The sequence below is a fragment of the Aegilops tauschii genome, chromosome 6 (assembly GCF_002575655.3).
Source record: "Aegilops tauschii subsp. strangulata cultivar AL8/78 chromosome 6, Aet v6.0, whole genome shotgun sequence".
In the NCBI taxonomy this organism is placed as follows: domain Eukaryota; kingdom Viridiplantae; phylum Streptophyta; class Magnoliopsida; order Poales; family Poaceae; genus Aegilops; species Aegilops tauschii.
Window position 1 is genome coordinate 6,856,715 of NC_053040.3, and position 72,089 is coordinate 6,928,803.

The 72,089-nt window shown below is 47.0% G+C and overlaps 1 pseudogene; it reads left to right on the top strand.

The window, feature by feature from the left end:
• Positions 1-12,429: 12,429 nt before the first annotated feature.
• LOC141025661 (uncharacterized) lies at positions 12,430-56,233 on the top strand (annotated as a pseudogene).
• The last annotated feature ends 15,856 nt before the right edge of the window (positions 56,234-72,089 follow it).

Below are 72,089 nucleotides of genomic sequence, written 5' to 3' on the forward strand. Positions count from 1 at the left end.
TTGTCAAATCACAAAAAAACTAGGCTGTGGCCGTGGACCCAGCTGTCAGCCTCTCCACGTACAGTACTCTTCCGATGGAATGTCGTTGACCACGTTGACCAGGCCGCGCCGAGAGCACCAAGGCGGTGGACAACGGCGAGGCCTAGGAAGGGGACGACGCAGAGCCGGGGAAGAGGCGGCAGTGGATGCCCACGCGGAGGGTTTCGTCGCCGCAGGGCCTGGCTAGCGGTGGGAGTAGTAGGGGGCGATGAGGCCTCAACGGCAGCACAGCCGGCCACTGGAGGCAGAAGCAGGCGGTCTCCCCGGCGCTGGTTTGGGTGGCTGGTGCAAGAAGAGTAGCGATTGAAGAAGTAGCAGGACTGTTCGATTCAAATCAAACGGTTACTGCTGCTAGAATCGTTTGTTGACTAATTTGACAAGCCCTGCGTATGCGTCAACTTAGTAGGCCCACAGGTCAGCCTCCCAACCGGTGCGCCCCAGATGTCAGTGGGAGGAATCATTTTTTTTCGCGTAATAAGGAGGCAGTTGATTGCGTGCGGCCAGGCCAGCGGAGGGAGTAGGGTGGGCCGGGGAAGCCTGCGCGGCATCACAGCGGGCCACAAGAGGAGGGAGCAGGCAGTCCCGCCGTCGCTTGTTTAGGCGGCTGGAGCAGAAAGATCAGAGATTGAAGACGCACATCGGTCGTTGGATGGACATCCAACAGTCACTGCTGCTAGAATCGTGTGTTCACTAACAGAGCCTTGCGTAAACAAGTCAGCCTCGAAATCTGTGGCGTGTACAGCCCATTTGCTATTATTTTTATAATTTTTACTCATTTTCTAATTCATATGGAATTTATTGCAGCCGTTTTCCATTTTTAGAATTGCTGGCCATTTTCTGGTCAGTACCAGGGTCAAAAAATTAACTAAATATGTGGGAAATTTTGAAAATTCGCAAATTTTTGCTGGGGATCGAAATATTCTTAATCCAAAAATTAATAGCCATACTAAAACAAATTTAAAAATAAATTAGTACTATGTCATGTTAAATCCAATGAAATACGTATAAGATATCAGTGAAGAACAAAAACAAAAAAGGAAACTTATATCCCATTTGCTATAAATTTTTTGGAATTTTCAACCCCTTTTGATATTACTTTTCACAGATATTGACCATACTCTTAAGCCAGGCCGGAATGCATCCCTCCTCGTCTTCAAGATTTGCAGCCCAGTAATTCGGAGAAAACAAATAGGCCTAGCTTAGGTATTCTTCAAAAAGAAATACTGGGCTACCTATTTTCCCAAAGAACTGGTGCATGAGCATTTAGCTTTAATTATTTACTTATTTATGTTTAGGGGACCATGAGCATGTACCTGGGCCGGATTCATGTGAGAGCCTCCCTTCCAGTTAATTATGGGCTTCTCTATTGGGCCTTCATCAGTGGGCTGCATGTTATCAACAAGTGGAAAATGTGTTCCGTATGAAAAATAGTATGCGCTACGTACGGTACGGGGCACTAAAGGATCGAACCGTGCAACGACTTCCAAAACATTGTGTTTGTCGTTCTAACAACACATTTATACAACCAACTGACGAAATATACTACTGATTGTACATTGAAAACAGCAGCAGCACCAACCAGGGCTGGGGGTGCAACAGAAGCAGTAAGCAGGCCAGAAGAGTGAAGACGCAGCTCTCTCTTCCAAACCAAACATCGGCCATCATTACAAAAGGGCTACCAAAAAAGAACAAGTGTATGCATCAAACTAAATAAAGATCCTACTACACCAAGTGTACGCATCTAACTAACTGGCTCAGTTAGACGTTACTATTTATTAAGCTGTGGAGATTGGCTGGCGGCTTGAACCAGATGGGTGCCTGACGGGGGAAACTCCAGCCAGCAGGTCGAAGTCTGATACTTGCGACCCTCTCTCCTACTTTGGGCTGCAGAGCGTGGCGGCACATATCAGGGTATGGTGCATGCAGAGACGCATGGTACGCTGTGTACACAAGGTTTTGCCTGATGAACGAAACCGCGCCGCCATCATGATTCTTGCCGTCGGTTATCTCCTGGTTAATCGGATAATTCAGTCCGACAAAAGAGAGCGTGTACCAAGGCTACTTACCAGCCTCCAGTCAAAAATTCCTGAAGGCCCAGAGAAGCTGGGATCCTGCTCAAAGACCTTGCAGTGACTGTGATTGTATTCCACGAAACAACACGTCCGGTACTTGCGAAGGATCATCAATCTTTCGCCGTCGTCTGATCGAGCCAGGAACCACCTGGAACTGCCATGCCGCTTTTCTTTGAAAGGTTCTAGGATTAGGAAGGGTAGGGACACCAGGCGGCTTACAACATCATATCAAGTTGGAGTCAAATAAAAAAGGGCTCTCAATTTAGTCAATCTTAAGAGCAGCATGTTATGAGCATGAATATTTTTCAGCAAATGTTGACAGTAATATAAGCAATCCATCATGATATCATAGGAAAGTAACATACTGCTGTAACAGTCGTTTGTAGCGATGACTGGAGTAGGCCAGCAATAAGTCCAGCCATAGAAGGAGTCGACAGCGTAAATGAAGCCCTTGTGTTCAGTGGCATCAGAGAAACATGGAGAATGTATGATCCTGCGATGGACGTGCAGATTTATCCACTTACCGCAGTGACCTGTCAGATAGGCGAGACCGCGGTTGAAGAACGCAATTAGCCTGAAGTCTTTATAATTCGCAGATCTTGTGGGCACTTGGCAGATTCCAACCTTGAGCAAATCAAACTTGGTATAATGTTGGCTACTGTAAGATTCTGAGTATTCTGGGCCGCGGTGCCAAAGCAGTGCAGTGTTAATCGAAGGAAGGAGGATCAATCGCCGGGTGTAGACCTCCATGAGCATCCAGCTGCCGCGACCGTCGACGAGCACCATCCAAGACGTGTTCATGACGACCCACTACATACCGTTAATGTAGTTGAGGCTGACGGGGATCGGATCGCAGTCAAGGGGGTTGATGCTCACCACCCTACAATCGTTATGCTGCGTGACACGCCGTTTCTGAAGATCAGGCGGCATCAGCAAGCAAGGAGCTGGCTTAAAAAGCTCCGGCCTGAGGGCTTTGAGTAAACGGTACAACCCCGACGAGCACGGGGTGAGCGGCATGGTATTGAGATTGTCCACACGCGAAACAATGAGCTTGATTACCTCTGTGGGGAGCGAATTCCAGCCACTCTTTCGGTGGACGCTGCTCGGTTCTGCCATTGTTAGCGGGGATGGAAGATTGGACGAGATTATGTGCGGACAAAGATGGAGAGGCGAATATGTGCTGCGGGAAGTGGACAGGTGATGATGACTACAACACGCCGCATGACTTACGAGACACATACCAGCAGCGTAGGGTCATGTCGATGCCAGACAACTTGCTTGAGTGATCACAGTATTGGTACTCCCTACAGTGCTATGCCCTAACTTGCTTGAGTAGAGTAGTAGAGTAGGACTCTGCTCTACTACTAGCTCCGGAGGAGTAGTATATTCTAATCTAAAATAGTTACAAACTTCAATGCCCGAGCGTGGAACGACTACGAACCGTGCTCAAAGACCGTGTCTACGTGGTGTTTGGACATGGGCGACAACCTCAACGCCAACGGTGTTGCTCCCGTTGCACCGTATGTGTTTCTGTCCTTCCTGTTCGAAATCGTGGTAGAATTCATGTTTCTACTCTGTATCCTACAACTATGCTAGTCCACATGATTAGTTTCATCTCTGTTATATTTATTTTGTGCTTATTCGGATTAAATCACGTAGTAACTTGCTCATATATTCAACTGGCGCAACGTCCCCTACAGCCACTCCCGTTTCATGGACGGCCTGGTCGATGCCTCCAAGGAGCCCTTCGTCCACTGCTCTGAGTGCCCGATGCCGTTTTGTGGCTCGCCGGCGGACATGGTGCATCACCTCACGGATGCGTACAGCGGTCACTGCTGGCCCTTCGCGGAGAACATCAAGTACGAGACGTGCTACCCGTTCACCATGCCGGAGTCGCTGGAGGATCACCGCCGCCTGCTAGTCTCGGAGGAGGACGGCAGTGTCTTCCTCTTGATCGTGGGCAAGAGTAATCCAATGTGTAAAAACTAATGTTATCTTGAGAATTTTATCGGAAAATAGTATGTCGACCATTTCATCAAAAAAATGATATGTCGAGAAAGATGATAGAGGTGAGGAGGAGTGGGGCGTGGTGGTGACTGGTGGTCGGGCTGGGCGGAGGCATGGGGATGGACGGCGCCGGCCGCGGCCACCATGCCAGATTGTTCCAGATATTTCCTTTTGTAATTGCTCAGCAATGAGGTTGTGGGAGATAAGGATGAACGAGGCAAGGCCTTATCTGTAAATGTGGAAAGAGGAGCGGGTATCTTTTGTAAATTTGTCATAGTTTGCTTTCTATCCGTCATATATAGATCGGACAATCTATATTATAAGATGGCAGGCGCTCCATCATCACCAACTCGGTTTTTTCTCTACTCCTACTCCTATAAAAGACTCAGTTGGTGATGATGGTGTGTCTGCCATCCGCCATTTCTGACCATTAGATCTGCATCTAATGGCTGTGATGTAAGTTGTGGACTTTTGCAACAATTCCCACTTCTCTGCTCCAGCTTACACAAAACCCCTTAGTATCTTGAAACCAACCACATTCCTCCCTTACTTCATCAAAACAGCCCAAAGAATATATTTGGAGTGAAACATAAGATTTTTTTAGTGATATGTATATCAAAAGTAAACCGTTTTCTTTCAAATTTGTGAATATGTATTATTCTACTTCGGATCTGTTGCAATGGACGGGCTCAAAGTTATAAAGGTTTATCTCTTGCATTCTCCGCAACCAACACCTAGTGTACTGGTCCGGGCCGGATGCTCGCAGCCCGGTGACCTGAGTTCGAATTCTGTCCTAAACTTTAGCTTTTTATATATTTTTTAATATATACTACTTCTTTTGCTACTGTACTGGCAGTGGAACCCACAGACTACTTAGAATACAGGATTAAGGATGGATTTGTTTCTTTTTAACTTTTTGTACGAATCTGTAGCCAGCCTGCAAGTCATGTACACTGTACTGACAGTGGAACCCACAGAGTACTTAGAATACAAGATTAAGGATGCAATTAACTTTTTATAGAGGGAGAATCATACACGCAATTAACTCAAATGGATTGGACGTGACTCTATTATTCTCCAACTGCAACCGACAAATTTCCTCCTGCGGGCCAGAGTAGGTTTCTCGGTTTGCATGCGGGTTTAACGGAGGGGTTTGATGGAGGCGAGGAGGCGTGTTCAGCTAGGCGTGCAGTGGACGGCGCAGTACTATTCGATTTGACAACTACAACTAGTATATTATAAAAGACAAAGAAGAGTAGTAGAGATAGAGATAAGAATAGAGACTAGGGAGGAGCACCATCTACTGCTTCGTGGGCTACTCCTGCGCTCCATTCGGCGGCCGCAACGTCCCCTACAACCACTCCCTCCTGCGCTCCATTCGACAGGCGCTGTTGAAATTTGGGGAGCGCACTCTCGTGATTGCTAGCAGCGACGACTTCACCGACGACGACTTCTTCCCCGACCTCGGCAACCTCTTCCTCAAAGACATGGGCGACAACCTCAACGCCAATGGCGCTGCTCCCGTTGCACCGTATGTGTTTCTGTCCTTCCTGTTCGAAATCGTGGTAGAATTCATGTTTCTAGTCTGTGTCCTTGATTCGATCTGTTCATCTACTATGCTAGTCCACATGATTAGTTTAATCTCTGCTATAGCCGTCATGATCTATTTTGTGCTTATTCGGACAAAATCTCGTAGTAACTTGCTCATATATTGAACTGGCGAAACATCCCCTACAGCCACTCCCGTTTCATGGACGGCCTGGTCCATGCCTTGTAGGAGCCCTTCGTCTACTGCTATGAGTGCCCCGTGCCATTTTAGGGCTCGCCGACGGACATCGTGCGTCACCTGACGCAGGCGTGCGGCAATCACTACTGGCCCTTGGCGAAGAACATCAAGTACGAGACGTGCTACCCGTTCACCGTGCCGGAGTCGCTGGAGGCTCAGCGCCGCCTGCTAGTCTCGGAGGAGGACGACATCGTCTTCCTCTTGACCGTGGCCACCGGCGAGGCCCACGCAGGCCGCCGCCACATCTTTGTAGTGTGCGTCAGGGGCGACGCCGCTGACGCTGACACTGACACGAGGCCGATGTACAGGTGCGTGCTCACTATTACTACCCCTCGGAGGTCCGTGGGCGGCGACACTGGCTACGCCAAGTATACTTGGACTCTGCCGAGCTGGGACTTTCCCGCCGATGTGGACATGGAAGACGCATGGTGTTATTTGACCACCCCCAACAATGTGCACGGGGACTCCAAGGAGGTTCACCTGGACATCTGCATATTCAAGTTAAATGTTGATCATTAGTCTTCGCTCAATGTAATCCGCTGGCTAAGCATGTCGAGACTTCCATGCATGATCTTGCTCTATTGGAGTATCGCGCATGAATAAAAGTGTATCCGTTTATGGTTTAGTCTAGAATCTTCCATGTATGAATTTTTACTACAGTACTGGTGAAAGACTTACGATGAACCATTTCTTACATCTCCTCTGCCTGCTTGCAAGTCATCCTGATTTAATCCCTCCGTCTAGCTGTATAAGGGCATGGTTAATATTACTTAATAGTATAGCCAACTGTTGACTATAAGAAAGTGCCATGTCATCTGTAGCCAACATGTATAACAATCGATACTCAAAAACTAATTCTTAAAGATCATTTCTTGCAAAGCACAATAAGTGTTATTTCTTCACAAGTTTTGGATGCAGGTTGAACAGTTGAACGCTTTTGTTTGCAAAAGATACCTTTTTATCTATTTCACCCGGATGTTTGTGAGCTCTAGAGATGAAATAATATCCGAAGAAACCTATCGATACCAATTACACATGAGATGACCCCCACATCCTTTGTCAAAATAAACAACTCCCCGATCAATGCATTTCACTCTACGGTGCAACGCACGGGCACCTTACTACTATAGATTAGTACGACCAAAAATTGGACTAACATTATATATAGTATGATAAGTGCTGATGCATGTCACCTAAAATTATATCATTCAAAACTATGTTCAAATACGAACCCAACGATAGAGTTTTTGTTGACATGCACTAACATTTTCTCAGTTAAATCTTCAGTCAAAAAATTCAATGGGGGACTAATAAACCACGACTGATGTAGTACAAGTGTAGAGGGCGGCGCTGCACGGGAGTCTCACCTCTCACCCCGCTCGTGGCGCGGCAGTAAAGCCGTCATATCACAAAACCCAACCACTCCCAGTAATAATTGGCCTGGCAAAATAAACGGACAAGCAACCATCACATCCCTCCGTCTTTTTTTCATTTCATCTCTCTGCATTTACTTTCTCCGGTTCATCTCACACACTCGATCCCTAGCTACTACTCCTAGGGCCAGTTCTTTTGGCGGCTTCCCCAGCTTTTCCCACAAGACTAGTCACAGTGGAGAGTAACAATAAGGCGCCTCACTCATTTATTTGGGCTTCTAACCTACTACTCCGTCCTGGTTTATTCCTCACCATTGTAATTTGTGCTAAATTTTGACCAAAGATTTAACTCGTTTATTCCTCACCAATGTAATCCCTCTGTCTAGGTGTGTAAGCCATCTTACGAAAACCAAATAATCCCAAAACACTTAGGCGCGGTGCATTAACTTCTACCTCGTTTCTTGTTTCTTGACATATCAACCAATAAGAGATAAAGAGTGTGCATGCTTTTAATGACTTGAGATATCAAACATGACATGCAGTGGTTAGTTCATTGCATGCAATACTATTAATTAGCAAATAAACATTAACGTTTCTCGTTTTCTCCTCCTCCTTGGTCACGGTGCACAGCCTAAGATGACTTACTCACCTAGACGGATGGAGTAGTGCATGTGACATGCACTAACATTTCAATAGTTAAATTTATGATCAAAATTTGACACAGATTACAATGGGGACCAATAAACCAGGACGGAGGTAGTAGTTAGAGCATGGTTAATGGTATAGCCAGCTGCCGGATATAAGCCAGTGCCATGTCATCTACAGCCCATCTTATAGCCAACATGTACAATAATAGATCAAAAGAGTGTACTACTTTTTTATTATGTGGCCCACTTCTCATTCTCACAAAGTGCCTAGGAGCACGTGCTAGAGCTGGCTCTTCACGAAGAGCCCGCTTACCTTCTCTCTCCTCTTCTCTTTCCTCCAACTAAGCAGAAATATACTAGTTTATTTCTTATAGCCCGCTGACTCAGCTCTATTGTACTTGCTCTTATGGGATTACTAATCTAGAAGCCAAAAAGAACTGGCCCCTGGTACTCCTACTAGTAGTAGTACTCAAGTTGGAATTCCAATTGCACGGCACAACTTGTTAGGCAAAAAAATCGATACAGGGTGTAGGAAGCGGTTTGGGAATTTGCATGCCTTTCCAACCAGTGAGATACTCCGTACAAAGTACGACAGAGAAATAACCACAGAGAAGGAAGCTAAAAGTAAACAATCAAACGAGCATTTTTGCATTTGTTTTGCATTGAATCGTTTCACAAGCTTGACTAGTGTTGTTTTTCTACTTTTACAAAAACCGCATCGTAATGTTAAAACGTGCATTTGCACGTACATAAGTAATAGTAGTACTCCCTCCGTCTAGGTGTATAAGTCTTCCCTCCTTCTTGGTCACGGTGCACAACCAAAGATGACTTATTGACCTAGACGGAGGGAGTAGCACAGTCTGCAAGCATATATCGAGAGAGACGTGTAGTGCGATAGTATATAGTAAAGTTTGTGCTATATGCACGTACTTGTAGAATGCGTACGAATACGCAAGGTTTCCAAACTTTCCTTTTTACATACTTAATTAAGGACGCTAAAAATTCCTGAACGTTCGGGATTTATCATTTGCGTCCCAAAACTAATGAGATCGCCTTACGAAACAAAAATTATACTCCTCCTAAAAGCCACGGCGCTCGCAGGAGCGCTTGCGGCGCGCCACGAGTGCCCTGGTGCGTGGCCGTTTCCCAGCACGCCGACACAACGCCTCTTCCTCAGCCTCGCAACTCGCGAGGTGCTGATTGGCGGCTTGCCGGCGGGCGAGCGCGATCTCACCGGTGTGGTGATCCGGCGCCAACAGGTACTCCTGTACGCAGCAATGGATGCCTACCTTTGTTTAAATATCTACAAGGGTTGGATGAAGAAGCAGAGCCCAGTGTCCGGTTCAAGCAAAGAAGCGTCGGCGAAGAGGAAGAGGAAGAGGGACGAGGACGAAGTCGAGGACGTGGACTCGGACTCCGAGTAGGTGGCAGTGCCGTTGCTCATGCTGGTTCTACTGCAGTGTCAAGAGGACTAGTTGCTTAGTTTATTTTCAAGGGTGTGTTGTGCTGAGGCCCCAGCAGAACTATGTTTATGTTCTTTCTCGTTATTTGAACTCTTTAGTATGTACAGTAGTACTAGTACTATGTCTTACTATTGTTCTTCTTGCAGTTGGTACTACTGCTCGTATCTTCGCGTTTCTACTGTACTTAATACGTTCGTACTAGTAGTATAATTTGGGTCAGTCGATTTGTGAAAGAAGTTCGACGGAGCGAAGGAAGAAGACGGCAGAAGAGGTGTAAGAAGCCCTTCTAGCCATCCATGTTGCGTCAAACAGCTCACATGAGTCGACTCACCCAAATTGCTCCTTCAGATTGCAGGATCCACGTGGCATTCAAGGTCTCGAAGGTAGATTCCGTGTCCGCACCCGGTTTGCGGGCTCGACGCGCGCGCGACCGGCTTCCGCCGCGACAGCCACCATGCGCGCCTCCTCCGCGCGGGTGGAGACGACAATGACACGCTAGTTCCTCCTCGCCGGCGTGCTGGAGCACGCGCTCGTCCTCCTCTTCGTATGCTGCGTGCATAGACGCGGCTCCACCAGCTGCTCGCGTGCTTGGCTGCGCGGCGACATCGCGAGGAGGGACTGCAGACGACGTGAGCGGGCGAGCCTTCGGCTTCATGGCACAGGGATGGCGGCGACACGGCGGTTATGGGCGAGAAATTGTTGGCCGGTGCAGGCGGGTGCCGGCATGCGCAACGGCGGCGGCATATTGATGAGTGCGCGTGTGGGAGCTTACTTTTGTTTTATATATAAGGTTGGTCAAACTTAAAAGAAAACCGTACTAGTACACGTAAACATTAGGCTTAGGCAGTGCTTTTATTAGTTAGTACCACAGCCATGATACGGAATCCTGTGCAAGCGCATGAACCGCGGCCGCGCGGTCGATTGAACGGTGCGTCACCGTGTCGCGCTCGAAGGACATCCACCGAACCTTTTTGTGTGTGTGAAAACAATCCTCGAATATTACTCAACTTTTTTTTCCTGTGAAAGTTCTTGACGCTGCAATATTTCCATATTGTTGAATTTAGCTCCAGTTCATGTTTATTTGGATTTGGACGTTTTAGGTGCGCCCTAGTTTTTTTAATACTGATTTTGTGTGTGTGACTGAGAGAGAACGTGTGTATGTGTCCATATGTGTGTTGTGGCGGAAGGGCAATGTGGAGACGGTGTGCGTGTGATAAATACATAGAGAGGTGTGAATGTGCAAATGATCATGCATGAGTGAGACATAGACAGATGCCGATACGTTGTGTATACATGAGAGAACGATCTTCTAGTTTACTTTCTGTGTGTGTGTGTGTGTATGTGAGTTTGAGCATGTTGTGAAGTACTATAGACCTTGTATACATCGTGGGATTCGACAATGATTGTAACTATTGAATTGTATAGACCATTACATTCGAAGTCAATAGCCTAATATATTTATTTCACAATTTCAACAAATGATTAGTTCACTACAAACTAAGAAAACAAATGTATACTCCCTCCGTTTTTATTTAAGTCCGCGTATTAGCATTGGTCAAAGCCAAGTTTTGTAAACTCTCAGAAAGCTTATAACAAAAAATATTAACATATACAATAACAAATAAATACCATTAGATTCATTATTGAATGTACTTTCACATCATACATATTTGTTATGGTAAATGTTTATATTTTTCTATAACTTGGTCAAACTTTAGGAAGTTTGACTTCGGTCAAACCTAATATGCAGAGTTTACTACTACTACTCGCTAGTTGCTTAGCCGAATCACTCAACACGCCACACGGGGAGTCTAGTGTCACAAAATTTTGGGGTCGGCGGGAAAATCTCCCGCGACCCTGATTCAAGCAGTGGGATGTTACCATCATAGCCTTCGGAACAGGCCTACGGATGACGCTTGGTAGGGGGCTGTTTTCGTAACTTCAGGTTCACCCTACCCAGCCAACCCCACCCGGGCACCCAGAGTAGTACACCTGAATACTCCCCATTTTCTACCCCCACCGCAAAATAGACTTCTCCACGGCACCGCAGCATTCGTGCTCCTCCTCTTTACATCGGCGCACTCGTCCACCGCAGCGCATCTGCCTCATCGACGACCTCGTACGCCGCACTGGAGCCGGTCCACCGTCGTCGTCGTACACGGAGCCTCTTCCCCGACATTGTCTTCCACGGTCTCGGATCTGCTTTCCGGAAGCCGACGCCAAGCGCAGAAGTACCACCGTCGTGGACAATGAACTGACTCCCGTTGCCAACCATGACTCGCAGAGGCCGCCGCGACCATCCTTCTCCTCCTCGATTGGTAATGTGTGTATTGAATCACTTAGCAGTACATGTGCAGTTCCAATTTTGCTCATACCTACCCGTCAAATTTCCTGGGTGCTATTGTTCCCGTAAATGTAATTGGTTATAGCCTCCGTTGTCCAACAGAATATCAGCTTGTAATTGTGCGTCGCTCCTGTATCGCGCTGTGCTTGAGTAGGTTTTTCATCTGCAACCAGTAGTGTGGCAAATGATGGAAAGGTTTTTAGAACTAGCAAGATGCCCATGCGTTGCACGCATCAAGATGCATTTGTATGAGTAGTTTATCTTGTGGGAGAAAACGATGAACGAGGGAAGGCCTTATTTGCAAATCTGGAGAGGGGTATGGGTATCTTTTTGCAAAATTCGCATTTGTTTCCTTCCTATCTGTCTGATATAAATCGGACGGCCTATATTGCAAGAAAAAAAAAGTATAGAGAAAAAAGTAGACAGTAAAGGAAGTAGAGAAAAATATTAAATATTAAATATAAAATAAATATAACAGTAGAGAAGAGAGTAGAGATAGCAGAGACGTCGGGAAAGGATCGCGCGCGCGCGGGAAAAAGCGGCCGGGCGTGCGCTAGTTTTGGCGCGCGGCGTCCGGCGCGCTTTATAAAATCCAACGCCCTCCCACCACTCTGTGCCTTGCCACCGCTCTCTCCCCGCTCTGTGCCTCGCCACCGCTCTCTCCCCGCTCTTTTTCGCCTCGCCGCCGCCGCGCCACCATGCCGCCGCGTCGCCGGGAAACTTGGAGATACCGCAGCGTTCGCGCGCGCCCCTCCGGCGGCTTCTCCGCCGAGATCCGGTTTCGCGGGATGCGCCTCGGCCTCGGCAATTTTGACACCGCCAACGAGGCCGCCCGCGCGTACGACGCGGCGGTGTGGCGCCTCCGGTGGCCTCATAGAACATTGAACTTCCCCAACGTGCCGACGCGGGAGCGGGCGCAGGAGCTCGCGCCTCTACCGCGGCTTAGCACCGACGAGGATCGTCGCGACAACCGGAGGTGGGAGCACCGTCTCGGCATCGCCGAGATGGACGAGGAAGCAATGGCGCTGTGGCGCCAACACTTCCCATAGGACATCATCAAAGAGCGCGAGTTCTACGCGCAAAGGAGGGCGGAGAGGGATAAGAGGAGGGCGGAGCGAGCCGCCTATCGCGAGGACAAGCGTAGGCGAAAAGCGGATGCTCAATTCAACATGAGGCTAGGAGCAGCGTCGCCCTGGGAATACGACGACGATCGGTATCTTCACGCCTACAGTCAGACGTCGGAGGAGGACATCACCGAGGAGGAGTCGGACAATGAGGAGTAGTTGAATTATCTTTTTTTATCTATCTATGCTGAGAAATATCCTCTACTCTCTAGTATCTACTTCTCGATCTCAGCACTGTAAACGCTTTTTTAAAGCGCCGCGCATTGCGATTCTGTTGGAGATGCTCTAACATGGCAGATGAGTGCTTTAATGTTGCCCACAAGATGCGCGAGTATTACTAGTAGTATATTTTTCTTGCCATGTTGAGATTTTAAAACCACGAGTGCGAACATGCAGAGGAGCAATGAAGACCAAACACGGGATATTCGGGACATCTTCAAGGAGCGTGGCAAGTTAAAGAGGAGCTGCACCGAACCTCTAAAATGAGCTTTGGTAAGTAACACCCTTTCAATTACTTTCGTGTAGCCTCGTGTTCTTCGATGTGTATATGTTGTAGTCTCTGTTTCTCTTAAGCGTGGTGTTCTTCGATGTGTAATAAGAAGAGTCTTAATCGTCCTAATGCTTTCATTTTTAGCTTGATGTAGGAAGTGGGTGTTCTCACCTTGTAGTCTGTTTTTATTATTATTTTTTCCTTTTGAATTCACTTCTCCGAGTTTTGTTTATCTGGCTTCTACTAAATGGATCTAGGTTGCTCTGAGTATTGATCTAAAAAAGAAGTAACTTCATGTCAGGATGCAGTTCCTGCGAGGAGGGAAGTATGGTCAACCTCGAGATCATGTTTCCAAAATGAGGCTGGATTACACACAAGGTGCCAGTTCCCTAATGATGCTGGATTAGACACAAGGTGCAAATTCCCAGGTGATGCTGGATTACACACAAGCCAGGTGGAGTCGTCTGCTGTTCGTGTCCTCGTGGCATTAGTAAAGGCTGAAAGAAAGCATGCAGCAGGTTTTCGGAATGTAGCTGAGTTCCTGAAGAAGCGAAAAGAGCAATCAGATGCTCTCTTCACCCAAGCCAAAGAAGAGATGGAAGAAGCCAGAAATAAGCTAGCAGAGGCAGAGTAGGCTAGGCGTCTCCTGCTATCTAAAACTGTTGTCAATACAAAATTTCCTTCATAATAGCTAGGTTCAAATGTTTATCCAGTCAGCATGCCTGTTGTGATGTCCGTGCATCTACTGATGTGGCACAAAAGGTTTTTTTGGGGTCATGTAATAACATCAATTACTTTCCAAACAATAACAGACCAAGCATTGGACATGGTATAGTTCACGCGCAAGCCCGACATTCCAAGTTCAACTTCCACATCAAACTCATGTTCACAGATATCTGCACATTCACACATAATGTCCACAACCATGATTCACTTCAAAGCCAAAAAATGTGTGTAAATAAAGAAAATCCTCTACTAGTTCCTCCTACCAGTGCGAGCACAACAAGTCAAGACCATGCGTAAATTAATTATATTTTAGTCATTTTTTGTGTTCTAAAATGCCTGCCGGCTCGCGGAAGGACGTGTTGCCGGCACACGCGCGGATTCAATGAAGGCAGGCGGGGCAGTCTTAAGCTGGTTGCACGCGGCGAGGAGGCGTGCTCAGCCGGGCCTGCAGCGAGTGCGGCCCTCTTGGCCGGCGCGCTGGTTCAATGCCTGCGCTATGAGAGGTCGCGTCCGTGTTAGAGCAATCACTCCCTCCAGTCCTTTTTTGTTTGGGTATAACAAAATCTCGTTTTCCATTCACATTTTACAAGTAAAATTTGTGGACAAACTTTGACCCAAAGTACGATGGGGCCTAGTAAAACCAGAATGGAGGTACTAGTTTTTTTTAATCAAAGAAGGGTTTCCCCTTCCGATTTTCATTACTGAAAACCAGCATCTAAATCTAAACCATAGTATTTGCCCTAGAACTACCAGGTTCAACATCTCGCAACATAAACCCATACAACCTCCATCGCAAAAAAAACCATACAACCATACGCCAAGGAGGTACGTAGTACTATGAATTCCATTTTCGCTCCATACCAATCGTTCTAAAAACTACTTACTACTTATAACGCGCCATTGAAAATCGGAACTCTTAACCCCGCTAAAAAACGATATTTTAAACGTGGCTACTCGATCTATGGCAACTGGCGAGCCACCGCGCTCCAAGTCGTTCACCTGTGGTCCCGACCATCAACTCCAACGGATCAAATTATCACGCGAGCTGACTATTCCTACAAAGGTGCTCCACCACGTACCCGGTACCCGTGAATGCAGCAATCGTGCACCTAGGGTTTTAGGGTTTATTTGTTAACGTCGCCTTTATGTAACACTCATGTGTGCAGACAGCGAGAGCCGACTGCGTGCGTGCGCCTCTTCTCTTCGTATATGTACTCCGCCGTTTGTCTGGTGTCCAAAAAATTATAATAACTACTAGCAATGTGCCAATGCGTTGCCACACGATCAAAGTAGATTAATACATATTCACTGATTTGATAGAAAAAAAGTCTAGTTTTGAAATACGTATATCACTAAAAATATGTTATGTTTCACTCAAAATATATTCCTTTGGCGGTTTTGATGAGATAAGGGAGGAATGTTGTTGGTTTCAAGATTCGAGAAGTGGCATATGTCTAATTTCTACTCTTACTAGCAAGATGCCCGTGCGTTGCACGGAACATCAAGATTTTGTGGTAGAAAAGGATGAAGGAGGGAAGGCCTTATCTGCAAATGTGGTGAAGAGTGCGGGTAAATTGCCATATTTTCCTTCCTATCCGTCAGATATAAATCGGATGACCTACATTGCAGGATGGCAGGCCCACCATCATCACCAACTCTATTTTTATCCCTACTCTTATAAAAAGCATTGTCGATGATGATCGTGTGCCTGCCATCCTGCAATATAGGCCGTCCGATCTATATCTGACGGATAGGAAGGAAACTATGGCAATTTTGCAAAAAGATACCCACACCCCTCTCCACATTTGCAAATAAGGCCTTCCCTCGTTCATCCTTTTCCCCCACAAGATAAACTACTCATACAAATGCATCTTGATGTTCCGTGCAACGGATGGGCATCTTGCTAGTTGTTGCAAAAAGCCCATGTGTGTGTGAGAGAGAGGGAGAGTGGAGGAGGACGGAGTGCATGTGTGACAAAGACACAAGGAGTGTGTGTGCGATAGGTATCAGCTTAAAATGAGGCGATAGTGTGTGTGTGCACGATCGAGAGGGCGTGTCTCAAGAAGGGAAGAAAAATCAACATAGATACAAGGAGCGGGAGAGAGACATGTATGCGATGGTGGAAGCACAAGTGTGCGGGTGTATAAACCTATCTAGAGGCTAGCTAGTCGATAAATGTTTGTGAGAGAAAGACGAGTCGGGGTGCGAAAGCAAGAGTTTTGTGTGTGTGAGAGAGAGACGGTAGTCGGGAAGGGGAGTGGAAGCAGGAGTTGTGTGTGTGTCTGTGAGTGAGAGAGAGGAGACGGTAGTCGGGGTTGTCTGATCGGTAAACAAATGAATAATGTCAGTCTGGGATGGAGACGAAAAGGAGACCGCAACAAATGTTGTGTCTACAGGAGAGAGAGAGAGAGAGAGAGAGTAATTTTAGTGGAATGTCATATGTAGAGACATATAGGGTGTGTGAGAGAATCCCATAGAGAGAAAGACAAAGTGAAAGACGAGTGGAGACTGTGTGTGTGGCGGTGAAAAAGAAAGCTTAGGTACCGAGTGATACCAGAGAACAGTAGAGACGTGAGAGATAATGAAAACCGTGTAATGTATAATGATAGGGAGAGTGTGACACTTCTCAAGGGAGACGTCGAGAGACCATGTTTGCGAGGATAGGAGAAACATGAAGTGAGCGTGCGGGTGAGCTGGAGAAAAGAGAGTGATAGCTACCTGAAGGAGCATGCATGCGAGAGATATGGGCGTGAAAGGAGTGAACAAAAAAGGGATTCAAATATTTGAATTCGAGATGATGATACATGTAATCCATACTCGAACCAAAATTGATCTATCAAACATGCATACTCATATGAATTCACGCACATCTATGTTATTTAATATGTAGATATTACTGATCCATACATTTTAGTAGAACATAATTTGGTTAAAATTTTCGAATTCAACCTTAAGATTTCGAGATCATTGTATTTGTAAATCATATTATACATATAAAGGAGCAGAATTCTTTGTTGTGCTTTTGAAAGTATATATAAAAAAATGATGTATATAGAATGTAATTCCAATTGAAAATGGATCCCGCCCGAAAAAAATAGAATACAAACGGGATTCGAATTGAGTTGGCACGGTAAATGTGCACTCTGCAAAATTTGAACGAAGCAGGGAAAGTCGCAGTAACCGCCCGAAACCAAAATCTGCGAGATGGAAATCACTACTGCCTATCCCTGCCACGCAAAGCCTAACTGCTGGATTTCTATAGGTTTCGATAGGGGTAGGTTTGTAATTTCACCCAAACGTGACGTAACCGCCTCTCACCCGGATTCATACATGGTGGGTGCCAAAACAAAGTGTGTCCTCGGCCGAAATCGACTCCCTCCCCGATTCATATTCATACACGGTGGGCGCCAAAAACAAACTCTCGTCGGCAAATATTCGGTGTATGCGAGATTACCGTCCTATCCCCAACCGACTAATGTTGCTGTGATGTAGTAGAAATTTGAAATGGGGGCTAAGTTTGTAAATTTCCTCGCATTTGAGACAAGCGCGCCCTGAATACATGGTTCCCCGCTTCCTCTCTACCTCCCTTTTCCCCATTCGTACTCCGTGGGCGCCAAAACACCCTCTCCACGCCACCCACCTCCGTCCGCCGCCGTCCGCCACCCCATCCACCACCGTCCTCCTCCACCATGCCGGAGCTGATACCCCGACGCCGCCGTCCATTACAAGCGATCGACCTCTCTCATCCACGGCTTCGGACCGGGATCCTTGCATCCCGTCCTCTCGCTTCATCCCCGCCGTCGTCCACCTTGCCGGTGCCGCTCCTACGACTGTCTCGTCCACCGCGCCCCACCGCCACCGTCTACCCTCCTAGATCTGCTTCCATGCCGCCGACAGCCATCGCTACCGCAGCACCATCAAATTCTCAGCAGATGCGTACACGGCGCGGCACCAGAGGCGGTACTCATTCGTATCTGCTCAACTTATTTATCGCAGCAAGAAAATAGATCGCCACTTCTTTACTCTGATTTCTTGTCTTGGTTGCGAAGTTGCCTTTGTCCGGTTTGCACCTTCAGACCCGCCATGGCACCCTCAACACTATACGCCCAGTGCTTATGGTTTTCCCCTTTTATATTCCACACTAGTTAAATCACAGTAGACTAAATTTCAAAATTGGGTCAGTCGATTTTTCAGAGCTCGCCGGAGTTCGCCGGTGAGATCGAAGGGGCTCGGGTGGTTGTGGGGCCTCGCCGAACGAAGAAAACTCGACGCGGGTGGGGGTTGGGGCGGGGGTGGGGGGTGGGGGTGGCGGAGGAACACAGGCGGTGGGGGCCGGTGGTCCGGCCGGCGGCCTGTGCGGTGTTCTGTATGGGAAGAATCAGAGACGAGGAAGAAGAAGGGTTAGGAGATGTAGGATTTTCATCCAACCGCCTGAAATGGTCGAGAGACAGTTGGGAGTTGCATTCTTAATGCGCTCTGGTTCATCATGTGTGGGCACTGCGCAACCAACATTTTATTATCCAAAATCTGCTTGCTCTTCTTTACCATGTTACTCTTCCGTTCTTCTTTAATATGTACTCTCTCCGTTACTAAATACAAGTCTTTGTATAGATTCCACCATGGACTACATATGGAGCAAAATGAGTGAATCTACACTCTAAAATGTATCTGGATACATGTTTATGTGATCCATAGTGGAAATCTCTACCAAGACTTATATTTTGAAACGGAGGGAGTATGGTAGTAGTACAGTATGTTCCTTGTACTGAAGATGAGCAGGGACATTTGCAGTGTAGAGGTCTATACGGTCGGCTGTGATGGACACTTTGAGCCTCATTGATTCGTAGGATCTTGTAAACATAGGAATAGGATTTGTAGTGGCCTGCCCACTTGAATCCTATAAGAATAGCAAGGAAATGCGGGGAGCTGTGTCGCCTTTGAGAGTTACACTGATATTAACAGTACCGCACCTTCACTTGGAGAGAGCTGGTATCCGAAGCCTTTCTAGCCGTACCGATAATACTAGCACATATATTCCAGCAAGTTCCACTTTGCTGATTTTACTCTGATGCTTAAGGTTTTCCCGTTATATCTACACTATGATCTGTGTAGCTGCTTTGTGTCGCACTAGCAGCAGTCCACTCTTGAAGCTAAACACTACAATGACTTACAAAATTGGCACCAAGGCATTGAGTGCCATTCTGGATGCAATGAAACTCATACGCTCCCCACCTGTTGATTCTTGTACAGAATATGATCCTAATGACTATTCTAACCACGAGGAGTCAAAGGCAGATGGCCTGTCCTGTTCACCCATCAAGGTGCCTATTCTAATTTGGCAATGTTTTATTGATTGCGAGTATCTTGCATATGTTGTCTTGCATTTCTTCTACTTTGTTGCACCGCCATTTGCTTAGTTTACTCATCATATATGTCGAGATGCCATGCCCATCCATTATCAATACATATTCCATCTGTCATCATACCATGTTTTCCCACTCAAATGATGTTCTTGTGCGTCAGACATCAAAAAGGAAGAGGGTGATTGCCGAACCTGAAGGAGCACCAGCAAAGTCCTTAAAAACGTGGTGGTGCCGGAGAAATCAGACATCACCCCACTTATATTGGCTGTACAACCAGTGACACAAAACGTAGGACCGACTCTAGCAGACTGTACCCATACTTTACTGGCCACACCACTAGCCCCACCACACAGGACCTGCACTCCAGCAAAAGGTATACCGATTTCATTTGCCATAGCACCAGCTGTACCACAGAAAAATCCCACTCCAGCAAAAAGTACAGCAAGTCCACCGGCCGAAGACCTATCCCAACTGCAGAGACGGCCAATTCCTGCAGATTGGAACCCCATTCCATTTATTCCCAGTTTAAAAGACAATGCTTTCAATGTTGTTAGGGACTACGTGCATATATTCCCATCATGGGAAGATTATTGTGAAGACAAACACCATTTTCACATCTTCTTGTCCAACTTACGTATAAGTGCAATTATTCATGGTTATTATTTTCCTGTTTTCTGTTGATTGAACACATCAATGATTTACATTACATTGTTGTAACTAGGCGAGGGTCAATCTGGATAGTCATGACGAGCAAAGCTTGCGTGTGCTTTTCAAGGAAGCATTGCAGCAGTATCGGTGTTACCTAAGGAAATCACACTTTGATGGCAAGTCTATAAACAAATTTCCGGTGAAGTCTCCTGTGCTAAATTTAGAAGACATTGAATGGAAAAACCTTGTTATGCACTGGTTTCGTTCCCAGGATGAGGTACTGTCTATGAAATCACATGACAATTTGAACTTCTACTTTTCCGCATGTGCCTTACGGATCTTTTTTGCAGGAAATCTGCTCGAAGAAGAATTCCGGTTTGACAAGAACGACAGGATATCGCAAATATGGTGCCCGCTGCTTTGCTCTTGTTAGTACATGTTGTCCTGTATCACTGTACTTGCATACATACCTGGTTCATTATGTGACAGCAGTATGCATGATAGCTTGCTTATCAATTGTTCGCTTCAAATTATTTGATATGTATGAATGGTTACATTAGTGTAGAATATATCCAATGCCAATGTTTTTTTAGCTCTGCATTGTTCTTGTAAGTACATGCTGTCCTTTATCTGTGTACTTATAATGACAGGTAGTTGTTCATGTACCATCACTCTTTAACTTAGTTTCCTTTGCCCTCCATTTTCTACACATCAGATCTACATTTACTCTTACCATAAGGTTGGTGAAGAAGTTTAGCTGTGCATTGGTCTTGGCTGTACCTTTTGCCTGTATCGCTGCACTTACATTTATAGATACATGGTTATGTAGCATCACTCTTCATCTTATCTCAAATATTCTCCATTTTTTCGTATATTATCACATCTATATTTACTCTTAACAAAATGTAGAATAAAGGCAATGCTTTTGAAGAAGATTCTGTGGTAAACTTCTTGAATTGCCCCCCCCATCAGCATGGGCAAGGGCTTTATAGAGCCTGTCTTCACCAATAATGCAAGTTTGTCCATCTCAAGCCTTCAAACTTTGTTGTATATATTTGGTTAGGCATGACTACAACAGCTATTTAGTTTTGGTGTTTGCATCAAATTGCTTGTTTAAAGTTTATTATGTAGTTCATAAACAAAAGTTTGTCCTTTCTCAATTTAAGTTTTCGGTTGTACAACCAAGTTCCTTCTTCATACCATGTAAATTAAATTATACAGAGCAAGTGATCTTCTTTTGCACTGCATGTATGCTTCTGTTCTTCATCCGTAATCCAGTGGTGTGGTGAACCTACCCACTACAGCACAATGTCATTCTGCAATGTCTTAACTATGAACAATGTCATATCATTCTACTATTATTTAAACCGTCTCTTTATTTGCCAATCTGAAATGGTATAAATTGACAGCACACTAACCATGGATACTTATGAGTTCTTGATCTGTAATCCAGTGGTGTCGTGAAGCTGCCAACTCCTTCACAATGTCATTTCCTGCCATGTCTTGACCTGAACAATACCATATTGTGTTAATGTAGTTTTAAACTGTATCACTTTATTCGTCAGTAAGAAATGTGATGAATTGTCAGCACTGATACTTTTATGTGCAAAACCTGTCATCTGTCTGCTTGTTTATCTTTCAGAGTGAGGAAGATATAAGTGTTGAACAAGCGCAGTCTCATCATCTTGCTCAGCTGCTTGCGCTACAGCTCCCCAGCAGGGCTAACCTTTCTTGAACTCTATTGAAGTGCTGTCGGTTTTGTATATTATTTTTTCGGCGTGTTTATTTGCACTGGAGGCGATCTTTGATGCCTAGTGTATGTAATCTGCTGTCTGCTTGTGCTTTATTATCATAATGGGGAACTTTGATGCCCAGTGGATGTAATATGCCGTAATTTCTTTATTGTATAGTCTAGGTTTTTTCTTATTCACGATGTTGCAGTTATTTTACTGTATATATATCCTGTCTTCGCAGTAAACCAGCCAAACCGTAAAATTACGGTACATAATCGGGCCGTCATGCAATCACGACGTAGGTTGGGCCTGAAACGTGCCGAACAGCTCACGGACCGGCAGCAGCCCGAAATGAACCCCGGCCCATGATTGTGCGAATCAAATCACGGGCTTTTAACAGGACAAAATAGTCTCGGTCCTTGTTTGGCCCAATCAGATATCGGCTGCGAGCAGGCCGGATGCAAACCGGGCTGTAGTTAGGCCCAACTATATGACGGGATTTTAAAAGGCCGAAATTAATATAGGGCCGAAATGTTAAACGGGCCCTTAACAGGCCAAAACTAATATCAGACCGAATTACTAAGTGGGCCTTTAGCAAGTGGGCCGAAAAGCATAGTGTCCAGTTGACGGGCCGAATCTGATATGTGCCATAATTGAGCCCAAAGCCTCTTAAAGGGCCGAACCTGATCTGGGCCGTAATTTGGCCTAGAACGTGGTAGGCTTTTAACGGGCCGGATCTCATATGGGCCACTATTACGCCCGGAGCATGGTAGGCCATTAATGGACCGGATCAAATATGGGCCGACATTTGGCCCAAAACATGGCAGCCAGTTAATGGGTCGGCCTACTAGGGTCCTCAAAATCTTATGGGCCTAGGCTGGGCCGGCCCATTAATGTCGGCGAAATCTCGTGGGCCTTTAGCTGGGCCGGCCCATTATGATCCGCAAGAATCTTGTGGGCCTTTACCTGGGCCGGCCCATTATGGCCTGCAAAAACTTGTGGGCCTTTAGCTGGGCCAGCCCATTATAGTCTGCAAAATCTCGTGGGCCTTTAGCTGGGCCGGCCCATTATGGTCCGCAACATCTTGTGGGCCTTCAGTTGGGCCGGCCCATTTAAACTTGATGGGCCGGTCCACGTGTCAACATATCATAGGCGCGTCTCGCCCATTGGATGAGTGACACCTGTGCCAACGCGGACCTTACACGTGTCTCCTCCAGCCAATGATGATTTTACACGGGGAAAATCCCCATTGGTCAGGGCTGTTAACGGGTTATCGGATCCAAAACCCGACCCGATAGCTTAACGGTGTTCCATTACGGTGGATGCCACGTGTCGGTCACCCATGACGAAAGCACTTCTGTGACGCGCCATTTATCGTCATGGAAGTGGACACTTCCGTGATGATAATTTTGGTAATGTCATGGAACACTTCTACGACAGCACAGGTATGACTATCTTGATTCTGTCATAAATTTGTCATGGATGTACATGCATGAAAAAAAACGCGACCTACTGTGACAAACACGTATGATCACGGAAGTGTATTTTTTTGTAGTGTATATCGGGCCTAGTCCATTTTTCAAGGCTAACTTTGGCCACGTGCTAGAACAATATGTGTAACATGCAACTTACACAAAGCATACTGTCAAAATCATACCTGAAAGGAACTTTCAATTATATAATTTTCATATTATACATCTCATACACTATTAAGCTTATTGTCGTGGAATTGTCACGACAGATGTCCTAGTTGGAGGACTTAGTCGTGAGGCCAACGCATCTATGTGGTAGCTTGAGAGGGGTTGAGCAGAATCGAGGGACGCAACACAAGACAAGGATTTAGACAGCTCCGGGCCCCGGGAAACATCATCCGGTAACAACCCTACATGCTGTTTGAGGCTAGGTCTTATTATCATCACGAGGGAGTCGCCGTAAACTGGCTCTCCTAGTTATGTCTAGCCCTAGAGATTGTTTCTTGTTGCCTGTCCCTTTTTGGGGAGCGCTGCCCCTCCTTATATAAGTTGAAGGGGCGGGTTACATGTAGACTCCAACTCAGACTTAAGACTTAACTATTCTGACTTCTCTTCATGGGCTTCTTAACATCTTGGGCTTCATAACATCTCGGGCTTCATAACGTCTCGGGTTTCATAACTCCTGGCAACCCAGTTATCACTGTCTGCCGGGTTATGACTGGTGTCGGTTTATGATGGTCTGCCGGTTTATGATGGTATGCTGAGTTATCATCTGACTTAACTCCTGCCGGGTTACCATCTGACTTAACTCCTGCCGGGTTATCATCTGACTTAACTCCTGCCGGGTTATCATCTGACTTAACTCCTGCCGGTTTACCAAGTACCAGCCGGGTTATAACTCCGGCCGGGTCATACCGCGGGGTATATCCCCGACACTTATCAATAATCAAAGACAATCTCGGAGAACACATTAGGCCCTATCTATATTGATGGATGGAGTACACGTTATAGCGAGCAGCTGGCTATTAACCAAGCGAAGGGACTACCATTTTGTTAATCTCAGCTTTATTGGTCACATTCACATGTTTAGATTTCAAAGCGCATTAAATTGTTGCTTGCAATGATTAAGAGAAAAATAACCAATGCATCTAAACGTTCTTGGTCATTGTACTCCTCAGGCATGCATGCGCTGCGATAATACTACGTGGGGTACTACTAGTAAACGCTCACAATCTAGTAGTTCATTGGTTGGTTTCGATTTTTGAATTGAGTCTCATAAATCAATACTAGTACTACACTTGATGATGTGCCGCTACTGTCCAATATTTGCGTGTGGTAGTTTCTAGAATAAAAAATGAGGTGCTTACTATGGGAAAGGTGAAGTGATGGTTGCTCCAAGCAACTTACTCTGGGAAAATTGGAGTACGGGCGGATTCAACGAAGAGTGAAATGATGGTTGCTTCGTCCGAGCAACGTACTATAGCAAAGGTGGGGGCTCTGTGATTTGACTAATCACTAGTCATTATTACTGCGGCGCTACGACCGGGGTGAATCTCACCTGCTGCTGTGCACTCAATATTGGTGCATGGCAGGTGGACTCGGATGCTGGATGTCCCACATGTCGGTGAAACATAGTTGAATGGTTTCTGGCATTGCTATCAACCTTTCATGATTTGTTTATATGTACACATAATGAAATTGTACTGTAATGTTACTGGATTGTATGGATAATGAAGGTTTCAACTTTGGTTCACACAAAAAAGGTTTCAACCTCGGTTTCATGTGTCCTCTTGCCTCCAAGGTTGTCTCGTTACAACATTCCATCAAATATAAATGAAAGTAGTAACATGGATGCTAATGTTTGGCAGCTAGTTTCACGCAGCACTGTAGCCAGTAAAGAGATTTGTGGACGACATGACAATCCGATCATCTTGTGCACGTCCACTAAAATTGAGCTGATCATCCCTGTTTGCAAAGATATTGAATAAGTATGATTACAATAATAGTGGCACTAGTTGATCAAACATATACACACAAATAGAAGCCGGTCACCTTTGCAATCTTTCATAGGACTAACTACTTGTTGGGGAAGATTAGTCTCTAAGTTGGATGAGAACGATAGCAAAACCAATCACCCTTTGTGCAGTCCCACTGAAATGTAGAGATGTTACCCGTGTGATATTTTAGTGGAACTGCACAAGACACTCTCAAGAAAAAAGTGATTTGTGCAGTTCGCCAAAAGTTCGCAATAGCAACAAGGTGAAATGGATGGCCCTATTTGCAAAAAAGAGGTAGATAGGAAACAATTACTGGCCAATAACAGTTGATGGCACATATGACGACAAAAAAGAGTTAGAGAGGAAACAATTACTGGCCAATAACATTTGATGACACTACTGTTGGGGAACGTAGCAGAAATTCAAAATTTTCTATGCATCACCAAGATCAATCTATGGAGTAATCTAGCAACGAGGGGAAGGGGAGTGCATCTACATACCCTTGTAGATCGCGAGCGGAAGCGTTCAAGAGAACGGGGTTGATGGAGTCGTACTCGTCGTGATCCAAATCACCGATGATCCTAGCGCCGAACGGACGGCACCTCCGCGTTCAACACACGTACGGAGCAGTGATGTCTCCTCCTTCTTGATCCAGCAAGGGGGAGGAGAGGTTGATGGAGATCCAGCAGCACGACGGCGTGGTGGTGGAAGTAGCGGGATTCCAACAGGGCTTCGCCAAGCGCTGCGGGAGGAGGGAGATGTTTCACGGGAGGGAGAGGGAGGCGCCAGGGCTTAGGTATTGTTGCCCTCCCCCCCACTATATATAGGGCCAAGGGAGAGGGGGGCACAGCCTTGGCCCTTCCTCCAAGGAAGGGTGCGGCCAGGGAGGAGTCCATCCTCCCCAAGGCACCTCGGAGGTGCCTTCCCCCTTTAGGACTCTCCCTTTCCCTTATCTCTTGGCGCATGGGCCTTTTGGGGCTGGTGCCCTTGGCCCATATAGGCCAAGGCGCACACCCCTACAGCCCATGTGGCCCCCCGGGGCTGGTGGACCCCCGGACCCCTTTCGGCACTCCCGGTACAATACCGATAATGCGCGAAACTTTTCCGCGGCCAAAATAAGACTTCCCATATATAAATCTGTACCTCCGGACCATTCCGAAACTCCTTGTGACGTCCGGGATCTCATCCGGGACTCCGAACAACTTTCGGCTTACCGCATACTAATATCTCTATAACCCTAGCGTCACCGAACCTTAAGTGTGTAGACCCTACGGGTTCGGGAGACATGTAGACACGACCGAGACACCTCTCCGGCCAATAACCAACAGCGGGATCTGGATACCCATGTTGGCTCCCACATGCTCCTCGATGATCTCATCGGAGAACCACGATGTCGAGGATTCAATCAATCCCGTATACAATTCCCTTTGTCAATCGGTATATTACTTGCCCTAGATTCGATCGTCGGTATCCGATACCTTGTTCAATCTCGTTACCGGCAAGTCTCTTTACTCGTTTCGTAGCACATCATCCCGTGATCAACTCCTTGGTCACATTGTGCACATTATGATGATGTCCTACCGAGTGGGCCCAGAGATACCTCTCCGTTTACACGGATTGACAAATCCCAGTCTCGATTCATGCCAACCCAACAGACACTTTCAGAGATACCTGTAGTGCACCTTTATAGCCACCCAGTTACGTTGTGACATTTGGTACACCCAAAGCATTCTTACGGTATCCAGGAGTTGCACAATCTCATGGTCTAAGGAAATGATACTTGACATTAGAAAAGCTCTTAGCAAACGAACTACACGATCTTGTGCTAGGCTTAGGATTGGGTCTTGTCCATCACATCATTCTCCTAATGATGTGATCTCGTTATCAACGACATCCAATGTCCATGGTCAGGAAACCGTAACCATCTATTGATCAACGAGCTAGTCAACTAGAGGCTTACTAGGGACAAGGTGTTGTCTATGTATCCACACATGTATCTGAGTTTCCTATCAATACAATTTTAGCATGGATAATAAACGATTATCATGAACAAGGAAATATAATAATAACCAATTTATTATTGCCTCTAGGGCATATTTCCAACAGTCTCCCACTTGCACTAGAGTCAATAATCTAGTTCACATCACCATGTGATTAACACTCACAGGTCACATCACCATGTGACCAACATCCAAAGAGTTTACCAGAGTCAACAATCTAGTTCACATCACTATGTGATTAACACTCAATGAGTTCTGGTTTGATCATGTTATGCTTGTGAGAGAGGTTATTAGTCAACGGGTCTGAACCTTTCAGATCCGTGTGTGCTTTACGAATATCTATGTCATCTTTTGGATGCTACCACGCGGTACTTGGAGCCATTTCAAATAACTGCTCCGCTATACGAATCCGGTTTACTACTCAGAGTCATCCGGATTAGTGTCAAAGTTCGCATCGACGTAACCCTTTACGACGATCTCCTTTTCACCTCCATAATCGAGAAAATTCCTTAGTCCACCAGATACTAAGGATATGTTCGACCGTTGTCATGTGATCCATTCCCGGATCACTATCGTACCCCTTGACTAACTCATGGCAAGGCACACTTCATGTGCGGTACACAACATAGCATACTGTAGAGCCTACGTCTAAAGCATAGGGGACGACCTTCGTCCTTTCTCTCTCTTCTGTTGTGGTCAGGTCTTGAGTCTTACTCAATACTCACACCTTGTAACACAGCCAAGAACTCCTCCTTTGCTGATCTATTTTGAACTCTTTCAAAATCATGTCAAGGTGTGCGTTCTTTGAAAGTATCATCAGGCATCTTGATCTATCTCTATAGATCTTGATGCTCAATATGTAAGCAGCTTTATCCAGGTCTTCCTATGAAAAACTCCTTTCAAACAACCCTTTATGCTTTCCAGAAATTTTACCTCATTTCGGATCAACAATATGTCATTCACATATACTTATCAGAAATGTTGTAGCGCTCCCACTCACTTTATTGTAAATACAAGTTTCTAACAAACTTTGTATAAACCCAAAAACTTTGATCACTCCATCAAAGCATATATTGACTCCCAGATGCTTGCTCTAGTCCATGGAAGGATCGCTGGAGCTAGCATACCTTTTAGCATCCTTAGGATCGACAAAACCTTTCTGATTGTATCACATACAACCTTTCCTTACGAAAACTGGTAAGGAAACTTGTTTTGACATCCATCTGCCAGATTTCATAAATGCAGCTAATGCTAACATGATTCCGACGGACTTAAGCATCGCTACGGATGAGAAAATCTCATCGTAGTCAACTCCTTGAACTTGTGAAAATACTCTTTGCCACAAGTCGAGCTTCATAGACGGTAACATTACTGTCCACGTCCGTCTTCTTCTTAAAGATCCATTTATGTCAATGGCTTGCCGATCATCGGGCAAGTTCACCAAAGTCCATGCTTTATTCTGATACATGGATCCTATCTCGGATTTCATGGCTTCTAACCATTTGTCGGAATATGGGCCCACCATCGCTTCTCCATAGCTCGTAGGTTCATTGTTGTCTAGCAACATGACTTCCAAGACAGGATCACGGATTACTCTGAAGTAGTACGCATCCTCGTCGTCCTACGAGGTTTGGTAGTGACTTGATCCGAAGTTTCATGATCACTATCATAAGCTTCCACTTCAATTGGTGTAGGTGCCACAGGAACAACTTCCTGTGCCTTGCTACACACCAGTTGAAGTTATGGTTCAATAACCTCATCAAGTCTCCACCATCCTCCCACTCAATTCTTTCGAGAGAAACTTTTCCTCGAGAAAGGACCCGTTTCTAGAAGCAATTACTTTTGCTTCCAGATCTGAAATAGGAGGTATACCCAACTATTTTGGGTATTCTATGAAGATGCATTTATCCGCTTAGGGTTCGAGCTTATCAGCCTGAAACTTTTTCACATAAGCATCGCAGCCCCAAACTTTTAAGAAATGACAACTTAGGTTTCTCTAAATGGTGTCGTCTCAATGGAATTGCGTGGTGCCCCTTTTAAAGTGAATGCGGTTGTCTCTAATGCCTAACCCATAAACGATAGTGGTAATTCGATAAGAGACGTCATGGTATGCACCATATCCAATAGGGTGCAGTTATGATGTTCGGACACACCATTACACTGTGGTGTTCCAGGCGGTATTGATTGTGAAACACTTTCCACAATGTCTTAATTGTGTGCCAAACTCGTAACTCAGATACTCATCTCTATGATCATATCACAGACATTTTATCCTCTTGTCACGACAATCTTCAACTTCACTCTGAAATTACTTGAACCTTTCAATAATTCAGACTTGTGTTTCATCAAGTAAATACACTCAGCATCTACTCAAATCATCTGTGAAGTAAGAACATATCGATATCCACTGCGTGCCTCAACACTCATTCGACTGCACACATCAAATATATTACTTCCAACAAGTTGCTCTCTTGTTCCATCTTACTGAAAACGAGGCCTTTCAGTCATCTTGCCCATGTGGTATGATTTGCATGTCTCAAGTGATTCAAAATCAAGTGAGTCCAAACGATCCATCTGCATGGAGTTTCTTCATGCATATATACCAATAGACATGGTTCGCATGTCTCAATCTTTTCAAAAACGAGTGAGTCCAAAGATCCATCAACATGGAGCTTCTTCATGCGTTTTATCCCAATATGACTCAAATAGCAGTGCCACAAGTATGTGGTACTATCATTACTATCTTATATCTTTTGGCATGAACATGTGTATCACTACGATCGAGATTCATTTTAGGTGCAAGACCATTTGAAGGTATTATTCAAATAAACAGAGTAACCATTATTCTCCTTAAATGAGTAACCGTATTGCGATAAACATAATCCAATCATGTTTATGCTCAATGCAAACTCCAAATAACAATTATTTAGGTTTAACACCAATCTCGATGGTAGAGGGAGCATGCGATGCTTGATCACATCAACCTTGGAAACACTTCCAACACATATCGTCATCTCACCTTTAGCTAGTCTTCATTTATTCCGTAGCTTTTATTTCGAGTTACTAACACTTAGCAACCGAACCGGTATCTAATACCCTGGTGCTGCTAGGAGTACTAGTAAAGTACACACACTACTGGAATCAGCTAATTTGCCATCTGCCAGCTCTTTGCCGTCTGCTAGCTGACGGCAAAGCAGCTCTTTGCCATCAGCTACGCATAAGCAGACGGCAAAGAAAAGGCTGACGGCAAAGAAGCTCTTTGCCATCTGCCAGCTCTTTGCCGTCTGCCAGCTGACGGCAAAGAATCTTTGCCGTCCGCTGGCGGACGGCAAAGAGTGTGGTGGCCCCCACCCCCCGCTCATTTGAAAAAATGTTAACGGCCCACCTCTTTGCCGTCCGCTAGCAGACGGCAAAGAGGCAAAAAAGCGGACGGCAAAGGCTGGCGGACGGCAAAGAGGGCACTTGACTAACGGCAAGTGCCCCCCCGCCCGTTACTCACTTCGTCCTCGCGCGCCCTTCTCCTCCAACCCCGCCGCCGCCCGCCGCCCCACCGCCCCGTCGCCCCCCCGCCCCGGCCCCCCGCCGCCCCGCGCCCCACCGCCGCCCCGGCCCCCCGCCACCCCGCGCCCCCCGCGGCTTCCTCCACCGCCCCGCCCCGGCCCCTCGCCGCCCGGCCCCCCCGCCGCCCCGCCTCCTCCACCGCCCCGCCCCAGCCCCCCGCCGGCCGGGCCCCCCGCCGCCCCGGCCCCCCGCCGGCCGGGCCCCCGCCGCCCCGCCTCCTCCACCGCCCCGCCCCGGCCCCCCGTCGCCGGCCCCTCCCCGACCCGTCGGCGCCCCCCACAGTGAGCCCCTCCCATTTTTTTTTCTGTTTTTTTGTGTTTTTTCTGTTTAGAATTAATTAGTTTAGGTTATTTAGTTTAATTAGTTTAAATAGTTTAGTTTTAATTAGTTTAGGTTTTTAGTTTAGGTTTAGGTTAAGTAGAAGGGGGAAGAAGAAGAAGAAGAAGAAGAAGAGGAGGAAGAGGAGGAGGAGGAGGAGGAGGAGGAGGAGGAGTAGGAGGAGGAGAAAGAAGAAGAAGAAGAAGAAGAAGAAGAAGAAGAAGAAGAAGAAGAAGAAGAAGAAGAAGAAGAAGAGGAGGAGGAGGAGGAGGAGGAGGAGAAAGAAGAAGAAGAAGAAGAAGAAGAAGACGGGGGATGAGAAGAAGTAGAAGAATGAGAAGAAGTAGAAGTAGTAGAAGAATGAGAAGACCCCCTGACCCCCTGACCCCCCAACCCCGACACCACACCCCGACACCCGACCCCGACTCCACCCCGACACCCGACCCCCTAACCCCCTGACCTCGACACGACACCTCGACCCCCCGACCCCCTAACCCCCTGACCCCGACACGACAGCCCGACCCCCCGACCCCGAAATAGCACCCCGACCCCGACACGACACCCCGACACCGACACGGCACCCCGACACCGACACGACACCCCGACCCCCGACACGACACCCCCGACACCCCGACACCCCGACCTCGAGACCCCGACCCCGACCCCGACCCCGAGACCCCGACCCCGACCCCGACCCCGACCCCGACACCCCGACCCCGAGCCTGACCCGACACCCCGACCCCGACACCGACACGGCACCCCGACCCCGACCCGACACCCCGACCCCGAGACCCCGACCCCGACACGGCACCCCAAGACCGACACGACACCCCGACCCCCGACACCTCCCGAAAAGGTGTTCTTTGGCCTTCCAGAAGCCGAAGGGGTCATATATTTGTGAATTATTAGTTAGGTCATATATCTTTCGATTTTGTTATGAAAAACATCATATATAATTGTGTTGATCGGGTAGTTTTAAATGTGCAGTTGTTGCATCGCTGCGAGGTTTGGTGTTCGACGACCTCGCCGTGCGTTTGACGAGCTCTGCCCCTTCGTTTGTGGGTGAGCACAAATGACATGTCCTCCTCCCCCATTAATTATTTGATCTATTCCGATGAAACTTGATAGCTAGATATATATGTGTCTTGAATCATCAGTATGCGTAACCAATATGTGTCTCCCATTCGAAAGCGTCATAGTTATAAATATGCATGCATTTGCATATTTATAACCTTGATTCTTTCGAATTGTCCAACGCTATCCATGGACAGCCCGAGTATGTTTAGATTGGGTTCGTTTTCCCATATGCTTTGCTCCGGATCCGACGCATAAATTTCGTCAGTGCCTCCCCTGTTGTTCTCCGGGTACACATCCTCTCTGTTTACTGCAGAGACGTGTATCAGGAGAACAGCGGGGAGGTGCTGCCGAAATTTTGCGTAGGATCCGGGGCATAGCATGGGAAAATGAACCCAATCTAAACATACTCGGGTGGGATTAGGACCTATCATTACCTATTAGAGTGTAGGTTGCATGGACGTAATAAAATAGACAAAGTAGATCAACTGATGAATACATACATGGTGAATTATATATATATATTTGTTGTGTGTCTAGTAGCTCTGAAAGTCAAGATGAGTGATCGTGCGTGGATGTACACCGGTCACACTGGTCAGAACAAACGGAGCACTGAATGGTTCACAAAAACCAAGGGGTTTGTGCGAGCCGCATTTGCAAATGGCCAGAGGAAAACCTGGTGCCCCTGTTTACGGTGCGGCAATTGGGAAAAGAGGACAGAGGCTGAAATGGGCAAACACCTGCAGAAGAGTGGTTTTACGCCCGATTATACGGTTTGGACATTTCATGGTGAGTCTGCCCAACGTGACCGAGCTGAGGTGGATCGTCGTCGCACCGACGAGCATGGTACCGGGATGGAAAACATGGTGCAAGACTTTGATGATGCTCGGGATTCGGACGAGGAGATGGAGGAATCTGCAAAGGCCTTCAATGAAATGTTGGAGTCTTCAAAACGTCCGCTCCATGAGCACACTGAGCTTTGTCAGTTGGATGCCATCTCACAAGTAATGGCTCTGAAGGCTCAGTTCAACTTGGGCAGAGAATAATACGATGCAATGATGACAGTATTTGGACGCTTTCTACCCAAAGGCCATGTAATGCCTGCAAACCTGTACCAGTCGGACAAAATCCTCCGTGCACTGAAGATGCCCTATGATAAGATACATGCCTGTGAGAAAGGATGTGTCTTGTTTAGGCTTGACTATGCGGACTTGAACTATTGTCCCATTTGCAAGTCTTCCAGGTATGTTGTGGTAGACAACGGTATGGGTGAGAAGACACAGACCAAAATCCCCGTTAGTGTTCTTCGGTATATGCCAATCGTACCAAGACTTCAACGTCTTTTCATGGTCGAAGATACGGCTAGACAGATGACATGGCACAAAACGGGCAAAAGAACCGAACTAGATGCAGATGGGAATCTGATGATTGTACACACATCGGATGGTGTTGCGTGGAAAAAGTTTGATGAATTACATGGTGACAAAGCGGCAGATCCGAGGCATCCTCGAGTCGGCATCAGCACGGATGGGTTCAGTGTGTTTGGTATGACGGCAGCCCAATACAGTTGTTGGCCCGTATTTGTCTTTCCACTCAATCTCCCCCCCCCCCCGGACAGATTATGCAAAGAAAGAACATTTTCCTGACGTTGATAATTCCAGGGCCCAACTATCCGGGGAAAAATATGAATGTGTACATGCAACCGCTTAAGGACGAATTGCAAGAAGCCTGGGATAATGGGTTCAAGACATACGATGCCTATAGCAAACGGAACTTCATAATGCAGAAGACGCTTCGACAAAAATGTAAAAATAAACGTAGAATTGAAGCATCGATGGCTGAGGCATTCATCACTGAGGAGGCGGCAAACTTCGTGACAGCACACTACGAAGCCAAAAATCGTCATTTGCATAATCCGAAGCCTCGGTACAATGCTGACGACCCTAAAAAGGGTGGATCCAACCTCAGCCTTTTCAAAGGGAATCTCGCACCAGCCAGTGTTTCAAATCCAGTATCTTTGGATAACGAACAATGGCGGACCATTTCGTTGTATATCTTCAACAACCTGATAGAAGTGCGGCCGTACATCGAGTAAGTTCTCGGTACATAGTTTCGCAACTTCTATTGCCTTTGAACTGCTCTTATTCCTGGATATTTCATACAGTCGATACGTCGCCTTATTCTCGTATGGAGCGGTGATCCAAAAGGATTCTGTCGAAGAGTATGAGCTTCTCGCAAAGCAAGGAGGCGGCTATCCCGGTTTCATCTCTTGGTTCAAACAAACGGTAATTTCTATTAGACTTGTAGGCTAATTTGTAGGCGGCTATCCCGGTTTCAATCGCTAATTTGTGCGTAATGCAACAATCCTTTCATATTAAACTTGTAGGCTAATTCAGAGTCTATGGACGCCGAATTGAGACAAGTGGCTAATGGTTTTGACTATAAGGTCCGTTCATTTGACAAATACGACATCAACGGGTATCGCTTTCGTACCTATGGCAAAGAGCTATCTATGGCCGACCGAAAGTCTACAAATTGTTGTGTATCTGCTATCGGCGAAGGAGGTACCGAGTATTATGGGAGAGTTGAAGCAATTTATGAACTTCTATTCTATGGTGAAAACCCACCGAATGTCGTAGTCTTCAAATGTTATTGGTTTCAGCCGAAGGAGACTAGAAGGACTCATGAACATATAGGGCTAGTTGAAATCAACCAAAGCACCCATTTAGATGTTCCTGATGTCTATATTACGGCTCAACAGGCGACCCAAGTATTCTATCTACCGTGGGCCTGCCAAACTAATCCAAATCTAAAAGGTTGGGATGTCGTTTATGAAGTGCCGCCACGTGCTAGACTATCTCCCCCAAAGGAAGAGGATTATGAACCTCACATTAACCCATACACATATGAAGGAGAATTCTTCGAAGAGACACGTCTTTCCAAAAAGCGTTTCAAGAACCGCTATACTTCACCCCAAAACATTGAAGTAGACAGCGACAGTGAATCCGACATCACCCCAGAGGAGGAACAAGAAGAGCCGGAACAAGAAGAGGTTACTGCTGCGGATGACCTGTCATTGCTTGACCGATTACGTCAAGGTGGCCTTGCACATGTTGATGCCACTGAACCCTATGAGCCCATCTTTGATTATAGTGATGATGATGATTATGCATTTATTGATGATACTGATCCAGATTATTATTAGTGTCAGGTATTAAATTTTTTAATGTTGTACTTGATGATGATACACTTAAGTGATACACATATTATTATTCATGTCGGTCTTTTTTTTATGTTGTACTAATTTCGTTTACTGTTTGTCATGGCAGGTGTTGAAAGATGGTGGGCGCTGGTCGGGAGCGCGCCAAGGCCCCTTCTTCGTCGGCGCGTGGTCTGAGGTCTTCGATTCCAGACGTACCTCTCCGCCGAGCGTTGCTGGACAGTATGTCCACACCGTCGGGCCCTTCTTCGTCGACCGCGGTGCCCAGCAGGGGACGAGGTAGGAAGAGAGGAGGTGGGGCACGTGGTCGCGGGAGAGGAGGTAGGGTGACTGCTAGGGCACCTTCCTCGCCGCCACCCCCAGCTGTTTCACCCGAGCACGTGACTGCTAGGGTGGACTCGTCCGAGGAGGAGGCTACACGGAGTCCGGTCCACGAGCCTCCGGTCCACGGGTCTTGGGCCCACGAGCCTCGGGTCGACTGGCCTTCGGCCCACGAGACCCCGGAGGAGCACACGTCCGGATGGGGTACGTGGCCGGATCAGCCCGAGGAGCCGAGTGGCCATGCTGATGATGGCGGGGAGCCGACTGATCTTGAGGAGGAGGGTGGCACCGTCTACCAGCGTGGTGCTACACGGCTCCCGGCCGGCGACCCGCGAGCAGAGGTGGTTGATCTTCCCTGATGGGGAGAGGTACGTAAGTGCATTTAATATTTTTGTACCTTCTGCATTCACGTTTCTTGAAATAACTAATGCGTTGGCCTTGTCATGCTGCAGGGGTTGGGACCACCATCATAGTGGCCGCCGGCCTAACTCCGTCCTTGGAGTTCTTTGCCGGCAAAACTTCCCGGGGTTTGTCACGTTGCCTGGTGAGGGTCGGCTTCCAGAGCTTGGGTTGAGCTGGGAGCACTACGTGGCTGCCCCGGCCCCGCCGGATGTCATTATCGACGGTGTCGTGTGCGACACGAGGGCTGACATGGTGATCAGGACGTTCTGGGTAATTTCTCCTTTACACATTTCAAAATCTTCAACTAGCTAGTTATTAATTGTACTAATCAATATTGTCTCATTTGATTGCAGACATTCTACAGGTGTGAGGAGGGATATGAGGAGGACAGCGCAAATGTTATCCAGAACGTCTGCAAGCGCCTACTCCAGAACTTACGGCACGAGGCTCGGGTGCAGGCTGTTCGAGACTACTACGCCTTGCGTGGTATCAAGAAGACCAAGCCGGCGTGCCGCGATAAGTTCCTGAGTAAGGAGGAGTACATGAAGGTAATTCTTAAGGCCTTCTACTTAAGTTCCTTCATTTAGTAATTCTTAGCCGTAGCGCTCAAGTTTCTATTTGCTAACTTATAGGCGCCTCCGAGATGGTGTGCGGATCGGATGGATTGTTGGGAGGTGTTGGTCGATGAGTGGTGCTCACAAGAATGGCTAGCCCTCCACAACCAGGCCAAGGACAAATGTGCCCAAATGGAAGGTGTGCCACACCATCAAGGCAGCTCCAACTTATATCAGTTCGGGCGCAACTGGGTATGTGGTTTGCTTCATGATTCATGCAATTCATTCATCATGCTAGCTTGAGCCCTTTAATTACTAATTTTCATTGTTTCTCTCTTTCAGGCACGCCACAATAAGGCGGATAAGGTGCCAGAGGTGTATGACCTGTATGCCATGGCCCACACTGGCTCTTTCAAGAAAGTCAAGGCTTTCTCTCAGTCTGACCTCGATGATGCAAACAACTTCACCAACATCTCCTCCCACAACAAGCTCGTGAGATATAGAGATGAGGGGAAGGCGAGGAAAGGGGAGGACTTTAACCCGAGCCAGGGTCCCATTGATCCAGAGCTGGTGATGATATCTGGTGGCGGGAGGTCCCATGGCTCCATAGCCATTGGAGATGGACTTATCCGTTGTCCTAGCACTCTCCCGGAGATCAAGGCGCGCCAGTCGAGCTCCGCTCCTGAGATAAGGCCTCGTGAACGGCCAGTGCAACTCGCCATCAAGGTTAGTGATACGTACTCAGTTATCTTTCTCCATTACATTGTGTGCGCTTCCATCAATGATTACAAATGGTCATGTGAGTGGTGTTGCAGGCTGCTATACAGACTGAGAGAGATAGAACGGAGAAACTTCTGGCGGAGGCGGCGGAGAGGCAGCGGGAGATGGAGGAGAGGACGAGAAAGATGATGGAGGAGGAGAGGGCACGGAATGACATGCAGGCAAGGGCCATGTACGAGCTCCTTGTGGTAAGTTTCTTCTGCAGATTACTTGCTAGTCTTAACATTTGAGTCTCATTACTAACTAGTATGACTCTGTTCTGAAAACCAAATGTGCAGTCTGTGTGCGAGAAGTCCGGTCAGCCCGCTCCGCCGATGCCAGTGATTGCTCCTGGGAGCACGGTGAGTTTAGTTTGAATGGACATTACTTGATGGTCTTAACATTTGTGTGTCGTAATGCTAACGAGACATTGGAAATGATCTTTGGTGCAGCTTAACTCCAGAAACGCATCGCACGATCCTTCTCCAGGTAGCGACACTAGCCACCCCGCTCCTACACCTCCCTGATCACGGTAAGTTTCTCTAGTGTTTTGCTTAACAAATGCATAAAGACCTAGACTTAGCTTTATTTCCTCCAATATGCTTACCATAATGACCTAGAGTTAGCTTATTTTCCTCCAAAATGACCCATTTTACCTAGGTTAGCTTATAAATGATGCAGTTCATCCAAGTTAGCTCAAAAATGACCCATTTTACCTAGATTAGCTCCTAAATGATCCATTTTACCTACGTTAGCTTTAAAATGGCCCATTTCACCTAGGTTAACTCCAAAATGACCCATCTTACCAAGGTTATCTCATAAACGGTCCATTTCAACTAATTTAGCTCATAAACGATCCATTTGACCTAAGTGAGCTAAAAAACGATCCATTTCACCTAAATTAGCTCTTAAATGATCCATTTCACCTAAGTTAGCTCAAAAAGATCCATTTCAACTAAATTAGCTCTAAAATGACCCATTTTACGTAGATGAGCTCCTAAATGATCCATTTTACCTACGTTAGCTTTAAAATGACCCATTTCACCTAGGTTAGCTCCAAAATGACCCATTTCACCTAGATTAGCTCCAAAATGACCCATTTCACCTAGGTTAGCTCCAAAATGACCCATTTCACCTTACTTAGCTCAAAAACGATGCCCTTCACCTTAGTTAGCTCATAAACGACCCATTTCAACTAAGTTAGCTCATAAATGATCCATTTCAACTAAGTTAGATCATAAACAACCCATTTCAACTTAGTTAGCTCATATATGATCCATTTCACCTAAGTTAGCTCATAAATGACATATACTTCTTGTTCTAGTCTTCTTCTTGTTCTAGTCACCTATTTCTAACTTTCTTATTTACCATTTTGCAGATTTCATTCACTTCATGGAAGCTAGCTTGCTATGATGGAGTGCTTGCTTTTCCTTTCATGAAACTTTGCATTGTATCTAGCTTGTTATGATGGATGGAACTATGTGATATGGATCATTGCATCTAACTTGCTATGTTGATGAAACTTTGCATTGTAATATATATATGGATGGAACTATGTGTATGGATGGAACTTGCTTATGTATGAACAATGTGTATGGATGAAACTGATGTGATATGTGATATGAAACTTATGTGCTGGATATGTGCTGGATATGTGATATGAAACTTATATATTTTCTGTGCAAATTGTGGGATTTAATAAAAAACAGAAAAAACAGACAATATGCAGGCTCTTTGCCGTCTGCCACCGACGGCAAAGAGCTCTTTGCCGTCTGCCGCGGACGGCAAAGAAGCCACGTGGCAGCCAACTGTGCTTCCTGGGAGCTGACCCATTTGGTCAGTTTGCCTACAGTGGCAGACGGCAAAGACTTTGCCGTCCGTGGCAGACGGCAAAGAACCTGCACTTTGCCATCAGTGGCAGACGGCAAAGAACCTGCCATCTAGTGACGTGTAGATGACATCATAAGGCGGACGGCAAAGACCAGAGAAATTTTGCCGTCTGCGGCGGACGGCAAAGGTCTGCCGTTAGCCACTTAACGGACTGACAGCGCAATTATTGTCGTCCGCCCTCTTTGCTGTCCGCCGCAGACGGCAAAGAGCCTTTGCCGTCCGCCTCCAGGAAGCAGACGGCAAAGCAGCTGTTTACCGTAGCCTTCTTTGCCGGAGCCTTTTGCCGTCCGCGGCTGACGGCAAAGGTCTTTGCCGTCCGCCTTTCGAGCCTTTGCCATCCGCCGTGGCAGATGGCAAAGTACCTGTTTCCTGTAGTGACATTCATATAATGTATATCCAATATACTTCTGTTGACTTTGCCTGCCTTCTCATCTACCAAGTATCTAGGGTAGTACTGCTTCAGTGATCGTTCCCCTCATTACAAAAGCACTTAGTCTCGGGTTTGGGTTCAAACTTGGGATTCTTCACTAGAGCAGCAAATGATTTGCTGTTTCATGAAGTATCCCTTTTGCCCTTGCCCTTCTAGAAACTAGTGGTTTTACTAACCATCAATAATTGATGCTCCTTCTTGGTTTCTACTTTCGCGGTGTCAAACATCACGAGTTGCTCAAGGATCATCATGTCTATCCCTGATATGTTATAGTTCATCACGAAGCTCTAATAGCTTGGTGGCAGTGACTATGGAGAACCATCACTATCTCATCTAGAAGATTAACTCCCACTCGATTCAAGCGATTGTGGTACTCAGACAATCTGAGCACATGCTCAACGATTGAGCTTTTCTCCCTTAGTCTGCAGGCTTAAGAAACTTGTGAGAGGTCTCTCAGTCCTCTTGACGTGGGCACTAGTCTGAAATCTCAATTTCAGTCTTCGGAACATCTCATTTGTTCTGCGACGTTTCAAAACGTCTTTGGTGCCACAATTCTAAACCATTAGCATCACGCACTGAACTATCACGTAGTTATCAAAACGTGTATGTCAGATGTTCCGCAACATCTACAGACGACGCTGAGGTTCAGCACACCGAGCGGTGCATTAAGGACATAAGCCTTTTGTGCAGCAATGAGGACAATCCTCAGTTTACGGACCCAGTCCGCATAATTGCTACTATCAACTTTCAACTAAATTTTTCTCTAGGAACATATCTTAAACAGTAGAACTAATGCGTAAGCTATGACATAATTTGCAAAGACCTTTTGACTATGTTCATGATAATTAAGTTCATCTGATTATTTAATGAACTCCCACTCAGATAGACATCCCTCTAGTCATCTAAGTGATACATGATCCGAGTCAAACTAGGCCGTGTCCGATCATCACGTGAGACGGACTAGTCATCATCGGTGAACATCTCCATGTTGATCGTATCTACTATACGACTCATGTTCGACCTTTTGGTCTCTTGTGTTCCGAGGCCATGTCTGTACATGCTAGGCTCGTCAAGTCAGCCTAAGTGTTTCGCATGTGTTCCGAGGCCATGTCTGTACATGCTAGACTTGTCAACACCCGTTGTATTCGAACGTTAGAATCTTTCACACCCGATCATCACGTGGTGCTTCGAAACAACGAACCTTCGCAACGGTGCACAGTTAGGGGGAACACGTCTCTTGAAATTTTAGTGAGGGATCATCTTATTTATGCTACCGTCGTTCTAAGCAAATAAGATGTAAACATGACAAACATCACATGCAAATCATAAAGTGACGTGATATGGCCAATATCATCTTGCGCCTTAGATCTCCATCTTCGAGGCGCGGCATGATCACCTTCGTCACCGGCATGACACCATGATCTCCATCATCGTGTCTTCATGAAGTTGTCTCGCCAACTATTACTTCTACTACTATGGCTAACGGTTAGCAATAAAGTAAAGTAATTACATGGCGTTTTCATTGACACGCAGGTCATACAATAAATTAAGACAACTCCTATGGCTCCTGCCGGTTGTCATACTCATCGACATGCAAGTCGTGATTCCTATTACAAGAACATGATCAATCTCATACATCACATATATCATTCATCACATCCTTTTGGCCATATCACATCACATAGCATACCCTGCAAAAACAAGTTAGACGTCCTCTAATTGTTGTTGCATGTTTTACGTGGCTGCTATGGGATTCTAGCAAGAACGTTTCTTACCTACGCAAAAGCCACAACGTGATATGCCAATTTCTATTTACCCTTCATAAGGACCCTTTTCATCGAATCCGATCCGACTAAAGTGGGAGAGACAGACACCCGCTAGCCACCTTATGCAACTAGTGCATGTCAGTCGGTGGAACCTGTCTCACGTAAGTGTACGTGTAAGGTCGGTCCGGGCGGCTTCATCCCACGATGCCGCCGAATCAAGATAAGACTAGTAACGGCAAGTAAATTGACAAAATCGACGCCCACAACTACTTTGTGTTCTACTCGTGCATAGAAACTACGCATAGACCTAGCTCATGATGCCACTGTTGGGGAACGTAGCAGAAATTTAAAATTTTCTACGCATCACCAAGATCAATCTATGGAGTAATCTAGCAACGAGGGGAAGGGGAGTGCATCTACATACCCTTGTAGATCACGAGCGGAAGCGTTCAAGAGAACGGGGTTGATGGAGTCGTACTCGTCGTGATCCAAATCACCGATGATCCTAGCGCCGAACGGACGGCACCTCCGCGTTCAACACACGTACGGAGCAGCGACGTCTCCTCCTTCTTGATCCAGCAAGGGGGAGGAGAGGTTGATGGAGATCCAGCAGCACGACGGCGTGGTGGTGGAAGTAGCGGGATTCCAACAGGGCTTCGCCAAGCGCTGCGGGAGGAGGGAGATGTTTCACGGGAGGGAGAGGGAGGCTCCAGGGCTTAGGTTTTGCTGCCCTCCCCCCACTATATATAGGGCAAAGGGAGAGGGGGGCGCAGCCTTGGCCCTTCCTCCAAGGAAGGGTGCGGCCAGGGAGGAGTCCATCCTCCCCAAGGCACCTCGGAGGTGCCTTCCCCCTTTAGGACTCTCCCTTTCCCTTATCTCTTGGCGCATGGGCCTCTTGGGGCTGGTGCCCTTGGCCCATATAGGACAAGGCGCACACCCCTACAGCCCATGTGCCCCCCCGGGCTGGTGGACCCCCTTGGTGGACCCCCGGACCCCTTTCGGCACTCCCGGTACAATACCGATAATGCGCGAAACTTTTCCGGCGACCAAAATAAGACTTCACATATATAAATCTTTACCTCCGGACCATTCCGGAACTCCTCGTGACGTCCGGTATCTCATCCGGGACTCCGAACAACTTTCGGGTTACCGCATACTAATATCTCTATAACCCTAGCGTCACCGAACCTTAAGTGTGTAGACCCTACGGGTTCGGGAGACATGTAGACATGACCGAGACACCTCTCCGGCCAATAACCAACAGCGGGATCTGGATACCCATGTTGGTTCCCACATGCTCCTCGATGATCTCATCGGATGAACCACGATGTCGAGGATTCAATCAATCCCGTATACAATTCCCTTTGTCAATCGGTATATTACTTGCCCGAGATTCGATCGTCGGTATCCGATACCTTGTTCGATCTCGTTACCGGCAAGTCTCTTTACTCGTTTCGTAACACATCATCCCGTGATCAACTCCTTGGTCACATTGTGCACATTATGATGATGTCCTACCGAGTGGGCCCAGAGATACCTCTCCGTTTACACGGAGTGACAAATCCCAGTCTCGATTCGTGCCAACCCAACAGACACTTTCGGAGATACCTGTAGTGCACCTTTATAGCCACCCAGTTACGTTGTGACGTTTGGTACACCCAAAGCATTCCTACGGTATCCGGGAGTTGCACAATCTCATGGTCTAAGGAAATGATACTTGACATTAGAAAAGCTCTTAGCAAACGAACTACACGATCTTGTGCTAGGCTTAGGATTGGGTCTTGTCCATCACATCATTCTCCTAATGATGTGATCCCGTTATCAACGAAATCCAATGTCCATGGTTAGGAAACTGTAACCATCTCTTGATCAACGAGCTAGTCAACTAGAGGCTTACTAGGGACAAGGTGTTGTCTATGTATCCACACATGTATCTGAGTTTCCTATCAATACAATTTTAGCATGGATAATAAATGATTATCATGAACAAGGAAATATAATAATAACCAATTTATTATTGCCTCTAGGGCATATTTCCAACAACTACGACGAGAAAAAAGCATATTCCTTGTCCTAAAAGGGAAGATATATAGCAGCACGGTGGTTTATGTAAAACGGTGTGAGGACGAGATTGCAACATGGAAAGTACGTCGGCGGAGCTGCGTTTTAGGCAAAGAACTAGGGAAGATCCAAATGCAGGATTTTCCACATGCAGCGATGTGGGAAGATGGGCAGAGTGGAGCAAGGCTGAAGGGGAGGATGCTGTACCTGGGGGGCATCGGGATGTAACCAGGAGGGTGCCGGCAGGCGGGGTCTGCCCTACTGCGTCGGACCTTGGTGAGAGAGAACGGCGGGCACCGCAGATCGAGACGTGCTGCCTCGACGCCGTCAAAAGGAGCAACGATGCACGTTCCCTCTTTTCGCCGGTGGATGGGATCGGGCCGGATCAACGACCAATGGTAAGAGGGAGAGAGAGGCCACCACAGTCTTGTGTGAGAGATTGTGACGACAGACCAACCCTAGCAGGCCAGCTCCATTGTATATTGTGGAGCAGATTACTTTGTTCTAGATAACAATTGTTTTATATTTTGTACGGTCCATTGAGCAGTATAACTTTATTTAAAAATAACTTTTGTACGGTCCATTGTATATTGTTTTATATTTTGTACGGTCCCCAGCAGGTAACTATATTTTGTACACATCAAGTCGAACTTTATTCCGTGCATGCATGGTACATGACCCTCCGTCATGTAGACAACCGCTACACACTCACAAATTAGCACGTGGGCTGCCTTTTCATACAGAAATGAGCTCCACCATGTACCCGCACGGGTGTGGCTGGGAACGAGACATGAGTACTTGCGTCGAGCATGCACCTCTTCCCTTCGTATACGTACCCCACCTACGCGTGTGTGTGAGCGATACAAACCTAGAGAGAGATGGTGTGTGGGTTCGTGAGTGTTTTTTTGGGGGGTGCTTGAGAGATAGACTGGGAATATGTGTCGATGATATCTCAAACAAAAAGTGTAACATATGCAATCTGTGTGAAACACGGGCCTAGATATATCATATATAGAGGGGCGATCCATGAGAAGATAATAGAGGCATCATCGGCGTGAGATATCGATAGAAATCGAAGAGAGGGATGATGTGTATGGGTGTGCGGTCGATAAAGAGAGCCATCGAATTTGTGTGTGCCCTGCGTCACTGGCCTACTGGAACGTGAGAGGGGAGAGATGCAATTTTTTCTCTGTGGCATAGATACCTACCTACTGCGTTCGACTATCGGTGTGTGTCTGTGGGGGGGGGGGGAGACATAACTATATATATTAGATCGACTGGTATTTGTGTGGAGAATGAGAGAAACCTAGCTATGTATTGAGGGAGATCGGTCGAAATCCATGCATGCATACGTGTAGGACGGGAATAAGGTTGGGAGAGAGACAGAGCTAGAGTGTCGAATGGTTGGTGGTCGAGTAGCTTCTCAAAGGTGATGGGAGAGGCCTACTAGACAAACGAGGGTTACGACTGCAATGTCAATAAGAGAGGGGATGCATGTCTATGCATGCAAGTGCATGTGAGATACGGGTGGGGAGGCATGCACAAATATTCATCTAAGTAGGTTACTGAAAATGCAACTATCCCTGGGTGGTTTTGGTAGTTCCTAACAACATATAGCTCATTGAGCTAATGCTATTACAAGATAAATATTTTAGGAAAGCTCAATGATTAGCATGGCATGGGTTAAGAAAGTGGACCCCTCAAAATGCTAAGGACAAAAGGATTGGCTCAAGCTCAAAGCACAAGACTCTACATTTTACTTTTAGTGATCCAAGATCACATTGAGTCCATAGGAAAAGCCAATACTATTAAGAGGGGGTGAGGTGTTGCTTAATGAGTTTCTTGCTCAAAATGCCTAGTGATATGCTCCAAAAAACCTCAACTACTTTCTCATATCCACTTATGTCCCAAACCAAAAGTCAAACTCGGCCCCACCGATTTGATCTATCCGGTGCCACAGAGTTCACTTGACATAGCCACTGCCACAAACCCTAGACTTTTCGGTCTCACCGATAGGGATCTCGGTCTCACCGAGATTGCAATGCAAACTCTCTGTTTCCCCTTCGTAACGTTTCAGTCCAGCCGAGATGAGCGAATCGGTCCCACCGAGTTTGCCTGACCAACTCTCTGGTTAGCTTATTACCAAAATCGGTCCAACCGAGTTCGTGTAATCGATCTCATCGAGATTACGTTATGCCCTAACCCTAATGACATCGGTCCCACCGAGTTGACATGTCGGTCCCACCGAAAATCCTAATGTTCACATTTTGAACTAACAGTCTTACCGAGTTTTCTGATTCGGTCCCACCAAGTTTGGTGATTTGTGTGTAACGGTTAGATTTTGTGTCGAGGCTATATATACCCCTCCACCCACTCTTCATTCGTGGAGAGAGCCATCAAAACATGCCTACACTTCCAACATACAATTTCTGAGAGAACCACCTACACTTGTGTTGAGGTCAAGATATTCCATGCCAACCACATAAATCTTGTTCTCTAGCCTTCCCAAGTTGCTTTCCACTCAAATCATCTTTCCACCAAATCCAATCCGATGAAAGAGAGTTGAGTGTTGGGGAGACTATCATTTGAAGCCCAAGAGCAAGGAGTTCATCATCAACACACCATCTATTACCTCTTGGAGAGTGGTGTCTCCTAGATTGGCTAGGTGTCACTTGGGAGCCTCCGTCAAGATTGTGGAGTTGAACCAAGGAGTTTGTACGGGCAAGGAGATCGCCTACTTCGTGAAGATCTACCCTAGTTAGGCAAGTCCTTTGTGGGCGATGGCCATGGTGGGATAGACAAGGTTGCTTCTTCGTGGACCCTTCATGGGTGGAGCCCTCCGTGGACTCGCGCAACCGTTACCCTTCGTGGGTTGAAGTCTCCATCAACGTGGATGTACGATAGCACCACCTATCGGAACCACGGATAAAAAATCTCCGTGTCTACATTGCGTTTGCTCCCTCAAACTGCTCCCTTTACCTTCATGTGCAATTGCTTTACTTTCCGCTGCTATACTCTTAGAATTGCATGTGTAGGTTGATTGCTTGACTTGTGCTAAGTTGCTAAAATCTGCAAAGAATTAAAATTGGGAAAAGGCTAGATTTTTATTTGGTCAAGTAGTCCAATCACCCCCCTCTAGACATACTTTCGATCCTACAGTTACACACATAGCGAAAAAAATTAACTGGACATAACATGGATTCAAAGTTTTGAACAACGTTTGAGTAGATACAGTAAAATGGGACAAGACTCTCTCTTTGTGTGACGCGAATAGTTTTTTTTGTTAGTTTCGCCGAGGGAAGTTCGAATTGATTTGGTAGAGTACACGTTAGGCTTGTCCCGAAATTACAACCCGCGCCTTGTTGTCCCGAAAATTCACATATTGCTTTGTCTCTTTGTGCTCCGAAAACTCGCTCCTTCTCAACCCACGCCTTGCTATCCGAAATTAAAACGCGCGCGAAAAATCCCTCCCGCTGCCAAATCCCGACACAAGAAATCCCCGTTCTAACCCTGAGTTGAAAGTGCCGCTAGTTCAATCGGTCGGGGTACTTTTGTAACACATCCTACATTTCGGACAAGCGCGTCCCTAAGTCAAGGTTCCCCCCTTCCGTCACCTCCTTTTCGCCATTCGAAAACCCAGGCCACCATAACCTCTCTGCTCCAGCCGTGAAACCCCACCCTCCTCCGTCTGCCACCCAGTCGCTGCCTAGCCGGAGCCTCTCCCCCGACGACGTCGTCCACCGCAATAGCTCGTCGTCCCTCATCCACTACCCCGGATGAGGATCCCTCGTTGATCTCATCGTCCCACCGGTTCAGCCGCCTCGTCCTCCACCTCCAAGGAGCTGCTCCGACGATCGCCTCGTCTACAGCGGCTGCTCCATCCCCACAGCGGCGCCGCCTTACCCTACTCCACCGGAACCACAGCATCCTCACCGACTCCTCGGACGAAGCCGAGGCCTACTTAGCACCACCAAAGAGGTTGTACACCCATCAAATTGCACCTTCTCCTTAACTCCACCTCTCGGCACCACCGGTGCACGATCCCACTCCCGCATGGCACAGCTACCTCGACGCCGGCGACATCTCCACAGCGGCTCTCCCCCAGTGTGAGGCTCCCTCGGCGGCGGCACCCATACCAGCCGGAGCCGCTGCTGCTACTGCTGCTTGATACGTCTCCGACGTATCTATAATTTTTTATTGTTCCATGTTGTTATATTATCATTCTTGGATGTTTTACAATCATTTTATAGTTGTTTTATATCATTTATTGGTACTAACCTATTGACATAGTGCCAAGTGCCAGTTGTTGTTTTCTGCATGTTTTTTTACATCGCAGGAAATCAATACCAGACGGAGTCCAAGCGCAGCGAAACTTTTTGTTGATTTTTTTGGACCATAAGACATCCAGTGGGCCGGAGAAGCTCATGGGGGTGCTCCGAGGGGAGCACAACCAACCAGGGTGCGCCTAGAGGCCTAGGCGTGCCCTGGTGGGTTGTGCCCACCTTGGGTGCCCCCTGAACTGACTCTTTGCTCTATAAATACCCCAATATACTAGAAACCCTAGGGGAGTCGACGAAAATCAATTCCAGCCGCCGCAAGTTCCAGAACCACCAGATCCAATCTGGACACCATCACGGAGGGGTGCATCATCTACATTGGTGCCTCTTCGATGATGCGTGACTAGTTCTCTGTAGACCTACGGGTCCGTAGTTAGTAGCTAGATGGCTTCTTCTCTCTCGTTTGATTCTGAATACAATGGTCTCTTGGAGATCTATATGATGTAACTCTTTTTGCGGTGTGTTTGTTGGGATCCGATGAACTTTGAGTTTATGATCAGATCTATCTTTTTATCCATGAAATTTATTTGAGTCTTCTTTGATCTCTTATATGCATGATTACTTATAGCCTCATATTTATTCTCTGATATTTCGGTTTTGTTTGGCCAACTTGATCTATTTATCTTGCAATGGGAAGAGGTGCTTTGTCTTACGGTGCTTGATCCCAGTGACAGAAAGGGAACCGACACGTATGTATCAGTGCTACTAAGGGTAAAATGATGTGGTCTATTTCTACATTAATAGATCTTGTCTACATCATGCCATCGTTCTTATTGCATTACTCCATTTTTTCATAAACTTAATACACTAGATGCATGCTGGATAGCGGTCGATGTGTGGAGTAATAGTAGTAGATGCAGGCAGGAGTCGGTCCACGAATCTTGGACGTGATGCCTATGTAATGATCATTGCCTGGATATCGGCATGATTATTTGAAGTTCTATCAATTGCCCAACAGTAATTTGTTCACCCGCCGTTTGCTATTTTTCTCGAGAGAAGCCACTAGTGAAACCTACGGCCCCCGGGTCTCTTCTTTATTATATTTGCCTTTGCGAACTATTTTCCTTTGCTTTTATTTTCAGATCTATTAAACCAAAAAAATACCTTGCTACACTTTATTTTATTTGGCGTTCGATCTATCAATATTTACAACGCTCTCATGTCCGTTTGCCTATTTCTGGCACCATTGCCCAAAAGGGATTGACAACCCCTTTAACACGTCGGGTTGCGAGTATTTGTTATTTGTGTGCAGGTGCCGTTCACGTAGTGTCGCATGATTCGCCAACTGGTTCGATAACCTTGGTCTCATCAACTGAGTGAAATACTTATCGTTGCTATGCTGCATCATCCCTTCCTCTTTGGGGAAATACCGACGTAGTTCAAGCCAACATCACTGCTCTGCTCCTCCTGTCGGTCGTGCGGTTGCTCTGCTTTGCTCTTGGTCTCCCTCGCGCTATCGATGCTGGTACACGGGCTGCTGCAGCTACAGGAGTTGCTGCTCCGGCACTCGCTCGCTCGCGATGCAGATCTTCTCTCCCTCTCGCTCGTGCTGCTGCTCTGCTCTCCCTCTCGCTCGCGCTGCTGATGCTGGTACACGGTTGCTGCTCCGGCTCTCGCTCGCGCTGCTGCTAGGCTCTTCCGCTCGCTCGTGTTGCTGCTCTGCTCTTGCTCTCGCTCGCGCTGCTGATGCTGGTACACGAGCTGCTGCAGCTACACGGGTTGCTACTCTGGCTCTAGTTCGCACTGCTGCTCCGGGCGCTGCTGCTCCGGCTGTATCTGCTATTGTGTTCCATGTCGATTGCCTGTTGATTAAGATCACTGTTTCTCTGCTACTACTGCTCGACCGGCCTAGACTATATCTGAAGTGCTTCTCTGCTACTAGTGCGTTCAGTTTCGACAGTGACATTCAGTTTCCATAGTAACATTCAGTTTCGAGAGTTAAGTTCCAAGTCAACAGCTTTTACCTCATCTGTTAGAGTCAGGTGTTTTTGGTGATGTAAATTTTAGATCTACTAGTAGTTGGTGATGTATTTTAAATCATCTATTGGAGATGCTATTAGAATTCCACTTGAGATTAACGATGTCTGGCTTGTACTGCTTCAGCCTCGGCGCCGTACAGCTCACCGGAGCTGCTCCAACGACGGAACCATCTATCACAATAGAGCAGTACCCTTGACGCCATCTACGGATGCCTCAGATCTTCTTCCACACCTCGGACGGCCACCTATGCCGCAACTTCTTCAACGACCAACCCAATGATGCTGAGGTCGACACGGCTACGCCAAAGAGGTTATACACTTGTCGCGTCACTTGTTACTCTACAATCATGTCGCTCCCTTAGGGCTATTTTGGTTCAAAGGAAAAATTGAAGTAAAAACATACCAATAGGAAATTTTCCCATTGTACTCCACTATTCAATTATTCATGCATTTGGTTGAAAGGAATGGAGCAAAACATCCAACTGGACCTAATTTTCAAAATCCTCAGCATGGAAACAAGACTAAGTGCATTACTCGCAGAATAACATTCAAACTGTACACATTTTTATGTTGTTTGACTTTAATTTGACCTTGTTTCTTTGCATTCCTCCGCTCTTCCAATTCGTGTGAACCAAACATGCAAGTTGAAAGAAATCATGTTTTTACAAATGCTCTGTTTCCCACGTGCATTGCTATCATATTCCGGTGTTTTTCCTATCCCTGTGTTTTTAGAATCATGCAAGCCAAAGGAGCCCTTACAGAATTACTTCAGTTATAGATAGGTGTCGAAGAAAACTTTGTGTGGTTTGTCCTGCTCCTACCGCACCGTCGTTCACCTCACCTGAGCTGCTCCATCGACATAAGCATCCACCATACCAGACATCACGACTCCTGGCCGTCGTTCTCCGCCTAAGATCTCCTTCCCCGTAGCCGGCACCCACCGCAACTGCATTACCATCATCGACTAAGCAGATGAACCTTAGGAGTACACGGGGCCGAAAGAGAGGTCACACTCTTTTGATTCTGCTTATGTTATGCATTGCTTAATATTACCTGCTACTTTATCATCCTGTTCACCTCTTAGACTCCAAGTCAGATCCAAATTAATGCTCAAACTTGAGTTATAAAATGCTCGTGGGGCACATATGGAGGCAGCAATGGATAGTATCCCTCTCTATTATCTGGTTCACCTAGGGTATGCCTGTTGTTCATGTTGGGTGGGAAACAAACAGTAAAGCAATCATTATCTGTCTTTTTATTAAATTAAAGCTATCATAAGCGTGCTATCATTATTTTCGGATCTATCCACTGGTTGTTACCGTCACTCTAGATTTCTGCATGCTCTCCTTACATGATCTCACTATTTTATTTTGTATGCATGTTAGTTATTGTACACAGTCATGCTGAACAAGTAGAGAAAAAAAGAAGAGTTTTGCGTGGCAATACAATGTCATGCAGACATCGCTCCATGATGGGTGCAGTGGCAAACCCTCCCCCTCCTCCAGATTGTAATCCAGAGGAAGATAGCTGTTCAGAGGTGGATTCAGAGGGAGCCGACCACTCCTATTGACCCCCGAGGTGTTTGCTCTAACTTGCCACGATGATGTATGTTCGTCACATCATGCATATGTTTCCTTTGACACCATATATATCATCTGCTTAGTTTAGATACGTTCTGTAATGCCACCTGTTTAGTTTCTGTATAATATATGTGAATTATGCAATATCATATTTTTTAGCTAGCCATAAGATATGTGAAATATGCAATGCCATTGTGTTTAGCCAGGCATCATATATTTGAATTATATCTTGTCATTCTTATTTTTTATTACATTTCCATTTGTCGACAATGTTTGTACAGTCAACTACTCTTCTTGTGAATCAGCCATTTGAGTAGGTGATGGAAAAATCTGGAGTGAAAGCAAGGTCTTCAGAGCAGACAGTGCTACCTGTCGAAGCAGATCTCTTGCTGGGTCCAGATAGCTCCTCAGAGATGGATTCAGAGACAGATGAGCAGTCCTATCCCCCCTGGAGGTGTATGCTCTAATTTGGCAGGGTTATACAGCTCATATCATGCACATGGTGTCTTGCATTGCATACTTTAGACATCATATACACAATATTCAACACCATGTTCTTAGTTCAGAAATCATATACGTGAATGCATCTACTTAGTATATAAATCACATATGTGAATTATATCATGCCATCCTGATTACTTAGATAACATGTATGTGATTTATGTCATGTGAACCTGTTTACGAAAAACATCATATAATTATCTCATGTCATCCTGTTTTGTTAGTCATCATATCTTTGAATTATGTCTTGCAATCCAGTTTAGATACACATCATATATGTGAAATTATGTCATGCTATCCTTTTTAGTTAAACAAAATATATGTGAACTATTTCATGCACTCTTTTTTCCTCACTATCTACTGCATCTGTCTCTCATACAGGGTGTGTACATTCAACTACTTTTCTTCTTTATCAACCATTTGAATTGGAGAGGGTGATGGAAGTATCTAGTGGAGTAAAAACACGGTCTTCAAATAAAACAGTGCTACCTGTTTATGGATATAGCACCCTGGTTGTACATGCACAAAAACTAGCCCTACCACACATAACCCAGACTCTCACAGACCATACCCCTACTCCGATGGACAGAGAACCAGCTTCACCCAATCTAACCCCAACCTGTCGTGGTTTTGTCACGACAGATGTCCTAGTGAAAGGACTGAGTCGTGGAGCCATCGCGACGGGTTAGCTTAAAGGGGTTAAAGTGGACAAAGGATGCAGGGAGTTTATATTGGTTCGGCCCCTTGCAGTGAAGGTAAAGGCCTAATCCAGTTGTTGTGGAATTGCTAGGGTTTCGATGACCAGGGAGCGAATTCGTTATGCCTGGCTCTCGAGTTGTTGTTTGTTGTCCCTAAACCGCCACCGGGTCGTCCCCTTATATACATGGGTTGACGCCCGTCGGTTTACAGAATCCCGAGGCCGGCTCATTAACGTGTCCGGCCCGGCCTCTACTCTTCCTATCTTACAACACAAGTTTACATATCAATGTCGGTTTATGTCTACAGGCCTTAATCCGCCTTTCGGCCCTTGGCCTTCATAAGCACCACAAGCCTTGTCTTCTTGGGCTTCAAATATAATAACTCATTATGGGGATAACCCGACCTCACATGGCCGGTTTATACCCAGTAGTAATATCCCCAACATTAGGCCCCAGATTGATTTGAACTGGTTCATGTCAATCAACACTTGAGAAAAATTCCTCCTTCAGCACCTTCGCGTAAATCTTGTAAACCGCCATGACTTCATCTTCCAGTATCATGATAAACCGCCATGACGTCACCTGTTATTAAAGGTTGCATATATCTCACCTTCATTAATGAGCCTCCGACAATCGAGGCGACAGCTCTATCACATATCCAACATTTGGGCTCCTCGATTCTCGCGCCTGTCACTTATCCTTTCGTCTTTATAAATAAGGCCAGGGGGTCCTTTTCATTCCCCCCTTGCCTCTTCGTCTTTCTTCTTCCTTGCGCCGACCTGACCGTCACACGCAGCCGCCATCGTCAAGCTCTGCCCTCGACTTCAACTCCGGCCGCTGCATCAACCTGATCATACCAGAGAAACGCGGCGCTCCTCCGCTGTTCCATCAGCATCAGTAAGTTTCTCCTTTCCTTGCTCTAGATCCACCATTAGGGTTTCGGTGTTCATCAGTGTTCATTGAAGCTCCGGCGCTGTTCTTCCCTGTTGTTCTTAGTAGCATAAATGGCTAGTTTGGATCTGATATTTCTTGTGCGGTCGTAGCCATAGTCCCCTTTTTCCTCATTATAGCATCCCCTTCATGTAGAAAAACTCATCTGAATCTGATGAACTTTTGAAGCACCTGTATTTTAGGTCTGAATATATTTTGGTTTTCTGACACGCTGCAGATCTGAATTTATCATACTAGTCTGTGAAACCTGTTTTTCATCACTTAGTCATCTCAGATCTGTACCTTCCGCGCAGATATGGGCGGTTTAACTTTTTAGAAAATGATAATCCGGTAGGTACCATTAGTCCCCTCTTAAACCGCCAATTCGTTATCTTTGTAACTCCTCCAATGCCAGACTCTGGTTTAATAATGTCAGACTCCGGTTTAATAAAGTGTACAAGCCTCTGTTTTTGCTTCTGATCTTGCGTCACTTTATGCCTGTCCGTCATAAATCTTAAACCGGCATTGATCTTTTTCCAGCTTTTCATTGAAATGGCCAAACAATTTTATGCTTGTAACTGGGTCCCTTCCCGGGTTACGGAAGCGCAACTAGAGGGATGTGTCGCAACTGGCGCTTTAGCAAAGAAAGAAGTCATCCACTGGAGGGTCCCCGGTCTAGAAAATCCTCCTGAGCCAAAAGATGGAGAAGTAGTCGTATTTGTTGATCACCTGGGTCGAGGGTTTAGCCCTCCCTGATCAAAAAAATTCCAAGATGTACTTGCTATTTTTCAACTCCATCCTAAGGACATTGGCCCAAAATCCGTGTCCCATGTTTGCAATTTCCAAGTATTTTGTGAGGCTTATCTTCAAGAGGAGCCCACAGTTGCACTGTTTAGGGATTTCCTCTATTTAAACCGTCGTACCGAGTTTACAGACGGTCCCAACACTGAACTTGATGGAATGGCTATTCAAAAGAGGAAAGATGTCAGTTTCCCTCACGCCAAGCTTCATAGTCAGCCCAAGGACTGGAATCAGACTTGGTTTTATTGCAAAGATACGTCTCCAACTAATGAAAATCCTGTGCCGGGTAACCATCCTCACCGGCTTAGCAACACACATCCCTTTCCTCAAAGATTGACTGCAAAGGAAAGGTCCAACTATGCACCGCAACTGTCAAAGCTCAGAGCCTTTATGGCAAACGATTTAACAGGTGTTGACTTTGTTCCCTGCTGGATATCCTGGAGCATTCTGCCCTTAAGCCGGCGCCCTGGTTTAATGTGTGAATACACAGGGAGTTTAAAGGATCCCCAACGACATATTGATATTGAGCTGACAGACGCTGAAGTTACTGAGTCTGTCAAGAAAATACTAAATGAACTGGAGGCTGTCTGTAGCAAGACCAGTTTAAATCCTTTCTGCACTTCCAATAAACCGCCAGCTGTAAGAATCATATAACTTTTTGTTTTAACTTGACCCTTTTAAATACTCTCTCAATATCCGTTTTGGAAGAAGAAACCACAGGATAAACCGGCCAAGACACCTCGCCTCAAGACCAAGGTTATTAAAAACCTGCCAAGAAGAGGACCACTGAGTCTTCTGAACCAAATGCTGACGCTGATCTGGATAATCCGGACTCAGAGGTAGAACTTGACTCCCTTGGTTCTTTTTACATACACCTCATTGTCAATGACTATTATCATGATGACGCTGAAGGCAGCCAAGCTGATGATGTAGAGGTAATTATTCTTTCTTCCGGTTCAGATCCTCTGCCAACACAGAAAATCCGTCGAGCAAACCGGAAAGTAAAATTTTCTCACCCCCTTGCTCACTTGGACCCAAACTTTCTTTTGAAGACGCAGCAACACGGAGCTCGCCGCACAACCCGGCACAGCGGCCAGGTTGTTACCTCCGCCGGTTTACCGAACACTCTGGTCCGGAATCGCCGATCAGAGGTCTCTAATATTCCTGATACTTCTTGCCCCAAGGTGGGTTGTTTCCGTCAGCCTCTTAATCCGTCTGATTCAAATTATCAGGACACACCTCACTCATCCTCTGGCGAGTCAACGGCCACACAACTTCCACCCCTCAAGACAGTTCCTGGGTGAGTTATGTTTTGATTTTATCCTTACTATATTATATCTGTCCGATTTATTGATCTTCATGTTTGTTTGCAGTGCCAAGCCTAGACCCAGCAAGAAGGCCAGGTTAAATAAACCGTCTGATGACAATGTCACTATTGAACCGAAAAAGACTCCAAATCCGGTTAAGACAAATGCTAATGCTATGCTTGATGATCCGCCACCTCAAGACCATGACTTTTTAGCTGAACAAGTAGAAGGTGACGCCACAGGCCATGCTGATACTCCGACAAGCCCGGCCCGAACTGATGATAAACCGGCAAGTCCAGCTAAGGCTACTAACAAACCGTCAACTCCAGTGAAGGCTGCTGATGACAAAGAAGATGACATTATGATTACTGGCTTCGGCCACACCGCTCCTGGCAATCCTGTTGCTTTATCGAAGCATAGTGCCAAGGACGAGCTTTCTGCTATGGGCAAAGGCAAATGAAACACAAATTTATCAAGCTATGCCCACCTCAGTGCCCAAGACATCCATTCTGGTTTTTTAAACCGTCTGTACACAAGCCGCGACTTCGAAGCCGGTTTAGTGAATCTGATGAAGGAGAGATATGAGGTAACTGCATAACCACTTGTCTCTTATGTCCAATTCCAAATATCAACTCCAGTAGCCCCCAAGTGCCAGTTTATGATAACCATCTAAACCGGGACTTTGTAACATCTCAACTTTGCATGCTTAGCCTCCAAGGGCCGGGTTATGTTTTTAAGATGAACCGGTACTTTAGAATTGTAATATTGTAACTTTTGCCGGTGTAGCCCCCAAGGGCCGGTTTATCTTTTCAAGGTAAACCGGGACTTTAGAAGAATATCCATAATGTAACCTTGAACAAACATACATTAGCCCCCAAGTGCCAAGCGTAATACTTGTATTGCGCTTGGGACTTGTAGAAATTTCTGATAACAAGCAAATAGGCATTAGCCCCCAAGTATCAGGTGCATAACTTGTTATGTGCTTGGTACTTCAAATATATACTGGCGACTCATGATATGTCTGTCTCTTATAGACTGAGCTGAGCAAAAAGGAAGCTCAAACCGCTGATCTGCAAGAAGACATCAAGTCCCAGCAAGCAGAAACCTCCAGAGCCAAAGATGAGTTGACTAGTGCCTTAGCCGCCATGGAAAAGGTGAAGGAGGGTTTCAACAAGAAGCGGGCGGATTGGGACATAGAAAAATACGCATTGCAAAAAAGAGCCGAGGACGCAGAAGCAGCTCTTAAACCAGTGGTAGACGAGTTGACTGGCATGAAGCGGCAAATACATGCCATGAATGCTGTTGTGTTTGGTAAATAACCTTGCTTTAAATTTTTCAACATATCATCCCATACAGTGCCGGTTTACTAATGTTCACCATGATGCAGGAGCTCGCATTGGTCATTTGGGCTCTGACATACAGAAGAAGCTGAAGGCTGCCTATACCCTTATAGAGCAGTTATATACCGGCGCGCAACGGATCATATGCACTGCTTCTCATAACAAGCCGCCCCCAACCTTGATCAAAGGAACTTTAGAAAGGTTGCCAATGCTGCCTGCCCGGGTTGAAGAATTGAAAAGATCGGCTGCAAGGGCAGGTGCTCTGACTGCGCTAACCGGGGCTAAAGCATGGGTGCCTGATCTTGATCCGGTGGATGTAGGTAAGGGCTTTCTAAGCTTAAGGGACGACAGATAAAAGTTTGACAATGATGCTCTCCGAGTCATAACCAGGGAGATGCGTCCACTGGCCTGCCAATTGGCTGAAGAAGCTGACCTTTCATACTATCAGGCGAGTAATGACGTCAACAACAAATGGGTTGCTGCACCAACTCCTGAAGCTCAAAATCTCATCTCGCCAATCTGTAAGCACACCTATGCCCCTGACATTGAACCGTCCACCCTTATAAGCGACGAAGCTGTATTCCAAGCACTAACTGGGATCGATTGGGCAACCATTGATTTCCAGCCACTGGGTAGAGATGAGGAGGATGAACCGGTGCAAGATGATCCGCAGCCGTCGGGTCAACCTGGTGACGAGTCATGATTCGGAGGCCGGTTTAGCCTTCTGCGTACCGCAACACTTGCCGAAAACCAATTATCCTTTGGGGCATGAAAGCGCCTTGTAATAGGATAGTTCAAACACTTGGTCTCTATGCCATCGTGCATATTTATTTTGCTTGACATCGTTAACTCGCCATGCTTAAGATATATGATGTTCATAATCCGTGGCTACTCCTGCATACAAGAAGTTGAAAGTGTCCTGGCGGTTTACCGTCGGACGGGTCATGATGCCCAAATACCTAGCCAGGGTTTATAACCAAGGTTGTAAAAAGATAATCAAATATGAAAATAAATGATACATGTGACATTGAATCACAACGTTGGTTGACCAACTTTTGTAGTAAGGGCGATAACCCTAATCATGAGTACTGATAACTCCTTCCAAATTGTGCCGGTTTACGATAAAACCGTACTGGGTTGTGATAAACACCGGATTATCCATATATAACACTGGCGACTTATAGTCGAAACCAGACCGGGTCAATAAACGCTGGATTATAACTGATCCTGTACTTACAACTTGTAGTTGAAAGCCAAGCCAGGTCAACAAACACCGGTTTATCAGAAAATATTATAAACCTCATCCAAGGAAAAAGAACTTGGCAAAAAGCATAAAAGCAACATGCAAGGTTTTTCACGGGCTGCCAGGCCCCAAATCGAGGCTTTTCATGGGCTGCCAGGCGACTGAGTTAAACCATTTTACAAAGCCTTTTAAGATGGACCTCAATCTTTTACCAATCGTCGTTTTAACTTTGACAAGTTCAGGGTCTATGAGATTGACTTGTCAAAAGTTCGGTGGGTCATACCAGGTTTACCTGGATGGAGTGGCTTACTTAAAAAAGCAGGATAACCCAGGGTTTTAGGTGAATACACCTGGCTTCCAAGCCGTGGCTTGATAGCCTATTACAAGTGTAGATTCTTTGTTCATTGCGAAGCAAAGAATCCCCAAGGAATATTTTGAGTTGTGCTCAGTGGGTGCCTATGTTTGAGTTGTGCTTTTGCAACACTCTCTTTGGCCCCTAAGTAATTTTCTTTTGGCCGTGAGCCGATCAAGAGGTGTAGTTATGGTTCAAATACGACCAAGCCCCCAAGTGATATTCCTTGTGGCCTTGCGCCGATCAAGAGGCGTAGCTATGGTTCGACTACGACCAAGCCCCCAAGTGATTTTTATATATGGCTTTATAAGCTGAATCAAGGGGTAAACCGGACGCCGCTTTATAAACCGAAGCCCCCATGTAACCACACATGATGTAAGAAAAACAACAGATACCCCGCTTTAGCTGAGGCTCCGGTTTATTATATTGATCATAATATATACATTGTCATAACTATGTACATAAGCAGAGCCTGTGGCTCAAGTATAGTAAGGCCGAAGATGAGTGATATTCCACAGCCGATGGGTCTCCTCCTCTGATTTACGTGAGTCTTTGTGCTCTCAAACATTTATAAGGTAGTATGACCCGTTATGCAAATTCTTGCTGACCACAAAGGGCCCTTGCCAAGGCGGGGATAACTTGTGCATATCAGTCTGATCCTGGATAAGTCGGAGCACCAGATCACCTTCTTGAAAAGTCCTGGTTCTAACCCGGCGGTTGTGATAGCGACGCAGATCTTACTGGTAAATCGCCGAACGAGCTGTTGCAATGTCACGCTCCTCATCTAATAGGTCAAGTGCCTCCTGTCGTGCCTTCTCATTGTCAGCTTCGACATAAGCCGCGACACGAGGCGAATCATGACGGATGTCACTAGGGAGGACCGCCTCTGCTCCGTAAACCATGAAAAAAGGCGTGTAACCCGTAGATATGTTGGGCGTGGTATTGATGCTCCATAACACAGAAGGTAACTCCTCCACCCAACAACCCGGCGTCCGTTGCAAAGGAACCATGAGCCGGGGTTTGATGCCTCTCAAAATCTCTTGATTGGCTCTCTCTGCTTGACCAATAGATTGGGGTGAGCCACTGATGATACGTCAAGCCGGATGTGCTCACGTTGGCAAAATTCTTTCTTAGCACCCTTGGACAGATTAGTGGCATTATCAGTTATGATGCTGTGTGGAAAACCAAACCGGAAAATCACCTTCTTGATGAATTGAACCGCCGTGGCTGCATCACACTTACTGACTGGCTCTTCTTCCACCCACTTAGTGAACTTGTCAACTTCCACCAACAGGTGGGTCTTCTTATCCTTGGATCTCTTAAAGGGTCCAACCATATCCAGCCCCCAAGTAGCAAACGGCCAAGTGATTGGAATCATCCTTAGTTCTTGAGGCGGAACATGAGCTCGGCATGAAAATTTTTGACAGCCATCACACCTTTTGACCAAGTCCTCAGCATCGGCATGAGCCGTCAGCCAATAAAAACCGTGTCGAAAAGCCTTGGCTACCAGAGACTTTGAACCGGCATGGTGGCCACAATCTCCTTCGTGGATCTCACGCAAAATCTCACGGCCTACTTCAGGAGACACGCAACGCTGAAACGCCCCTGTCACACTGCAATGATATAACTCTCCATTGACAATAGCCATGGACTTGGACTGCCGGATTATCTGCCTGGCCAAGGTTTCATCCTCCGGTAACTCGCCCTGGTTCATATACGCCAAATATGGGACCGTCCAATCTGGGATGACATGAAGAGCCGCTACCAACTGATCCTCCGGATCAGGAACAGGCAAATCCTCCTCTGTAGGGAGCTTGACCGACGGATTATGTAGTACGTCAGGAAAGACGTTGGGTGGAACCGGTTTACGTTGGGAACCCAAACGACTGTTCTTCCGACGGTCCACATGATCGACCTGATAACCTTTGAAGTGACCTGCAACAATGTCCACCTCTGGACGATATGCTACCATGAGTGGGTCCTTGGAATCCCAAGTACCAGACACTTGTTGAGCCACCAGGTCCAAGTCACCGAAGCACTTAACTCGGCTTAAATTCATCTCCTTAGCCATCCGAAGACCATGGAGTAAAGCCTCATATTCAGCTGCATTGTTAGTGCAAGGGAACATTAAACGGAGAACATAACAAAATTATCACCTCGTGGGGAAGCTAATACGACTCCAGCCCCCGAGCCCTCCAATTGCCTGGACCCATCGAAATGAATAGTCCAATAAGTATGATCCGGCTTCTCTTCTGGCGCATGTAACTCTGTCCAGTCATTGATGAAGTCCACAAGTGCCTGAGATTTGATCGCCGTCCGGGGCATATATTTTAACCCATGAGGCCTAAGCTCAATAGCCCACTTGGCAACCCGACCAGTTGCTTCCCTGTTCTGGATTATATCCCCCAAAGGAGCAGAACTGACCACAGTGATAGGATGGCCCTGGAAATATTGCTTAAGTTTCCGGCTCGCCATAAAACCTCCGTACACCAGCTTCTGCTAATGTGGGTACCTCTGCTTGGACTCAATAAGTACCTCACTGATATAATAAACCGGCCGTTGAACCAGATACTCCTTTCCGGCCTCCTTACGCTCCACCACAATAGCCACGCTAACAGCCCGAGCATTAGCAGCCACATATAACAACAAGGGCTCTTTATCAACAGGAGCAGCAAGGATAGGTGGCTCGGCTAGCTGCCGCTTTAAGTCCTAAAACGCTTCATTGGCGGCGTCACTCCAGACGAAGTCATCTGTCTTCTTCAGCATCAGATACAAAGGGATGGCCTTCTCTCCAAGGCGACTGATAAACCGGCTTAAGGCTGCAATCCGGCCTGCCAGGCGTTGAACATCATTGATACACTTCGGTTTAGCCAAGGAAGTAATAGCCTTGGTTTTCTCCAGATTAGCTTCAATGCCCATGTTAGACACCAGAAAGCCCAAGAGTTTGCCTGCCGGTACACCAAAGACACACTTGGCCAGATTAAGCATCATCTTAAAAACCGGAGGTTATCAAAAGTCTCCTTCAAGTCATCTATCAATGTCTCCTCCTTTCTGGATTTCACCACAATATCATCCACATAAGCATGAACATTGCGACCGATCTGATTATGAAGACAATTCTGCACACAGCGCTGATAAGTCGCCTGGGCACTCTTGAGCCCAAAAGGCATAGACACATAGCAGAAGGCTCCAAAGGGAGTTATAAAAGCTGTCTTCTCCTGGTCCTTAACTGCCATTTTGATCTGAAGGTAACCAGCTTACAACCCGCCGTAGCATCAATGATCTGATCAATACGAGGGAGAGCAAAAGGGTCTGCTAGACAAGCCTTGTTCAAATCTGTGTAATCCACACACATACGCCAAGTGTCGTTCTTCTTAAGTACCAGCACCGAATTAGCCAACCACTCAGGATGACATACTTTAACGATAAACCCAGCCGCTAAGAGCCTGGCTACCTCCTCACCAATAGCCTTGCGCCTTTCTTCATTGAAGCGGCGGAGAAACTGCTTGACCGGTTTAAACTTGGGATCAACATTAAGAGTGTGCTTAGCGAGTTCCGTTGGTACACCTGGCATGTCGGAGGGTTTCCATGCAAAGATGTCCCGGTTGTCATGGATGAACTCGATGAGCGCGCTTTCCTATTTTGGATCCAAGTTAGCGCTGATGCTAAACTGCTGGGATGAATCGCCAGGAACAAAATCAACCAGCTTAGTCTCATCAGCCGATTTAAACTTCAAGGCCGGATCATGCTCTGTAGTTGGTTTCTTCAAAGATGTCATATCCGTCGGACCAACATTGTCTTTGTAGAACTTCAATTCCTCTGTCACAGAAACCGACTCAGCATATGCCTCATCACCTTCTTCATATTCTAAAGCGATCTTGCGGCTCCCATGTACTGTGATGGTCCACTTATGGCCCGGCATCTTGAGCTGCAGATAAACATAACAGGGCCTTGCCATGAACTTGGCATAAGCCGGCCGTCCAAACAGGGCATGACATGGGCTCTTCATCTTCACCACTTCGAAAGTCAGTGTTTCTGATCTTGAGTCATGCTCATCTCCAAAAGCAACCTCCAGAGCTATCTTACCAACCGGATATGCCGATTTACCAGGCACCACACCATGAAGAACGGTGTTTGACGGTTTAAGATTTTTATCTGTTAACCCCATGCGACGGAAGGTTTCAATAAAGGATATTGATACTACTCCCTCCATCCATGAGTACCTTGGTGAACTTATATCCTCTAACATGCGGTGCCACCACCAATGCTAGATGACCCGGATTATCGACCCGAGGTGGATGATCCTCTCGACTCCACACAATGGTCTGTTCAGACCAGCGCAAGTAACAGGGCACCGCCAGTACAACAGAGTTAACTGCCCTTTTATGAAGCTTCTGATCGCGCTTGCACAGGCTTGTGGTGAAGACATGGTACTGCCCACTATTCAACTGCTTCGGGTTGCTCTGGTAACCCGACAGCTGATGTTGTTGCTGACTCCCCTGATGATTATAACCACCTTGGTTGCCCTGATTGCCTTAATTTCCATGTCCGCTCTGATTACCGTTAAATCCTGAACCGGAACTACCTCCGCCGTAACCCGTCCCATGAGATCCGGGGCCTGAACCGCCGCCCGGTCCATGATGATACCGAAAAAAATCTGAATTTTGAACTCCCGCCTAATATAACAATCCTTCGAGAGGTGCGTGGCCGGTTTATCCCGCGACCCGTGCTTCGGGCAAGGCTGGTTTAACAGGTGAGACAGGCGCTCGGGATTGGGACCTGATCCTCCACCACGCGGGGGCGGCTTACCCTTACGACGCTGGCCATTATCCTGCGTGTTGGTATTAGTCACAAAACCTAGACTATTATCCGCTTTACGCTTACCGCTGTTTCCATGACCCGTCAGGTTATACTGCTACCCTTTGGTGCTGCCGCTCTTCTTTCCCTTCCCTATTTTATCATCGTCAGACTCGGGGTCCTTGGTACTATCAGAGTCGGCATAATTCACTAGAGCTGCCATAAGTCTCCCCATGTCATTGCAGTGATGTTTGAGCCGTCCCAACTTCAACTTCAGGGGTGCAAACCGGCTGTTGCCTTCCAACGTTAAAACTGTTGTATCAGCGTTGATGTGGTCAGATGAATGCAATATTTCTGAAACCCGGCGCACCCAATGGGTTGTTGACTCTCCTTCCTCCTGGACACAGGCAGCTAAGTCCACAATTGACATGGCCTGCTTTCATGTGCCCTTGAAATTCTGGATAAACCGGGCGAGCTGCTCCCTCCAAGCATGTGCGAGTTGTTCCCTCCAACATCATGGTGAAGTATTTAGCACATGCTGCATCGTCCACATCCAGCATCTCCATTGCCATCTCATAGCTTTCAACCCATGACTCGGGGGATAAATCGGCAATGTAATTCGGCACCTTACGCGGGCCCTTGAAATCCTTGGGCAGCCGTACATTGCGCATCGCTGGGACGAGACATGGCACCCCCAAAGAACTGGAGGTAACCCCTGGTTCCACCGAAGTTGTTGGATGAACCAGAGTAAGTTGGCGGGCTTCATGCTGCGCTGCTAACTCGGCCTCTCGACGTGCCCTAGCACGATCCACCACATCCTGAGCATCACCACTGAGGGAGTCCTGGATTAGGGGGTCCTCGGACAGCCGGACTATATCCTTTGGCCGGACTGTTGGACTATGAAGATACAAGACTCAAGACTTCGACCCGTGTCCGGATGGGACTCTCCTTGGCGTGGAAGGCAAGCTTGGCAATACGGATATGTAGATCTCCTCCCTTGTAACCGACTCTGTATAACCCTAGCCCCCTCCGGTGTCTATATAAACCGGAGGGTTTAGTCCGTAGGACAACAACAATCATACCATAGGCTAGCTTCTAGGGTTTAGCCTCTACGATCTCGTGGTAGACCAACTCTTGTAATACTCATATCATCAAGATCAATCAAGCAGGAAGTAGGGTATTACCTCCATCGAGAGGGCCCAAACCTGGGTAAACATCGTGTCCCCCGCCTCCTGTTACCATCCGCCTTAGACGCACAGTTTGGGACCCCCTACCCGAGATCCACCGGTTTTGACACCGACATTGGTGCTTTCATTGAGAGTTCCATTATGCCGTCACCATAAGGCTAGATGGCTCCTTCGATCATCGGCAATGATGCGATCCAGGGTGAGGTTTTCCTCCCCCGACAGATCTTTGTATTCGACGGCTTCGTACTGCGGGCCAACTCTCTTGGCCATCTGGAGCAGATCGAGAGCTACGCCCCTGGCCATCAGGTCAGGTTTGGAAACTTGAACTATACTGCCAACATCCGTGGAGACTTGATCTTCGACGGATTCAAGCCCATGTCAAGTGGGCCGCACAATCACGACGAGCATGACTTAGCTCCGCCGTCGGAAAGTGTTCGGGAGATCACACCTGCAACTACTCCGACCCTCAATCCGGAACAAATCGCGCCATCTGAGGACAGATGGATGGACCCCGCCACAGAGGCCGCACACTCAGTGGTGATAGAGCCGAATACTGACTTCACCTCTTATGAGACCCGTGTTGCCGAACCCTGGGATTTGTCCCCGGCCATGGGCTCCGAACCACCTGCATCTGCGCCTATGGAATCCGATTGGGCGCTGATCATGGAGTTTACCTCCGCGGACATCTTTCAACACTCGCCCTTTGGCGACATGCTAAAGTTGTTAAGGTCTCTCTCCCTGACAGGAGACCCTTGGCCGAACTATGTCCGGCTAGAATGGGATGCGGACGACGAAGAAATTTGCTTCCCACCCACCACCCACTTAGTAGCCACTGTCGACGATCTAACCGACATGCTCGATTTCGGCTCTGAAGACATCGACGATATGGACGACGATGCAGGAGACGAACAGGAACCACCGCCCATAGGGCGCTGGACAGCCACTTCATTACACGATGTATATATGGTGGATACACCCAAAGAAAACAAAGATGAGGAACGAAAGGATGCAACGAAGGATAGCTCCCTCGAGAAGCAACCAAAGCAACGGCGTAGGCGCTGCTCCAAATCCGGCCTCGGCAAAAACAACGATAACAGCGCAAGAAAAAATAACACCCCGGTCGACTCCAGAGGAAGCGACGACCACATTGACCCAGCGATAGAGCATGATGAACCAGCGAACGGGGAACATAGTATGGAGCCACTGTCCGATCACGTCGATGCCGAGGATAAAGCTCATCAACCTCCGGATGGAGAGGAAAACAGTCCGGACGACGACGCACATATCATCCCGGAAAGGCACCTGGAACAAGAGAACCTCCGTAGAAGGCTTATTGCCACCGCGAGGACTCTGAAGAAGCAGAAGCAAAGGCTTAAGGCCGCGCAGAATACGCTCAACAGTAGATGGAACAAAGTGCTTGACACTGAAGAAAAGTATGGTAGCAGTCGCCACACAAAGAGCTATCCAAAGCGCAAGCTGTTACCCGAATTCGATGAGGAGGCCTTAGAGCCCACACAGTGGCAGACCGGTCGGATCGACCACCTTGTGGCCGCGATAGGGCGGCTAACGAGGCCACACATAAGTCAGCACATGATCCAAGCAAGGACTTGCATCAAAAGGCCGGCATGACCAGATCCATCTACGGATCTAGGAAGCGCGCTCCAGCGCACAATCAAAACCAAACACTACAACCGTCAGAACGCCATGACACATCCAAATACAGGGGTGCTGCGCACCCCCTATGTTTCACCGATGAGGTGCTGGATCATGAATTTCCAGAGGGATTCAAACCCGTGAACATAGAGGCGTACGACGGAACAACAGACCCTGGGGTCTGGATTGAGGACTTCATCCTCCATATCCATATGGCTCGCGGAGACGATCTCCACGCCATCAAATACTTGCCCCTCAAGTTGAAAGGACCAGCTCGGCACTGGCTGAAGAGCCTCCTGAAAATTCAATTGGAAGTTGGGAGGAGCTTGAGGATGCTTTTAGGGCTAACTTTCAAGGGACCTATGTCCGACCTCCGGATGCAGACGATTTAAGTCATATAATTCAACAGCCCGGAGAGTCAGCCCGAAAGCTTTGGAACAAATTTCTCACTAAGAAGAATCAAATCGTCGACTGCCCGGATGCCGAAGCCTTAGCAGCTTTCAAACACAGCGTCTGAGACGAATGGCTCGCCAGACACCTCGGCCAAGAAAAACCAAGGACAATGGCAGCCCTAACAAGCCTTATGACCCGCTTTTGTGCAGGCGAAGATAGCTGGCTGGCACGTAGTAGCACCAGCGACCCAGGCACATCCGAAGTCAGGGATGGTAATGGAAAACCACGACGCAGTAAAAGCAAGTGTTGAAATAACGAAGACAACCCAGACAACACAGCGGTAAACGCCGGATTTATGGGCGCTCGACCCGGTTAGCGGCAAAAGCCTTTCAAAGGCAACAGAGATGGACCGTCCAGCCTAAACAAGATTCTAGACAAATTATGTCAGATTCATGGCACCTCCGATAAACCTGCAAATCACACCCACAGAGAATGCTGGGTCTTCAAGCAGGCCGGCAAGTTGAATGCCGAACACAAGGGGAGGGATACACCAAGTGAAGACAAGGATGAGCCTCACCAGCAAAGCACTGGGGGACAGAAAAAATTGCCACCAGAGGTCAAAACAGTGAACATGATTCACATAACAAAAGGAAGAAGCAAACATGCACTCCGAGACATATGCGCCGTAGAGCCCGTCACCCCTAAGTCCAACCCTTGGTTGGCCTGCCCGATCACTTTCAATCGCAGGGATCACTCGACAAGTATCCGGCACGGAGGATTGGCTGCCTTGGTGCTAGACCCAATTATCGACGGATACCATCTCACCCAAGTCCTCATGGACGGCGGCAGTAGTCTATCTGATATATCAGGACACAGTTCGCAAAATGGGGATAGACCCGACAAGAATCAGCCACAGCAATACTACCTTTAAAGGAGTAATACCAGGCCCAGAGGCCCGCTGTATGGGCTCTCTAGTACTAGAGGTTGTATTCGGTTCTCCCGACAACTTCCGAAGTGAAAGGTTAACCTTCGACATCGCTCCATTCCGAAGCGGCTATCAAGCACTACTCGGAAGAACAGCTTTAGCTCGTTTTAGTGCAGTACGGCATTACGCTTCTCTTAAGCTTAAGATGCCCGGTCCATGTGGCATCATCACAGTTAGTGGAAATGTTGAGCGTTCCTTACGCGCGGAGAAATGTGTGGCGGCTTTAGCGGCCGAACACTAAACGGCCCCTCCAATCAGAATAAACAATCGGTCGTCAAGACCGCGGACATGACTAGACGAGTCCGGCGCATCACTAGCTGTAACAGCTTAGATAAACCTGAGATTGATTTGATGGATATACCCCCGTAGGCGGTACCAGGGGCTTCCCGCATGTAAAAAGGACTACAATTCGGCTCGACCTTACTTATCTTGAATTTTAATGGTTTATTGAGAATAAATATTTTTCGCACGACAACTTTCACCTAAGTTCTTCTCTTTTACAGATGATAATCGTGCTACACCCTTCCAGGATACGGCACAACGGAGACACAGGCGCAGACGTGCAGCAGGGCCCCGCTCAAAGGTTTCTTTTTAGATTAAGACCCTGTGTAAACCTTTTTTTACTGTCTCTTGTTGCTTCACATCCTCCGGATACTCAGTATAACCGAGAGGGATGCTGACGTTATTGGTATTTCGCCACGTCAGAATAATGCACGTACTTGGACACTTGGGGTTCATTATCAAGGGCGTTACTCAGCCCGGTATATGTTGTAAGGACCGAATACCTTAGGGAGTGTTCGGCGTCGCGAGTTTGGCCTTATATGCATCAGCTCCGAATCATGTCTTTGGTCAAATGTTGGGTTTGCCCGGCTCCCGCGTTTTGCTACCGTACGTTCCGCTCTATTGGCTAAGGTGGCACCGGGAGAACTACTGCGATTGTGCCCTGGTTCATCCGGACGAGCACCTCAGTAGAGAAAGCCGAAAACTGACTGTCATGATAAAGCGCGAGACTGGTCAACCACTCGATGACTCATCGGAATCTTCGGGATTCCTCCGCATTAACGAAGGACCGATTTCCCCGGTCATGTACGTACGTGCACCGTATTTGGATAGCCGCGGAAATACCAGGGGCTATATCGTAGCCCCACTGTCAAACTCCTATGGTTAAGTGAAAGTGTTAAAGCAATATAGTCTGATTGCCTCGTTCACCGCGCTACCACCTCCTTCATGGACCAAGACGTTGGATCAAGTGTGAAGACGCGCTTTTGTGAACACCCCCGCATTATATGCGTGGGGGCTGAAGCCGACGACTGCAAACTTTCAGGATATATATATACATACATAAACGACCGCACAGGAGGAATAATAATATTTTCAGGCAAAAGTATAAACATAGCCTTTATAATTCAAATAACAATGTTCTTACAATTGGGATACATGTCACTAGAACATGATACTCTTCGAGCACTGAGCCTCTATTAAACGAGCGCCTTCTAAGACTTCTTCAAAATAGTGCTCGGCCGATACCCGGCCTACCGCCGAACTCTGGGATGTGATAGCGGTGGCCTCCATCTCTGCTCAGTATGTCTTGACACGGGCAAGAGCCATCCACGCACCCTCTATGCACCCCGACCTTTTCACAACGTCGATATGCGGCACAGCACCAAGGAATTGTTGCACTAAGCCAAAATAACTATTCGGCTTTGGTCCTTCCGGCCAAAGATGATCCACAACAGACCTCATGGCAAGCCCGGACAACCTATGGAGCTCGGCCCATTCGGGCATTTACTCATTTAACAGCAGCGGACGCGCCGGAGCATTGAACTGCGACCAGAGCAACTTTTCTACTTCGTGATCTTTTTGATCTTCGAAAAACTTGGTCGCATCAGCAGCACTTGCTGCCAAATTCAGGTACGCGTCCGCAGAACTCCATAATTGATCCATAAGGGCATACTTAGTATCTCCGAACTTTGTCCGCAACAAAAAGGGCTTCCCAGCCGTGATTTTCCAGCTTGACGTAGCTCCTCCTTCACCACTCTGATTTTAGAACGGGCTTCCTTGGCTGCTATCGTGGCTTTCTCCAGGTCCGCCGTCTTTGTTTGGTTTCCCTTTTCAAGAAGCTCATAACGGTCGGTGGCATCTTTCAGCTCAACAGCCATCTTGGCTATTTTCTCTTTGCTCTGGCAATGCGCAGCCTGTTCGGCTCTTAGCTCTTCGACCGCCTTTAGGGCGGCCGCATCACTCCTCCTGGCTTGTTCCTTGGCTCGGGCAAGTTCCGCCCGAAGGTTCTCCACGGTGGCAGCTCCATCTGCAGTCACATCATATTACAGATACTAGCATCATGCTCCTCTTAATATATGTTGATCATAGGAGAATACGTACCCTGTGCCTCGTCAAGCCGCTTGTTTACAAGCACGATGTCGGCATCTGCCGCATCAAGTTGCCGCTTCAGTTCGGCAAACTCACCAGTCCGGCTAGCCACCGGACCCTCAGCCGCCTGCACGTGAAAGCAGCATGGTTATTACCTGGGACTATGATCCTCTACTTGCCACCTTTTTCGACAGCAACGAGAGTCTCAGGGGCTACTATCTGCATAGGGCACACCTCAAAGCCTCTTAGCAGGCTCATAAAAGTTTCATGCAACCCGCTTTCGGCGGATGAAATCCTCTCAACCACTGTACCCATTAGCATACGATGCGCTTCTGAGATAGTCGCTTGCTCCAGAAGATTCATCAGTGCGTCTGGTCACGCACTGGATAGTCCCGGAATCTTTCTGTTGCTCTCCTTAGGAGCTGAATACTCCGGACTTCTAGTGGCCGAAGGGTTACCCTTTGGCCTGGGCGGATCAGGAGAAATCCTCCGTGATGACACCTCAGGGTCGTCCGCTTCACGAGGCAGGGAGGCACGGGGAGGCGTTTCGCTCTCCATCATCTCCGGAAGAAGATCCCCCGAAGACGAACTCTGTCGAGAAGGGCTACAATCCGAACTACAAGACATACGTCTCGGTTATTGTTCTCAGAAACGAAGCAGGGTATATTTACTATAAAGCACTTTTGTTTACTTACAGCTCGGTGGAGTGCTGGTCCCCTTGCGGGTACTGCACGGTAAGGATGCCCTCCGGGGTAGGGCCCTGTAACAAAGGTTTCTTCCCTCGTTTGAAAACCATTGTTTCCAATTCTTCAGAGGCGGCCCTCTTCCTTCCTTGGGGAGAAAGAATTTTAGATTCTTCTCCCCGGTTATCCTCCTTCTCGGAGGCATTAATTCCCCCAGTCTGGATGAATAATGAGTGCGGCCTTCTTTCGGCTGCTTTGTTCCTCCCTTTATCTTCCCCTGATGGCGCTTACTAAGGCGCAAGCTCAAGCATCCTGGCTAGTACAGGATCCGGTGGGCCTTCGGGAAGGGGGGCCGAACACCTGATCATCTTCGCCTTTTTATCCAGCCATGGTCAGAACGCGACTTTTCAGAATGATGTTGTGGTAAATTAAAAGACAACGTGTTCGGCCGCGGAATTACTTACTTGGGTATCTGGATGATTGCAGCTCAGACCCGCATCCTCGGTGGTGTCCGGACACTTTATTTGTGATCGGAAGAACAATCCGTACATCTCTTCGTGCGTCATGCCGAAGAAGTGCTGAATAGTTCGTGGTCCTTCCGGGTTGAACTCCCACATACGGAGAGGTCGACGTTTGCCAGGCAGGACTCGACGAACTAGCATGACTTGCATTACCTTGACAAGGCTGACATCTCTCTCGAGGAGATCTCGGATGCGGCTCTGCAATGTCGGCACATCATTTGCTGGCCCCCAGTCCAGCCCTTGTTGACCCATGACGCCAGTTGTGGCGGGGGGGCCAGAGCGGAAAGCAGGGGCGGCAACCCACTTAGTACCACGGGGAGCTGTGATGTAAAACCACTCCCGTTGCCATAAGCTGGACACCTCCGGGAAGGAACCCTTTGGCCATGCAGCATCGGCGCCTTTGCTTATTATGGCACCTCCGCATTCTGCGTGTCGCTCATTAATCATCTTCGGCTTCACATTGAAGGTCTTGAGCCATAAGCCGAAGTGTGGGGTGACGTGGAGGAAGGCCTCACACACGACGATGAACGACGAGATGTGAAGGATGGAATCCGGGGCCAGATCATGGAAATCCAGCCCGTAATAGAACATGAGCCCTCTAACAAAGGGATCTAGACTAAAGCCTAGCCCTCGAAGGAAGTGGGAGATAAATATGACACTCTCGTTAGGCTCGGGAGTGGGGATGACCTGCCCTCGAGCAGGGAGCCTGTGCGAAATTTCAGCGGTCAGATACCTGGCCTCTCTTAGCTTCTTATTGTCCTCCTCTGTGACGGAGGAGGGCATCCACCGACC